At 40.8% G+C, this 72,089-nt stretch overlaps 1 long non-coding RNA gene across 1 annotated transcript; it reads right to left on the bottom strand.

The window, feature by feature from the left end:
• Positions 1-17,191: 17,191 nt before the first annotated feature.
• Positions 17,192-61,637, bottom strand: LOC137445026 (uncharacterized). Its single transcript, XR_010988313.1, has 3 exons — positions 61,607-61,637; positions 17,790-17,902; positions 17,192-17,253 (listed from the first exon to the last, which is right to left on the bottom strand). It is a non-coding gene; the product is annotated as an uncharacterized lncRNA (long non-coding RNA).
• Between the last annotated feature and the right edge of the window lie 10,452 nt (positions 61,638-72,089).

Raw genomic sequence — 72,089 nt, 5'->3', positions numbered from 1 at the left:
ATTACATCATATGAGCCAAACAAATGAAAAACTCCAAAACTCAAACAAGAGAAGAGTCACAAACTGCAGAAACTCATAAACCCTTTACACAGTTGCAATCACTTAGGGGTTCCCTCATGCAAAGGACAACACTATGTGATGATGATGTGGACTGACTGCCTACCCACTAACAATGCCCTTTGGGTGTACTTAGAGGTCTACAATAAACAGAAAATTAACAATTTCAGACCATCCTTCACATCACCTCATTGTCTCCTTTGAATCTAGTCTAATATAGGGCAGCAGACTCTCCACCACACCTTTCAGTCCTTTTGAATATTTTGAGCATTGCTGTTTTCTCAGCAAATTGTATATGCACATAAATTAGCTACTGTATAGCTCTACCATACATTAACTCTATTTTTAGATTTCTTATACCCCTCAGTGTAAAAATAAAAGCTGAGATTTCTCCAATGTCCAATTAGAGATGCTGAAAGAACAGATCAGTCCAATTTCAGTTTTCTTTTGATCCTCCTTGTTGATTCATGTTCCTGGATTTTCTACATAAATTGGTAATATATTTATACACTGTGTAGCAGTGAAGAGTGAGCAAACTGGGAAACAACAAATTCACTTTCTATTTATAAAGAATAAACAATCCCTTTTTTTTTTTTTTTGCAGCAGGTTATTTTTATTTTTGCATAAACAATGACAGAAGATCATTTGGAAAGCCTTTGAGATTCAGAAATGCTGAGACTAGGCTAAATTCAGAAACAACTGGTACACAAACAGAAACCCAAAACAGAAGTTATCTCAAAACTGTCCTCCTGGACAGTACTTATTTATATACAAATGGGATGTAAAAAAATAATTAAGTGATAGTCTTTTATATATCTAATTAAAGCAACAAGGTAGGCTGAACATGAGCCTGCAGTGTGCCCAGGTGACCAGGAGGGCCAACGGCATCCTGACCTGCATCAGGAACAGTGTGGCCAGCAGGAGCAGGGAGGTCATTCTGCCCCTGTACTCTGCACTGGTTAGGCCACACCTTGAGTACTGCGTCCAGTTCCGGGCCCCACAGTTTAGGAAAGATGTTGACTTGCTGGAACATGTCCAGAGAAATGCAAAAAAATTGGTGAGGGGTTTGGAACACAAGCCCTATGAGGAGAGACTGAGGGAGCTGAGGTTGCTTAGCCTGGAGAAGAGAAGACTCGGAGGTGACCTTATTGCTCTCTACAACTACCTGAAGGGAGGTTGTAGACAGGCAGAGGTTGGTCTCTTCTCCCAGGCAGCCAGTACCAGAACAAGAGGACACAGTCTCAAGCTGCACCAGGGGAGGTTCAGGCTGGATGTTAAGAAGAAGTTCTACACAGAGTGATTGCCCTTTGCAAGGGGCTGCCTGGGGAGGTGGTGAAGTCACCATCATTGGAGGTGTTCAGGAGGAGACTTGATAGGGTGGCTTGGTTGCATGGTTTAGTTGATTAAGTGGGTTGGATGATAGGTTGGATGCGATGATCTTGAAGGTCTCTTCCAACCTGGTTTATTCTATTCTATAAATCCTCTACATGTTATGTGCCACAGAGCCTATCCTCACTAGCTCAGTGAAGGAAATGAAACCCACAGTGATTCCTATTCTGCACCTAAGTTATTGCTACGTAACACATGGTCAGGCCTCTACATTGACTTTCCAGGTTCAGCTGATCAAAATATGCTTTATGGACCAGTATTACAGTATGAAAAGCATTCTTACTTACTTGATGCTGATGCCAACTGACTAGAAGGTGCAGGAGAGGATAGAGAAATTCAGGAAGCCTAGCCTCAGATCCCTTTGCAGAGGGTTTTGAATTAAGTCTCTCTGAGCCCTTCAAAGAACTCAAAGTTGTCAGCACTGTGTTATTGCTAAGATACATTTTTATATTTAAAAAGTGAGTGGCTGATTTACAATAGTTTCTCTTTATTTACAGAAGCATAATACTGGCCAGGTGATTTCTCTATTGGCAGTGACAAACTCCACAAGATTTTAGTTCTGTCAGTATTTCTATGAGCTTGATGGAAAAGAGAATTTGATCTCAGCAGTGTGCAGCCCACAGCCATATGCTGTGTAATGTTCTCTCTATTGCTATATTCTGTTGCCTCTTATAAACACACATCAAACATACGTTGATCTCCACTAAAACAAATAATTGTGGCTGAAATAGCTAGTTTACTGAGAATGTTTGCTAGTTTACTGTCTATACTATAGATTTAAATTGATCTATCTACTGCTGTGGCTGCACAACTGCAGTTCCACTTACATGGACTCCTTATGGCAATCAACCATGATTTGCAGGATAATATTTGCAGCTGCTTTCCAACAGGGATAATTTCCACTGTTGGAAATGGAAGTTTTGACTTTCATAAATGAAGATTTCTCATTTCACCAGTGTGTGAAAATGGGGAAATCCAAGGTGTAGGCAGAACTGTGGCATGTACAGTTCCCTTTAGAGTCTAATTTAGTTGCTCATCAATGAGTTGCCATGAGAATAACATGAAGATATACTGGACACATCAAGAAAGAAGACCATTAGAAAATCCCCAACTTTGCACAAAAATTTAACTTGAATACAAGAGCGGAGGACTGAGACTGCCTGTTAAACATAACAGGACTTATGAAACCCATGGCTCAGAAATGTCCTCAGCTGTTGACTAACAGAAGTTGAAGGGTACACACAGCAGGATAGTTCTCTATATAATTTTTATTGGTCTCCTGTTTGCTGAGTTATCAGTGCCTACTGAATGCAGCCATAGGACAAATTGCCAGACGAACCTTTGGTTTGACCAGTGTGACTATTTTTATGCACAATAGTAAAATCAGACCTAACAGATTTAGGTTAAGCACTGAAGATGTCTGGAAGTCCCTTTTTTTGTCATATAAAACAGTCCTAAAGCCCTGGTCTTGTCCTCACCAAAGCATGATCCTCTGGCAACAATTTGAAATAAATGATCAAAGCTTGTGGTCTCTTTCATGAAGTCTGGGATTAGAAAGGTAGGGAAGTGTTTCATATTATTTGCACAGCTTCAGAGTGATGATTCACTGCAAATGAGTTTTGGATTTGACCCACTCTGCCTTCAGAGAACCAGCTTTTAATGACAGTTGTCACACTCTGTTGTAATGTTTAAGACCTTCACAGTGAAACCTAGTGCCTTGTAACACAGCAAATGCAAACCAGGTCTCTGATGGAGCTACTCAGGTAGGCTCATAGGCAGCTATTCAATTAGGTATGGATTAGATATTTAAAGCCTAGAACAGGAAAGACATGGGACTTCCCAGGCAGAGAATCAGCATGTAACCTCTCTCAGGCTTAGGTGGTTCATGAGCCTTCTGCAAACAGATGGGCACCAAGTAAGCATTCAATTTCATCTTAAGTGTCTAACCTGTGGCATATAGAGCTGATATTCCTGTCTATTGATTAAAGGATGAGCTTAGATGTGCTATCTAGAACAGATACTTTATATGGCTAAAATCAGTTGAGTGCCCCACTCCAATACTCTATTTAGAACGATGATAAAATCACTGGCCAAAATATGTGAGGAAAATACTCAAAGGAAGAAGAAAAAAAAATACATATACTCATCTCAGTAACAGAGAAAGAGACACCAGAAAATAAACCTCAAACAAGTACATGCTGATTATAAAAAATATTGCCATAAGAGAATATTTATGAGAATTAGGATAGCCAGGTTATTTACAGCAATTGAAGGAAAACAACTCAACATGAAACTGTCTCAGTTTCCTCTCTTCAGAAAGGTTACTCATGAGAACTCCCACCTCTTTTTTCCCTTTTAGCTACAAATCTCTTTTATAGGTTTTACTCAAATTGCCCTTTACAACCTCTTGATTCAATTTGCACTGGATTCTTTCACCCATCACTTTCAGATAAGCATTCTGTTGTGTCCAAAGAAGTGTTTGCATGGAAAACAAATGTGTGTGTGTATATATAGATATATATATACACACACAGATATACACATATACATTCATGTAAAGATCCCCTCTTCATATACCTTATACTCTGTTTTATTCCAGCTGGTATGAACAGACTCACACATTTAGATCATTATTCAGAGCCGATTAAAGTCAACAAAAAGCTCACACTGACTTCAACAGACATTAGATCATGTTCACAGAGAGGGTAATAGACCTTTCAGCAGAGGAAATGAAAGTGTAATAATATGCTGGCTTAGTGCATAATCATGTCTTCATCTAATAATGAGCCCCAGTGTCTGTAATAATCTACTGGTTTCTTACAGATAAAAGGTTTACTTTTTTGGCTTAGATCTAACTCTTCTCATATCGAGGGTCAGGGATTCAATTCCCACCAACAGCCACAAAATCTGAAGGGAGGTAGCTCTATCTGTGATTGGAGGCAGCTGGGAATGATGTGAATTGTGGCTCTTAGATATTATCCCTTTTAGAAGAATGCCTCTAATAGAATGGTTTAGATCTTGAATTCCTGAATCATGTATTCTTCCTCTAATTCTCTGCCTCAGAGACTGTAAAACCTAGGGTTTTTTGGTGAGCATATCTAAGTGGAACATAGCTGTGATATCAAACTATATGTAGCTCTGGTAATTGTAAAATGATGTAAAATGCCAGCTCACGTTCCCAGACTTTGGAATGTTGCCCATCCTGGCACACTGTCAGCGTGCTTCCAAGGAAAGATTTAACCAAGGTTTCCCAGAGCATCACAAGATTCCTGGGCAGAGCTGATCATTCCCAGAAGATTACTTTGGAGGATAAGAGAAGCTGGCAACATGGACAGGGGCCGTTTGGTGCTACTTGAACACTGTACCACTCCCAGGTAATTGAAATTTCTCAGAACTGTTGGAGGAAAAGGGTCTATGTCTGTCCCCCAACATCTTCATCTAATAACAGTCTCACATAAAAAATCCTGTTGTAAAAGTCAGGTGCAAGTGGAATTACTGCATTTAAGGAGTGGACAGCTACACTGGAGTGAAAAAATATTCTAATTGCTGGTCTATATTTCTCGTGTTTAAAAAAAGTTTGGCTGCAATGATAATACAGGGGGAAAAAAACCACCACATAATCTAGACTTTTATAAGAGCATCTCTACCAAATGGACATGTTTCCAGCTGACATCTATCTTTGATCTGTAGGGTAGGTAGGATGTGAAAAGAAAATCCAGTATGCTACTGATTCAGTTGTTGATAATGTCTTATCAGTGTTGTACAATGACTCAGAGCCACTGTGTACAACTTCTCCAGATCACAAATGGGTGACACATTATTGACTGCAAAAACGAACCTTCCAGAGTGAAGAAAGCAAAGGACATTTTCACATTTGTGAAAAACCCTTCTCTAGCAATGTCTGTCACTGGAAGAAACAGAAATAACAATACCAAAAGACATAGAATTGATTTCAGGACTCTGCTAAAAACTAGAGAGAAGGCTAATCAACTGTGGCAGTCTTTCATCTGCTATAACACACCACACTTATTCTCTTGCAGGTACCTTACAGGAAAGACAAATGAGAGTTTAGACAGGAAATACTCTCTAATGATGGATTCTGACATGTACAGGTCACCAGGATCACAAGGAATATATTCCAAATCCATCTTCTCCTTCACCTTGCCTTCATGGAATCTTCACTTCTAAGAGTTACCAAGGCTATAAGATGCTATTCTTTTTTTACAGATTCCTGTATTCTGCTTTTATTTCTATGTAAGAATGCAGCTGTTACCCAGATTTAGCAATAACTTCATTTCCAGGATGTCCTCTACAAAGATTGCCAAGAAACATGATTGTGATCCCCATCTTTGGGTATTGTCTCCACTTCAGTCTGTTGTCTTACAGCAAGACAGGTAATCATGAGCACTCCAGGCCTATAATGGCAGAAGAAACTTCCCTTCAAAGTACTATATCCATTTACTCTAGTGTGTAACTAGATGTAAAAAGGAGATGATGTTCAGCCATGGCTATTACCAAGCCAGAGCTTCTCCATTTCAGTTCTCAAACAAGGTATCACATTGGCACTACATAAAAAGTATATGAAATACCTGAGATTCCCCAGGCAGAACTTGGAGCACAAATTTATACAGGCCTATTATGAATTATGAATACTGTGTTTAAACCTGATCCATGAAGAAAGCACATGGACTTTTAAGTCAGTAATGAGACTTCAGTTCAGTCTGTTGGTGACAGCTTCTCCTCCTTTTTCTGACCTAGAAAACATATCACAGCATAAGCTTGCATAATCATAATATCACTCTCTTAACTAGGGTATAATGCTATAGCTAATCACAGTATTGTCACTATAAATAAGCAAAAAGACTTGTAGTGTAATCATTATGTTGATTTAGCTGTTCCACAAACTTTAAACAGTAGCATGCCTGGCTCCTATGATGAATGCAGCTTTACACCATGTAAGTTCTCCCAATGCCACATTACACAAAGTCATTCTGCTTTTGTCTTGTAAAATCCTTGTGGGTGGGATTGCATCTCACTTTAAGCATCCACAGAAAAGATGTTAGCTGCCAAACTCAGCGTCTCTTTATGGTCAGCATGGAGAATCAGATACTTCAAGGATGTGATTCATTTGACCTATTTTAAGATTAGAAGAGTAACACCCTACAGGTCCTGTATTTCAACTCCATCTTAAAGACAGGCAAGGATTGACAAGTTCATAAGTAGACATCTATGCAAGTGAGCCCTGTGCACAGGATCTTGCTGTTTGAACTGTTCCAAAAGAATACTGACCTCATTCAGGATGTCAGACAAAATTTGAAACATGATTCAAAAGACTGAAAGTGTCCAGAGGGCTCAACCGTTCACTCCTTGTAACTTCTTAACAGCCATTTCCCTAGTGCTTAAACTTCTAAATACCCCATGTGGTGCAGCCAGTAGAACTAATGGTACGTGTTAGCCTCCCTTCAGAAAACAATTTATTGGATGGCAGATCCTAGTGGATTCATTTTTTGAAGAGTAGTATCAAAAAAGCTCATTAAAAAAAGAGTACTTGAATTTTGTAAGGTTTGTGATAACTGTGAAAATCACATTCCTTGCAGTGTTTTGGAGGAATTGCTATTTAGGGACAGAAATAACTAACCAAGATAAATCTGGAAACACAAAGAAAGGGAGTGACAAAAAAATACCTGAATCAAATTATTTCATCTCATTAGTGTAAGTACTGCAGCTTAGAGAAAAATCAGCACTTCCAGTCTCTGCTGTACCAGTTCCAGCAAGGAACCATTAGACTTTTCTGTCAGTGCTTCCAGAACTTGTGCCCATTCCTGAGACACACTGAATGCCCTTGACTCCAACCAAAGCCAAAGCTCTCATGACGCTGTGAGCATCCATACTAGCTTGTTGCTTAGCTAAGATACTCCAGAAATTTGTACCTCACAGCATCATCTTTTCTTTTCATCTGGGGATTTGTTGCTAACCATAAGCTTCAATGCTTATCCTTTTAAAGGAAGTGTAAAAGCATTCTTTATTCTGCCAAATTCTGATTAACTTATTCATTAGATATTCTTGATTTATTATGGTTAACCACTATAACCAACCATAAAGCACTCCAAAAATCTGGCTATTCCTGTTCTTAGCACAATGAGGTAAGAAAAGGAAGAAAAACAGAAAGAACATTTTAAAATGACATTGACAGGAATCTGTTTTCAGCTACTTAGCCTGACTGTCACGGGATCCTTCTGGAATGCACTTGGAAACCTCCTTTAGTGACCATAACTTATGAGAGAGTACTGTAATAAAAGGAAAACTAATAAACAGAAGAAATAGAACCCAGTGATTATGAAACAAGAATTTTTAATTAATACTGGCTGAATTATTTACAACAAAAGATTCAGTCACATAATTGCAAAGCCTTTCATGAGGCCACAGGCAGCAAATTCATTTAGCTATACTAAATTCTAAAAGTACTTCCACTGCATACCCTTCTTATATAGCAAATAGAAGATCAAGCACAGGAAAATCAACAATAGCATAACAAAAACAAGCTGAAGAATGAGAGGTCTGCTTTCAAAACAAAAAGGATAAACTTCTATTTAATTATTCAGTAAAATGATTTAAAACTACAAAGGCAATAGAACCGCTGTTAACATTTCCATTAGCAAGCAGCATGTCCTTCTTCCTATTAGGTTTATTACTGCTAGCAAGGGGCTGTCACTGTCTGCAAGCTACTCCATGCTTCATGTGGCTCTAACAAAAACAAGACCAGATCAGCCTCAGACAAATCTGAAGGAGAACTCAGTCTTTCTTTAAATCAACCAAGTGGAACAGGACTTGAAAGAAAACAGGGGAGATGGTCAACCAGGTGGTGTCAGGGAGCCAGGATATCTGCAGTGCTGCCTGCTCCAACAGGTTTCCAGGTACATCAGTCTTCTGTGTTGATCAGAGACTGGTTTTGTCTAATCTGGTCATGGACTAGTGCCCAGGCAAAATGCCCAGAGCAGTACTGGCTGTTGGCCCCTGCAACAGCTCCAGGATGCTGAATCCTCGTGGGTGGGCTAAAACAGCCTCTTTTGAACATTCAGCATCTGAGCATCCTCGTGACAGTATACACAGCACAGCATGCAAGAGCCTTCTGGTCTCATCCCCGGGATGGCCAGGGACAAAGGACATTGGCCAGACACGTGCCAACAGCGACTCTCTATGTGAAGGCTGTGGGGTTTTATTGCACCTGAAAACCAACACAGGGGTTTAAAGCAAGAATATCTTCTAATCTTATTAAATTTCCCTTAAATGTGTTTAAGGTGAAGGACGTGGTTTAGCTTGTGTAGTCTGAGAAAGGCTGAAAGGAATTAGAGATGCTCAGGATGTTTCCTCTCTGCTTCACGTTTGTTGAGGTGATGAATGGTTCAGACACTACCATTCCAAAAGGAAAACAATAGCAGTTCAGAAGGAATTTTTTGAGCCTGGTTGTAAGTCATACAGAACAGATTTTCTGTAGGTCAGGGAAAATGTACTGGTGAGCCACCAGAAAGACAATGAGTCTACCAGACAGTGGATAAACTGCTCAGAGCAGAACTGGGATCCCCCACTCAGTGTCTCTGATCATTGGTTCTGAATTGCAGCAAATAGGTGCTGCCAATCGTTTATCACTTCTGTCTATTCTGCTAGAAGCATCAGACATGCAACAGCATTTAAACAAGCAGCTGTGGGCTCAAGAACAAACACACAATTGTATACTCTCCAGTCACAAGGAAACCCTTGTCCTTCTTCACCACAAATTCAAAGCATCAGATAAAAATTACATTGTGCTTGAACTGGTGCAAACTGAACACAGATAAAATGCCAAACACAGTCAAGGTTTTTGGAATAATGCCCAAGACAAGAAGCCTACCCAAAAACCAGTCACGATCGAGTTAGTTACACCAAGCACTATCTGAACCCAAAGCTGCTGCAGTGGGGATGGGGGGCATTTGATTTACTTTGTTATTTGCTAGGAAGCAATGATTGGTTTTCAGGAAAGCATCTAAAACACGATAATAACTCGATCTTTAATGCTTTCTCTTTTTTTCTTCTCTTCTTTTCTTCCCAACTTGTCACTCGCAATCTCCTTATTTCGCAGCCATTAGCCTGTAATCTTTGCAGCTCATCTGCCACCTTGTGGCCTCATTGCAGACTTCTCCTGCAGCTGAGAAGGAGGAATGGGTTCTTTAGTAAAACCTCTGCATCTGCTCTGCTCTTGCCAACTTGGCAGACACAGTGGTCTTTACTATCACCAGCCTGATTAGCTTTTCATTCCACAGTGTCAAAAATTAGAAATCCAAATATGGAACTGCTCATCCAGCAGGCCACATCTGTAAGCTATTAATGGAAGTTGGTCTGTGAGCCTTGTATACATGTGTATGTATGTGAAATAGAAGCAGTTACATCTGTTAAATCATGGGCATGAAGTTCAGAATATATGCATCATATAGCATGATATATATACATGTATTTAAGGATAGAAAAAGAGGCTGAAGACCACCTTGTGATCTCATCCAGTCAATCTTCTGCAAAGCTGGACCCAATCTAACAGATTATTCCTGGCAGGTATCTGAGCTTTTCATAAACCCCTCAAATAACAGAGATTGCCCAGCTTCCCAAAAAACTATTCAAGCACTAATTGCCTTACTACTAGAAGCTTCTTTTCATATTTAAGGTAAGACCTTGGGTTTAATCCCATCAGTTTCTGTCCAACAGAAACATGATGAAGTTTATTACTTCCTTTCACAGACACATAAAACATTAAAGAATGGGTGTTAGTTTAAACTGGTTCTCTGATACTAACTGATTCTGGCACTGCTAAATGGTGGAGATTTTACATTAGTATTATCTGGGCCTGAATTATTCACAAGTATCTAGAGATTTTTGCATGTCCAGTTTATCTCATTGAAGAGGCTTGATTTCTGAAGTGTCTCTCTGCTAAAATAGGTCTCTCTATAGAAGAAAAAAAAAATAAAGTTAGAAAACTGGAAACTAGGGCACCAGAAATAACTGGCTGTTTTCTAAATTCCAGACTGATATTGTGAAGAGTGAATCAACATCTTTATCTTAGAGTGATAAAAGTTTTAGCTAAAGAGGGTCCAGGTGCTTCATCTTGTTATCTTGAGAACTTTGAAAATGACTGCCAGTGGCACATTCCTCCTCCCCCACCCAGCCACCAAAAAGGGGGGAAAAAAAAGCCTTTTCTTCCCTGTATTTCAAAGACAACTGCTACTCCATCTGCTGCAGCAGAATGCACTTACAGAATTGAACTGCATGATCTACATGCTGATACCATTGTGTGAGCTGCACAGTTACTGCTCAAAGACAGATTCTATCTACACATCAAAAGGATCCAATAGAATATTCCAATGTGAGGTGTACAGAAAGAGCAGTCACTTGTACAGCTAGTGCCATGCCTACTAAAGGCACTTATGTGCATCACTGATATTAATCAGGGGTGACCTTATTACTCTCTACAACTACCTGAAGGGAGATTGTAGACAGGCGGAGATTGGTCTCTTCTCCCAGGCAGCCAGTACCAGAACAAGAGAACACAGTCTCAGGCTGCACCAGGGGAGGTTTAGGTCGGATGTTAGGAAGAAGTTCTCTACGGAGAGAGTGATTGCCCATTGGAATGGACTGCCCAGGAAGGTGGTGCAGTCACCGTCATTGGAGGTGTTCAGGAGGAGACTTGACAGGGTGCTTGGTGCCATGGGTTAGTTGTTTAGGTGGTGTTGGATTGGACGTGAAGGTCTCTTCCAACCTGGTTTATTCTATGTAATTCTAATGACATCCCTTAACCTTATCTGGTTGTTTACTGAGATCTGTTTTTTACATAAAATGTCACCTGGCACACAGTTTCTGTGGCTGAAAGGGTGAAAGAAAAATGTACAGCAGAACAGACCAAGGAGATACAATAATTTAACACTCTTTTCAGTCTTTGCTTTGAATGGTCCCTCCCATCACCACTTTTCTCAAGGGCAGAAATCAAATATGCTTTCTGCCTTCTGTGGTGCTACCTACCAATCTTCTTCTCTAATACTTTAGTCCACATCATCTGTTACACACCTGAAGAAAGGCTATCAGAAGATTCTCAGATACAAATAAGGCAATATTGACTTCGAAGACAGAGATTCTTTCTAGCCTGTAACATTTGCAGGCTGCACTGTAGGCACATTAGAAAATGTTAACCCCTCATTCACACCAGCCCAGTTAAACCTCATCTTGTGTCAGTACATGGCAATAAGTGTGAATCATGACCAGAGCAAGCTCCACACCTTTTCTCATTAGAGAATTTTAGGTTTCAAAACTGATTGTGATAGGAAGTGCATTCGTTTAGCCAGAACATCCTGAAAGATCAGAAAGCTTTGGCTGCCATTTATTGACAGGAGATGAAACATTAAAACTCAGCTCACTACAGAGGGCCATGTCTAATACTTCCCTTAGAAGGTCACTTGAATTTTTGCCCAGGAGGCTATGACGGCACTTGCTGAAGGTGCTCCTCCTGCTCTTTTGCTCATATATCAATCAATATGTTTGCCAAGAGCCAAGAAATGTTGTAGAGTTTCAGACAATTTTGCCTGTCTACAGTTGCTGGACATGAAGAGGGTTAAAAAATACACTTGCCAGGCTGTGTCAGATGAATTTTGTCTCTCCCAGAGCAAGTCCAAGTGCAAACCCACAGCTTTTTCTGTTGCTGAAGTACCACAAATCCCTCAGCTTGTCTCCATGGAGGTGCCTAATGCTCAGGGTTGAGCCTGCTCCCAGCTCTCCCCAGATTTGCTGGAGGAACTTCCCCCACAAGCCCCAGACTTTTCTACAGGAAGCCACAAGTACACAGAAGCCATGGCAGCTCACTAGCACTGGCCCTGATGCTTGAAAAGATAAATCTCAGATCCTTTCTCAATACTATGTATGTGCTGGGAATGGAAAGGGAGAAGTGCTTGATGATAAATGTTAGGTAAGGGGGCTCAGCTGTTGCTGGCTCAAGGACAGCCGCACAGAGGAAGCAGCAGACTGTGGTAACCATCATGCTTCAGTCTCTGCCAGCCCTGAAGCCCAATGCTGCCATTTCCACTGGCAGAAACCAATGCCAGGAAGCCTCTCAGGCAGTATATTGCCCTCAAGCAGGAGGACAGCACTACAGACACACTCTGTTTTCTGATGATACATCATCTACCACAATGCAGGCCTCATCAACAACTAATGCACGTTTTCCATGAGCTAAGGATTTACTATAAGTGGGCACCAAGTACAAACTGCATTTTGTTGCTTTCCACTTGAAGTGTTTGTGCTGCAAAACCAAATGCTGGTGATCCCTGCTTTAAAAATAACAGAGCACAACAATCCAGCTGCCTCTAGGGTAAAAATATATGTCAATGCTGTTGAATTTCCACCCATGAGGTGTATTACAGCCATCAGAATGGTCCCCACACCTCCATAGGTTTCCACTGCTGTCTGAAAATGGAGAATATCCACCTACTACACCCATTTGATAGGCACAACTGTTCACTGGGAACACACACAAGACAGTCAAGTTTGTTTAAACTTTTGATAAGACTGCAAGGAAAGGCTTGCAGGAAGAGCTTATGTGTAAGAAGCAATATCCACTGTATTACAATGGAGATCTGTACACTGGCTCCCTCAAGATCAAGCAATAAGATGAGTGTGTTGCAGAGATCTCAGAGCACTCTGTCCTAAGTACTTCCCAAGCAGTCCAGAAAGCACTCTAATAAGGTATGGAGATGGTCAGAGTAAGGAACAGAGAAGATAAATTCCTTGTGGCCACTGAAGACAGAGTGTGGATAAAAAACACAAGGATATGTAAGAAGGAAGAGGCAAGGGAAGATTCAATATGGTTGGTGGAGAAGAGGATAAAAGGTGGAAAATGTGTAGCAGGGCCTTTGGAATTGGAAAAGAAAGACGACAACATTTATAAGCTAGGCAGAAACCCTGTGGAGCATCTGATAAGATCACAGCTGGGTCTCATGTGCTACTCTTTCTTCAAATTTCTCACTTACATATGCATATAAGACCATCTGCATACATTATTTTCTATTTCAGAACGAGTCCAAAGAGCTCCCTTGAATAATACATTTGTTAGCTATACCAATATTTTAAAAATAAAGCAGTTCTGCATTATTTGTTCCAATATGTCTGCAGTTTAAATTATGCTGCAGCAGAATGTTTCAGCATGAGTTGCATTTGAAATATAAAATTGTTTATGCTGCCTTTTTTCCCCCCCCCCCTTTCCAATTGAAAACAACCCAGTGTACCAGATGTAATGGATTTTTAAACACATTTATCAAAGAATCTTTCCAAGCAAGAAAAAGCCAGTAAGTGGAACACAAATGGACCTTCCTTACATTTCCCTGTGGTATGGCTGTGTATTGTACAAAATAACCATGCCAGAAGCTTACACCCTCTAATTACATTTTCTTTATATTTGAGATGAATCAAATTTTCAGCTTAAAAAAAAAAGAACTAATTCTTTAAGTACCATAATTAAGCAGAGCATGCTTTTCTCCATGCCTTTCTCTACGCAGTCTTCCTCCCTGCCATTCATTATGTAGGAAAACCCAAACAAAACTCTTGAGACTGTGGAGCACTCCTGCCAAAGGACTTGTCTTTTGTCATTAGAGAGCTCAAAGACAGTTATTTCTCAAATGAACAGACCCAGAAATAGGTCATTAGTTGCCTACCTGCCTACCATGGGCACAGCCTTCTTCTGTTCTTACTGTGAGGGGCACTAAAAGACTCTCTTACACCCATATTTACAACTTCTCTGGATGCAAGTGTTGAAGAAAGGCCATACTGTCATTGTGCTGATATCTTTCCTCCGGGGAAAGGGACTTTGTTTTATGACTTAATTTGTCCAGGCAGAACAAATGGTGAATGGTTTTGTGGTTGTCCAGAGTGACAGTTTGATTTGCTTTTTCTGAACATCTCTGTGCACTATGAATGCTTTATATAAACTTTAATAAGAGCTCAGATTAAGAAAATATCTGGATTCCGCGCCACTGATATTTCTTTTAGGAGGAATTGATTTTTCAAGGCTCCAAGATTTACCATTGTTTAGGGATAATAAAAAGCAAGTTGTTGACTTTCCCACTGGCTGCCTCAAAAGAAAAGTTTCTTGAATCTGTGCTGTCACTAAATACCCAATCCATCAGCAAAAGAGCGCTATGTGAGTTTTCAGCCTTAAATTACTCAGCCAAGGACACTCATGAAAATATTATGAAATAGAAGATAAAAGTTCATTTCAACTTAATCATTATCAAAGTGTAAATTGCACACCATATCCTCACAAAAATTATCAAGAGTTATGAAGACTATAGGTAAACAGCAACAGCAGAGCTACCAGTTATAAGGAGGGGTTTGAGCAGGGTTTTAGCCATGCCTAGGCTGCAGCTGTAAATGCAGGGAATTGCAAAACTGAACCTGTTGTTTGACCCAGAGATGTAAGAATGGTTGGGCTTTTTTTTCACACTGTTGCATCCCTTGTAGATTAATGTTGTATCAGTTTTATGGTCCAAAGGAGAGGAGTAATTTATCCAGCAAGTCCAGGCAGTAACCTCAACTTACAATCCTTACCAATGTGACCTGAAAACAATTCATGTGGTGAAGTTCTGCACATCTTACCCCACACGCATCACTTTCAGACTTTGTTCTGTGCAGAACACAGCAAAGGCCTAATTTTACCCTTAAACAGGTTCATGCAGACCTCAAAGATTTCAGACAGCCATGTCTGGCCACATCTGAAAACATACTTCAGTTGAAATCTCCATCAGCTCCCACTGCCTCAATGTATATTGTAGTCAGACATATATCCACCCATGAGTCCTGCTATGATGCTGACTGTCAACTCTGCTTCTGATGAGGAGAATCTCAGGATGAAGGACTGACAAGGCTTAAGGCTAGTGGATAGATAGGATGGGGAATACCCCCAAAAAAACCTACCAAAAGCTATTTTTTTAATAAGAACTACATGACTGGTATTTTGAATATTCACTGCAACAGATATGCCAAGAAGGAGGAATGTGTTTGACAGGTGTGAAGATGTTATCACTCCAGTCTACTCCACCAGGGATCAAAGAGAAATTCTGAATTCTTGCATATTTCCAACAGGCTTTGGGGTCTTTATGGATCCGGTATTTGTACTCAGACATTGCAGCAATGTGTTACAGAAGGAGCTCAGTGACATTCACATAGAAGGCACTGTAGTGAATGATCAATAGGTTTGTCCTTACCCAGATCTTTGTCTGAACAGAGACTCTCTTTCTTGAGCCAGGTTGTTGTTGCTCATCCCTGCAAGCTTTCTTAACACCCAGAATTTCTTAGCTTACACACAGTGTGACAGAGGAGAGTATCTCTCTGGTACATCATTCCGCATTTCTTCTCACTCCTTGAACACTACTCAATTTCTTTTATGAAGAAATGTTTTACCATGAAATCATGGGGAAAAAAGCCTGGGAGGGACTTTCAGGCACAGAATCTGAGGGTCTTTGCCATTCTTGACACAAGCTTGTCTGCTTTGTCACTTGTTCTTTTAAAAAACAGCACTGAAAATTCCTTAATCTCCCCCAAAAGACAGCCAGTCTTGGTCTGAAGGAAGGTTCAACACAGAGAAAACAAGTCATTAAAAGATACCTGAAACTTGGGTAAGTAACCTTGCTTAAAAATAATGATGATCTTTGGACACATGTGTTTTGATTTTAAAAAAGAATCATTAATTGAAATAAAACAAACCCCACAAAATGTCTCTGCAGTTGTAACAAAACAAAGAAATGGAAATGAATGTGTTTACAACAAGGATGCAATCAGAAGAGGCAAGTTTCCTAAACCCTCTTTTGCTATAATCACAGCTGCATGGAAGATGCAGGCAAGAGCCCAGTGTTTTTCTCAGAAAACAATTTCTGTCTTGCTAGGACAGTAAATTATGCTCACTGCTACTTTTTAAAAGGGCTTTGAAGGAAAAGGGAAGACATCACATTCTAGAGACCACAGCCTGTCAGTTTTAACTGCACCAAGTGTTGTGCTCGTTGGTGTCTCTGCATCTTTAGTGTGCCATTAATACACATTGACTTAATATGGCAGGCAAAGCTTAACTTCTCCCTGAATTTGCTCTAAAATATCTTTGAGAGTAATGGTGCAAAGTAATTCTCTCTCTCCTCCCATGGATGTACAGAGGTCTGTGCACGCTTGCCAGGATGTGCGTACACATACGGGTCACCTATGCACTCATCTGGTTTTACATTCTATTATATTATTGTCTTCCTTTAATATATTTAAGCTTCTAAATATATTCACTGAAGCTTGAAATATAAACTATAAATCAAGACTATTACTAAGGAACAGGTGGTCAAATATGGCTCACTCATCTGGACTGAGATTGGACTCATTACTTCACTTATCTGAATGTCCACTCCTGGGCTCCTTGAATGGTTTATGGGTAGCAGGAAATCTTGACAGAGCTCTTCAGCCCATCTTAAGGTAGATGCATAGAATTTCCTTTGTGAAGTAAACCGAGTTTTCTACAGGGAGTATTTTCCAATGTGAGTCACATTGTGATTATATAGAAAGCATGACAGGAATTCATTTCAGCTAATATTTAGCTTGACTAGTTGTCTAACCTTACACTGTAATCACAGGAAAAAGGAGGCACCCCTTGCTAGTAATACATGCCCCTTGCTCAGACACTGCTGTTAAGACAGGATGAATTAATTACCTTCTGGAGATGCTGCTCATTCCTTGCCAGCTTCAGTAGGACCATGATTTTGGCCAGAGCCTCTGGAGACAAATATAGCACAAAAAAAGTATTCTTGTGCTTTAATGTGGGTTACAAGCATAGCTGCCTTTCCCACTACCGGTGGGTTTGGATCCTCTAGTGTTTTGCTGAGAATACGTAGTCCTACGTCAGAGCACCAGTGAACCACTCAAATGTTTAACTGGACCCTGAATGCAGTTATTGACATACTTGCAAATCAAGTGGCTGAGCTGTTTCCTAGGTGTTGGAGAAGCAACTTAAAAGATCTCCCCTTAAATCTAAATATACTTGAACAAGTACACAGATCCATACAGTTTTCAAGTACTCATTTCTCACATGCTGACAAATATTACTGTGTATTATTTTCTACCTTTAAGAGAAAAGACTGAGCAACCATCTGATTGACAGACTTCCCAGCCAGAATACCAGAATAATATAGAACTATGATCAGATAATGTTTAGGAGTGTATTTTAAAGTCATGCCTAAAAATGTAGGCATAGAAGTGCACTTGAAAGACAGCGAGGTGAGTCAGACATCCAGCAATTACATTGTACTTACAATGAGTGTGAAGGTTGCTGCTGGGAGGTCATGAGAGATCACTTTGTGAAGCAGTGTTAAACAAAGGAGTTGCCTTGTGTCTTTCTTCAGAGCTGGTCTGTGAAACACAGCACCTAGTAATTTAAAGGTGACAGGAAGAATAAGGCAGAGAGTTTTCAGAAGAAAAGCCTGGTCATGTCCATTTACTTCCATTTGCAACAGCATGGGCAAGAAAAGATGAAAGATGACTTTGTATGTAAGTCAGTGCACCTCGGCATGCTCCAGCTCTCTGCTGTAGGGTGAAGAGGAACTCTGATGGTCTTGTTCAGGATCTTTTCCCACCAGTGAAGCTTGATTTCATGCGCTGAGGTTTAATTCTAACCTCCACTGACAGGCAGAGTAGCTCATATTATAGATATGACTGTACATGGAGCGAGCTGCTCAGGAGATACAAGGACTGCCCTGGTGTTTCCAGCTTCAAAAATATTTTTTTTGCAATGTTTTCATCTGAGCTCAATATTTTCCCTGTCTTTCTTTAGTTTGACCATGCCCAGCATGCAAAATGAAAGCAACTCATAGGCTCTTTCCTTTGTACAGTGAATGAGATGAGCATTTGAAAAAGTGCTTGATCATAGCAATCTCCTACAACCTTGATATCAAGTACCAGCTGCTGGTCCTGTGGTGTGCTCCCTGTGTTCACCATCTATGGGTTTTCTGACCTTGTGCCCAATATTCTGGGCCCAAGAGTCATCATCTGCATGCACTGCAGTTAAATTTAATCTTAAGATCATAGAATCATTTTGGTGGAAAGGACCATAGAGTTAAGACCATAGAGTTCAACTGTTTAACCAGCACTGCCAAGTCCACCACTAGATCATCTCTCTAAGCATCACATCTACACATCTTTTGAATACCTCCAGGGGTGGTGACTCAACCACTTCCCTGAGCAGCCTTCATCAAACAGCAGCACACAAGGGCTTGGCACTACTTTCATTGGAAGAGCACATACACATAAAGTAGTTATGACCATTGTCCCAAGAGGCAGTCTGACTCTGAATGCTACTGACTGCTGTGAGAAAAACACATCCACTGTGAAAATTACACTCTGACACAGTTTAGCATACTTAAACATCAACAACTTTATGCTGAATACTCAGAGATTAAAGAGCCCCACAAATGCTGAGCTGACCCTTCAGTTTCTCCTTTGTGACTACAGTGGAAGTTCACGACAGCATTTGCCCTTTAATAGGATTTCAAAAGCCTTTAGAATGCTTTGATAATAATAAGACAAAATAAAGAAACAAATACAATCAACAGAAAATAAAGCTGCACTTTCAATTAACCAGGACAATTACTTCTAATTGTAAGGCTCATACATTTTTCAAAAGAAGCTATATCATTCTGCCTTAATTGCTAGGTGTGTTGAATAGGCAATTAAAAAAGCATTAAATTTGGACCCACAGATAACAAGGAGCAAATTTCTGTCCTGAGCAGATTATAGTTGCGAATGTATCTCTGTTTTCATTTTAAAACCAATGAAGGGGCTTCCTGGGCATATTTCATGGTTCCTGTTATTATCAGTGCAGATAAGGTACCAGCATTTCCATTACAAACAGCTGATGTTCAGAGGGAGTCTACAAGCTATTCCTGCAGACAGATGTCAGCCCAGGAGATCTGAATCTGTGTTGCTGTAAAAATACTTGGCTTCTTGGGCTTTCCTTGGGCCTGCAGTGGCTGCCCTCTGTGCTCTGGGGGATGAGCCCCAGCAACTAATCAGTGATGGGGACTCCAAGACCAAAAGATCCATCTGTCCATCACTCCAGCTTGTCATGCTGTAGGAGTAGGAGAGGGATAGAAAAGTGCAATGCAGACCACGTTCATAACAAATGTTCAAACCAGCATTCAGAACAGATGCTTGAGGATCTGCACTGCTGCCCCTGAACTTTCCTCAGCATTAAATCTAATGTACATTAGAAAATTCTTTAGCTATTTTTATGTTCATACAGCCCAGTGAATTTTTGTCATACTTAATGGAACATTACTATAAAAAAAGACTTTCAAAGTAAAAACAATGCAGTAATTGACGTTTTTTTTTCCTGTTAGCTCCATGGTCAGGAAAGCATAAAGCATGTATTTAATTTATCATGATTAATAATGCACGTAAACTTATTCCATCAAGCTATCTTTACGTGAACTGTTTGCACTCCTGGAGCTAAGACAGCAGAGAGCTGACTAAAACTAAAGGTAAGCTTGTTGGGGATTAACTGCAGCTGCAGTCAAGCACCACACACTCCCTTGCTTATTCCTCCCCGAGTGGGATGAAGGAGAGAAACATGAGGCTGGGCTCCAGCTTCCCAGCCACCGGTCCTAGGACTAGCGAGCACTGCCAAGCTGTGCAAAGGGAGGAAGGAAAGCAATAAATATGACTAACAACTGATATGAATGAGCTGTGTAAATGAAGGGAGGTGATTTTACTGTAAGGGCTCCCTGGGGCTTCACCATGTTTGGGTTCTGCACCCATGATGGTTCTCATCATTTTGTGTGTAAATAGACAGATACAGCACAGATGGAGAAAGAGAACTGCAAAGCTTCAGACAGAGCATGTTAGTAGAACTGCTTGGGAATTTTCTGTCTAAAGGCTTTTGTGATCTCAAGTTCATCAGAACAGAAACCATTTGAGGGTGCCAGCTCACTGGACCTGAAACCGGACTTGAAATAGAATATTTCTCTGCTATCAGAGAAAGGTCAAATGGTGAACTTTCTTTTGCATTTTATGTGCATGTTCAAAAGCATTAATACAAATGAGGATTTTAAAACACTGACTTCATGTGTACATCAAAAAAATCCTCCAGTATTATGGTGAAGAAAAAAATATTTGCCTGAAAAAAACTGTTGATTTGTACAATATTAGAATACTCCATGTACATCAAGCTGAGCAGACCAAGTGAATATTTCATAGTCAGGATGTGAGATGCATACATATGATGCATTGCATCAGGGAGTGCCGAGATGTATTTATAATTTGAAGGACTTTGGAGACTGAGGCAGCTTCAGTGTGGAGGATAAGATACCAATAAAAAGGGAAGTAATCTTGAGGAGAGCTGTGCTGTATTCCTAGGAAAGCAAAGCAGCAAAAGATAAACTGTGACCACAGGTGCATACTTAGGTGTCTGCCTTTATAAATATACATCAACTAAAACCAAGTGCATCTAGTAAATCTGTCTCAATACACATGTAAAAAACTAATCAATATGGAGGGTAATAGAGTATGGATACATTAATAGAAGTCTGGGATGGTAATGAGTGTATGAATGTTTCTATAAATACACACACATGGACTGTTTGCACTAAACTTTGCATTTACAGGCGATGCTGAAGCAGCAGTTTGCCACTTTTCTTCCTGACTGGGTCACAGCTAATCAATAGCCTTATAAATCAGTGTTTGTAGGCCACTCCCAGCCTGATTCCTTGTGTAAAGTCTTGTCAGGTCCAATTAATGGCTAGCTAGGTCTGCTCCTCTCCCTTTCCCTTGTCTTGCTATTGCACTGAGCACAGGCTGCATTTAATGTAGCAGCTGTAGTTTTTCCTCTTCTAGTGGTGATGAAGAAAGGAAGAAAAAAGGCCAAAAGCAAGCATCACAGCCTCCTTTATCAGTGAGATTTCAAGGCTTTCTGAACTGCTCTTAACTCCACTAGCCTTGCTTCTCAGTTCACTTCCACATAGTCATCAGGGAAATTCTCCCTTTACAGAAAAGCAACCCAAACAAAAAACAGGAGGAGTATGTGGATGTTGATGGGAATCAAGGTATGACCACAGTTACCAGTGTAAGCAGAGTGACCACAGGCATGGACAGACCAACCAATTGCTCTGTCTTCTTACAATAACACAAATTGGAAAAACAACAAACAGAAAGAAGAATGGAGAACTTTGAGTGAAATAAAGTTGCCCAGAAAGTCCCTCATGGATCCGTCCCAGAGTTTGTTCATCTCAGCATATTCATAAATGGTGTGGGAAAGGGAATAAATAACACAAAATTATTCAGAATAGTCAAATCTGTGCTCATTTCAAAGCCTCACAAAAGAATCACACAATGCTGAGTGCCAGAGTGATAAGATTGCACTTGAATTTCAACACTGATGAATACAAAGTGATGCATTTGAAAGGGGAGAAAACATAACCACAAATACAAAATTATAGGTTGCAGGAATTATAGAGAGGAAAGAGAAGGATAGGAGAGGTCTGCATAGCTAGGAACTGTGCATACAAGAAAATCTGCAAATTATTATTCACAGTGCCCAAGAAATAGGTGGTCTGGAATAAAATTATAAGAAGGAATGGCTTGGGGGTTTTCTGTATGTGTGTTTTGTGTGTTGTTGTTTTAATTATTTCTCATGCACTTCATAATTAAATTGTGGCACTCATTGCCACAGCAAAGCATAGAGGGGGGAAAAAAAAAAGCTAAATCTGGTTCTTAAAAGAGCTTAAAGTTACCAGGGGAGAATATGTCATTGCATATTTATGCTGGCTCAGAAATTCTTTGAACTGCTGTTTGCCAGGAGCTGGTAGGATCTACTAGATAAAGATAGCTTCATACAGACCTGTTAATCCTCACCCATGTGAATCACTGATGACCAACAGAGACATGATTGGAGACCCATGCTTTTTGTCTAGTCCAGGAAGCTGGTTCTTATATTTTTAATAATATTATTCTTAACTGCTTTAAGCAGGGGGTTGGGGGATGAAGCTTCTAAATTAAACTGCTAGATATTTGTATGAAAACTAGAGAAGAAGTGGGGAGGAAAAATGGAATATGCTGCTTTAAAAATTGCCAGCCTATAGGAGAAAGAATTATTTCCCTTGCTCTCCTACTTAATCACAATACTATCCATATCTTAATCAATATCACTGCTCCTCCATCACTTTGACTTTGCCACAGACTTGATTCTTCAAAACTTATCTTGCAGGGCAGTATAGTGACCATCAACCATGAATAAGAAGTATCCTGCTTATCAGTAGACTCACAGCATGGCTTTAATCAGAAACTCAATCCACACCTAAAGTAAACAAGTGGTTTCATGAATGGTCAAGTTAAGAGATTATTTTCTTGCAGATTTATACCCTACATCCTATAAATCAGGTTCATTCCTTCCTTTCCCATCCACCTCAACCAGTACATCCAGCTCTCTGCAGTAGACCAGTGTGGGTCATATGTGGCATGGCAGATGGAGACTAGCTAGGTGGCTCCTACCCCTCAGAATATATGAGACTACAAATGCCTCCTGCAATGGGTCTCATTGAGTTCCTTCTTCGGAGTTCTTGACCTTTATTTACCTAAGTTTAAAAGGCATCACTAAGATCTTTAATTGTCCATCAATTTTGAGCAAAAATGGACAACTGCATCAAAAGCTGTAAGAGGGGAATTAACAGAACAAGAGCTCCAGTACACAATTTTTACTCCAAAATAAAAGAGTCCTATAAAAAGCATCACATACCACTCTGGGTATTTGTCTGCAGAGGCTCTGAACCTTCTACCTCTGGGGATGAAGTCCTCAAGAGAGAATCCCAATGTATAAAGAAGGAAGTCCACCCATTTCCCTGATATCAGTAGCAAACACACACACACACACACAACTAACAGGAGATAGTTTAGTTTATACAAATGTATTAGGGACTGACAGAGTTTTGCAAGAGGTACTTAAACTTCTAAACATTTTCAGTGTTTTCTGTTTCACTATGAGGAAAGCAAACTGTTTTCCCTCAGCAGTATCTGATGAAACAAGAGGAGACAAACACAACCACAGGTTGGACATGAATTGCAGGACTCTTCCAGTTACACAGTTCAGATTCTTAAATCCTATAAACTGCAAGGCAGACAATTCAGAATAAGAAGGGAAAGAAGCCAACTCTTTGAAAAACATCATTTTGTCTGAAAACAAAACATTATAAGCCAGCCATGAGCCTCAAGTTCAAACACCGTTGCTAAAAGCCTCTATTCATTTGCAGTGTATTGCATAGCATGGAGCTGCCCACTCTGGTTATATTCTTCTTTAAATGTTTGGAACAGTGAAATATAAGATAACTAATCCTATGTTATATATATTCATTAGGTAAGTATTGAGATGCCAAATCAAACAGAATGCTTTGCATAAACATTTCTCATAAAGTGAGTGGGCATCATATTTAATATATCACACGTGAGTGGAGAATGATTGCTCTGCACACAAAAGCAATATAAAATAAACACCTTCATAAGCAACAGTTTCACCACTTACCTCCAAAAGCTATTCATATATACAATCCATTTATAACAGTAAAGTGGATCGGGGTTTTGCAATTTTACAATTATTATTCCCTCAAGAGGGAGAGAATATGCAACTTTATGACAACTTTTCTTTTACCTAATACTGCACATAGACTGCTGTCAGGTCACAAGGAGCAGAATAAACCAAGTCCCCCTTTTTTTTGTTTCCACTCCTTTTTACTTCTTTCTTTATTTTCATTCCTTCTTCTCTTGAGAAGGACAATGCCTGTCCCAAAATCCCTCACTATAAAACTACAGTTTAACATAGTTCATGTATTGACTCCTAAATTACATCTCCTTCTACGTAAGTATCCTTGTCTCCAAGTGTAAAACACAGCACAGAGGTCAGCATACAATGCCACCTGGAGCTGTCTAGCCGCTGGAATCTGTGGATATCGTTACATGAAACGTATTTGTACACATACAATTCAAAGCAATAAGACAAATCAATGAAGAAAGGGATGATAAACAAAGATCTATCACCTCTGGTTAGGGAATTTGCTGAGCCACATAACATGAGAGGCTAGAAAAATATGGTGGAAAACAGCACTTGAAATTGCTTGGTCTTACACTGCATCTACTACTACCCACTCCCAGAGAACCCTCTCTGACCCCCAGCAATGTTAAGTTTCTTAACTTGGCAGATGCAAGTCACGAGCAGCCAGTGTAACCAGCAGGATGGCGTGGGACACGGCGTCAAGGGCTTTAAGTAATGCCAAATGTGATGTAGTTAAATACAAGGCGATGCCATTTGCTGAAAACAAGCAGATATCATCCTGAACATGTCAGTGCTTTTCACCATTTTTACCAGTTAAGTCTGCTTAAAGAGAAGAGAGAGATTTTTCCTTCCCTGATGCAAGCAGTCCCATGACACTGTTCTGAGGATAGATAGTAAAGGCTTGTTCTTGTCAGAGACTGCCATTAACCACTTTGAGAAGTCATAATGAAGCAGGAAAGTGTTCCTGTCATTGTTCTGCCCTGCTTGTCCTGGTCTCAGTGGAAATCAGCCTCTCTGCAGTATGCATTTAGCTTTAAAAAAACAATCTGCATTATGCATTTTAACTTAACATAGCATGTTTTTAATGTTAGCAGGTGTAGGATGATATATCTTACACAACTTCACTAAGGCATTCAAGAGGCATGGGAAAAGTTAATGATTAAGAGCCCAAAACTAGTCTACAATGTGTTTTTGCCTTAACTTATGAAGAAGACTCTTTAATGTAAAAGCCTCAAGTGTTTAGCTCTGCATTTCCATTTGTGTTACTAGAGAATGGTCTGGGGTACCTAACACTTGGGGGTGGCAGCTCTGGCTAGAGCTATAAATCCAAGTTAATATTGAGTCAAGAGGATAATCAGTGCAAACTTTCATGTGCATCTCCATTAATTCAGACAGTTTCACTGTTCACAGCCTCATCACAGAGCAGATTCACAGCTAACAAGTCTCCAGAGGTACTATGATGATTACACTAGCTAGTCTGTAGTTTGAGTTTTGGACTTTTGCTTTCCAGGTGAGTGAGACTCTCTTTAAGTATAGAAGAAAAAAACTTGGAGGGGAAAAAAAGAACCTGTATTGGAACCCTTCTGTCAGAAAAGAAAACCCTCAACCTCTCAGCATCTGTGAAGATGCATAGGCTGAACACCAAACTGCAGATTTCGGTCAAGCTCTAAGATTGATATTTTGCCCATACTGTGAGGATGTCTGTATTTTATTACTCCCTCAACAACCTCTTTCTTTTACACCCTGTGCCATATTATCATATTCTCCTTTCCTAAATCTAGACACAAACATAGTTTTATGAAATGGCATCATCTATCTTACCAAAAGGATGAAGTTCTACCATTTGACTTAAAATGAGGAAAAATTGCATGGATTCTATCTTATCAGGCACCATTACTGCTCTAATCCATCATGCTGGCTACAGTGGTAAAATACAGCCCAGAACTGCTGGGAGATTGCTCGATTAGTTTTTAATTACCCATCACACTGATGCTGTGATAAGAGATGCAGTATGCTCTGGATTTCTACATGGCTCTCGTTAAGTCAGCTGCTTGGCCCTGACTAATGTATATAAGAGACTCATAAGAGTGTTATTGGAAGAGATTATGATGATATCCTCCCCAATAGAAGCAAGAGCAAGGCACACTGTTTAGATTAAAACACAGTTTTACTTCCTCCCTCTTAAAACTTCAGAGTCACAGTGCTGGAGTATTGCCTTATATGCTTTTACGTCTATTTGCATTTCTAGTGGCACTTCATATGCAATTTTCAGGGGAGAAGTGGCTGCATCACAACAAAGATGCTCAAGAGTCAACTCTAAAATGTGCATAACTCATTTGAGTAGTCTCTGACAGTATTTTTCTTCTTCTGCCTTAGGAACCACATCCTGCAGCGTAATCTGTAAAATATGAGTGCCAGGAATGGACAGCCATCCAGAAGTACACAGAAAGAAAGCAATGAAAGAAAACATAAACCTTGTCCTAACCAAACCAAGTGCCAGTTATTAACTTGACCAATTACACCACAATGGTGGGAAATCTGTTGAGGAAAGCAGGAGCTGGCTCAGGAAAAGGAAATACTGCATTCCTCAGTCATACATATATGAACAAAAGCAAGCTGATAGAGTATTTTATTTCTTCCCCAGGTACCACATTTTTGACCACTCTGAGATTAACAACCTCCCTCACAAAACGTTAGACCAGCCTTTGCACTCAAAATAACACTTTATGACTTCATTCCTTGGTAAGTCTTGGTAAGGTTTGTGCAGAATTTTTGATGCAGAGCATTATTGGGCCATTGTGATTTTGAGTGATCCATTGCAAGATGGGCAGGAGGTGCTCATATAGGCTTGAAATCCCCTGCTTCGATTTGCAAATAGTTCCCCCAGGTAAGATGTACGTTAGTGAGGTAGGAAGAAGTGAAGTAGAGTTCACAGGGATTTTAGAGATGTAATTCCAGCTTCTAAACAGTTTGTGCATTTTAAAGCACGTGTGTAAAATAAAAATACATAACATTTTTATTCATTGTCCATAAATACCATATTACTAGGGGTTTTCTCAGTGGTTTTGGGAGAAAGCTAATCTTCCTACTTTTCCTAGCAGCTGTCAGGTTTCTCAGGCTACGTACCACAACATATTTTAGGATCATTTTTAATTGGTGTCTGAGGGAGCACTGTAGTAATTCTAGCCAGCAGACAACATGGAGCACCCTATGAGCTCAGAGAATAGTCGTATCTGCTGAAGCTACTAGCTTAGGGGAGATGCAGTATATGGTGGTGCAAAACTACAGCCAATGACAGCTGTGACACTGGCTTATAGAGCACCAACACTTGGCAAAGTCATTGAGCAGTCCTGCATTTCAATTAAATTGTTTAGAGTATTTCAATCACAGAACTGGTTTTGTTCAGATTGCTTTTTATCACTATTGTTGTTATTATTATTATTGCAAATTGGTCTATACCCCGTTTTCTTATTCTCACAGATTTTGTGCTGTGGTAATAGCAAATATGAAAGGGCAAGGGGTATTCATTACAAAAAACAAGCAAGACCTAAACTATTTCCCTATATTCCCTGAATCATAGAATGGTTTGGATTGGAAAGGACCTTTGAAGGTCATCTAGTCCAACCCTGCTGCTGTGAGCAGGGACATCTTCAGCTAGATCAGATTGCCCAGAGCCCCATCCACCTGACCTTGAACATTTTGAGGGCATCTACCTCCTCTCTGGGCAACATGCTCCAATGTTTCAGCATCCTCAGCGTATATTATTTCTGCCTTAGATTTAGTCTAAAGCTCCTCTCCTTTGGTTTAAGGCCATTATCTTGACGCAACAGGCCCTGCTAAAAAGTCTGTCCCCATCTCTTAGATGCCCCCTTGAAGTATTGAAAGGCCACAATAAGGAGAGATGCTCCAGCCCTCGGATGACTTTTGCAACCCTTTTCTATACCCGGTCCAACAGGTTCATGTCTTTTTTTATGCTGAGGACTTCAGAGCTAGAAACAGTACTGCAGGTGAGGTCTCACAAGTGGATGGGGTCTTGCCAGAGCTCATATAAAGACAGCAGGAAATTCCTAACTATCCTGGATAACTTGGCATATGAAAAGAAACCTGTAAACCAGCTGTGATCAAGAGCTTGTGGGAAACACAAGAGTCCTCCATCTTAGACAGAAAATACTAGAACATTAAATTCTGAATGTTTCTACAGATTCAAAAAAAAAAAACCCTAAACTCCACTGGAAAACCCATTCCAATGAACTACATTTTCTTGCCCTTTTAGATATGACTTTTACTGTTTCAAAATGGTTCCCTGACAATATTTCATGCTCTGTGTGTATATATATATGCATACACACACTATATATGCATGGGATAAAAGATGCTCAAAGTACAGAAAAATACTATGCTTCCTTACAAATATCTTGCAGATATAGGCACACTATTCCTGGACACTAAACCAACCAGAAGTGCAGAATATTCATAAACTAAGACTACTACATTCTGCTTTTTAGTGTGAAGAAGTGATAAAACTATCCCCTTGGAGAAGTGGCCTATAAGGAATACAATTCAGAGCACAAGTAGAAACTCCACAAAATAAGCTGCATAAAAACTAGGAGGTAGCTGGTTATGTAGCTCTTCCACAGAAAGGATTTGGATCACAAAGTAAACAGAAGTAAATGTCAGGCTACTGTAAAAACAGAAAAGGAAAAAAAATAAAAGCAAACAACAACTGAAAAAATCCAACATAAAACACCTCTTGAAACACAAACACAATCTCCTCTTTGCAACTCAAAGCTGACCAAATCCCTAAGAAAGCTTTATGTTTTGCTTTGAGCATCATGGTTCAAGGAATGCATGGATCAGAGAGGGTAGAGAAGGACAAAAAAACCCAAGAGCTCCAGAAAATGTGACCTATAGGAAAGACTTAAAGCATGGTGTCAGTTCTGTTTGGAAACAGGAGACAGTAAACATCAACTACAACAAAGCATCTGTACAAACAAGACAGAAATGAACTGTTTGTGCTTGTAGTAGGTAGGAGAACTTAAGGGGCTTAAACTACACAAATGGATGTTTACAGCCTGGGGAAACTGTCTTACTGTACAGATATTCAAGAGCTGGAACAGACAGCAGGGAGAGGTTTAGACCCCATTAAAGGTTTATAAGAATATTGTAGCTAAGCTTCAATCCTGCACCAGAAGAAAAACATCATTCCTGATGTCAGCATTCATAAACATGTATCCGTTTGTCTAGCAGAGAGCCATCATCCTTCAGATCCAGTGCAAACAGGACAAACCACTCTGACTTTGTCATGTTAGATCAGGGTAGTCTGAAAGCGCTAATTAACCTACATTTGTGTAATGCTTCAAGATGCTCTAAAAGGTAAAAGTGGGTTGAGAGGATGGAGGAAAACAGGACCAAACCAAACACAAATGAGAACAAAAGGCAATACCATGATAGCATATGCCCAGAAGAACCAAACCCAGACTTTGTATGATTCTGCTGTACTGGCACTTCCTAACCTTTTAAGATTTGCAAGTTGAACAGCTTTAAAGGTACCTTCATTCTGTGAATTCTGCACAATTTATGATAACAGAAAAATAAGTATATCCAGTAAGTATTTTAAAATGCCTGGGTAGGAGTTTTACAATTCTGTGTACTTTGAAGTATTTTGCTTCACCATTTGGCAATGCTTCTACATCTCGGGATCAGGGTACGCTCTCTTCACAGCTTCCTTCTAAGCCAAGATGCTCCTTACTTCCTCTGTTCCCACAGATAAGACCAACAGAAATGCTGAACCCTGCTCTGAATATAAGAAAGGAAGCTACTACTTGAATATGCTCTCTGAGAATCCTGCAAGCTTGTAATCCTCATTTTCTTTGCTTCTAAAGGAACTCAGATCTGTTGTTCTTGAGGGCACATGAAAATCCCATTGGGGATGGTCTTTATGAGGCTTCAGAAGTCCAGGGGCGTGTTTGCACATAAGGGTTGAGATGATCTGAAGAAAATGAAGGAAGGAAAAATCTGTTTTTTCAGATAGCTATTTTATGTGTCTGAAAAGGCTTATATGGGTTTGCTAGTGGTTTTTATTGTCCTAATTTGGTTGAATTTTTAAAGCATGTGGTAGGGTATCTAGATCCAGGAAAAGGTGCTCTGTAAATGTGCATGCAGAAATTAGGAATACATACGTGAATAAATTGCCACTTGAGGTGTACTATTATCACATCAAACTGCAATGCCTGACTTGTCTCACTGCTAAAATGCCTGTTACAACTGCAAGTTTCCTTATTTCACACAAAATCAACCTTGCAAACAATTTAAAATTAGGAAAACAAAAAAAAAGAGGGGGGAAAAAAAAAACCCTCTTGTTTACTCCTAATTCTCTTGGATGGTGTTACAAGAACCCTCCATCCTCAAAAGGAGGCCACCTCTGCAGCACATTGCAGAATCAAAATCCCACTTCCACATGACAAAAAATAATGCAGTGGTAGCACAATTAATCTCACACTTCAGTATTTCCACTCTTGGCATTCATCCTTTGCTATTTTTGTCACATTATTGGAGGCAGTACTGGTTGCTAATAGTCATGGATCCAATTAAGAGAGAGCAAAGAAAGCATTCACAAACAAGCACACGATCTTTGTGTTTGGAAAGGTTATGGAAGCTGAATCATTCTGGTTAAGTCATGAAAGGAAAGTGTAGACTGATAAGCATGAAGGGTCTGGTAGTAAAGCTTGTAGCATAGATACAAAAGGGGAAATTTCTTTCACACTTTGTGCTGTTTCTCTTTTTTTAGCATTTATACATGCTCTGCAAGGTGAGGAATCTGTCTCCATTTGAATCTGTGTAGCAATGCTGTTGACACAGAGAGCATAATTCTGCAGACCACTGAAGCCACTGGTATGTACTGATAAAAATAATTCAGCCCAAGAGACCTTGAACATTTAAGCCAAAATTTTACTAAAATAATTCAATTTCCTGGTAACCTACTTTTAATCTATAAACAGCAACTGTGTTCCCTCTTTTGGAGAGTTTTCATTTGTGTGTACTTCTGGCAGAACATTCTAAGAGCCTCGCTGGGAATTACCACATAATGAATAAATGCCAAAGCTGAGCTGAGAAGCTGGGATGCTTAGTTTATCTCCAAAGCTGTCTCATATGCTTTCCAGGGACATTGACACCATTCTGATTTTATCTGTGACTCTAGAGGATGCCTTGAATAGAATTAATTTAAAGACAAGTGATTCTGCCTTGCGTGCTACCCAGGGACCTCAGGATTTTTATTGAGGTCACTAGGCAGTCATGAATACACATTGAATATGAACAGCTGTCTAAATGGCCTATGTGAACAGGAATAGCTGCTGTACTGGCACTTACATCTGTTTTTTTCCTGGTGAAGATATTTTTTTGCCTTTTTTTTATGTGGAACCCCGGATAGAAAGAAGTTCAGAGAAGAGCAGAAAAGGGTATAAGACGGAGTTCTGCTTTGTTTCTCAGTGCAAACAGTCCATGCATGTCTTCTCTGGATACAGCTGGCTACAGGAATGAGTTCACATGGCAACTCAAACCTACAATGTAGGTTAAATCATAGAGATGTTCATTACACCTCAGTTCAGAAGGTAAGGTAGGACCATGGGACGATTGTTCCTACCATAGATGTCAATAATTCAACTGTCTAGAGGCTTTTTTCTCCCCTTTTAGAGCACTGGGTGCTCACAAAGAGGAGCTGCTCTTTTCAGCAGCAGTAAATACCCATTTTCCAATCCAGTTTTTAAAGTACAGTACTAACAAAGTCAAAGCTACCTGAGGGTGCCCTTCATAGCCACCTTTTTTGAGGAGATGAATAAACTGATAGTGAAATCTAAACATCATTGACACATTTCAGAGCTGATATAGGCACTTAATTCTAACTACACAAGCAGTCCCATGGAGTTCAAAATGCATTAGCACAGTAAGACTCTGTCTTGACTTAATCATATTGAAATACTGTTCCACATCACAGTTTGAGCAATTGTTGCTAACTGCTGGATAACTGCAGGCAATTTCAACAGTACACGCAAACTGACTCAACTCTTGCAAGCAAACATCAAGACAGAATAGCAAGAAACATTTACTTACCAAACTTCTCAGTATCTCTTTCTAAAATGTTCAGATCTAAGCACCAGTGACTTTCATAAAAAACCAAAAGCTTGATTTTCAACATATCTGTCTCAACAGGGGCTCTCTGGTGACTACCAAGGGACCTTATGTTCCTGCCCTAAATTTGGGTGTTTCCAACTGAGTGATCCTATAAGATCTGAGTAAGTATTTTCAACCCCATCAGAAACAAGGGAATATTAAGGATCCAGACATTTTCCCTGCAGCACTGTCTGAGAAAAGTCTTCTGGGGCACCAGAACTAACAACTTCACAAGGAGTTAATTACCACTGGATTTGGTTTTGCTATCAACAAGAAGCTAAGAGATTTGTAGTAGAACACGGTTTGCTTCCAGAGCAGCTAGGAATAACCATGAATAAATCATGGAGCTGCTTAGGAGCGTTCATATATTTGAATTACAGCATGTTCCCAAGCTAATTAAGAAATATTCATCCAAATGACTTGGACTCTGGCACATATTCCATACTGTCAGCATTATACATACTTTCCCCCTGAACCTACACAGTATTGACAGACTAGTTTGCAGGCATATGTATTACACATTGTCTGCCTGGCAGGCCTTAAACATAAAAGAAGTAATTCTCTAGAGAGGTTCTCTCTACGGATTTGCACTTCTCCCCAGATTATTACATCTTCATGTCCAGTTCATAATACCTAATTACCCACTAGCCTGTGCTCAATTATTTAAAGCCTAGCTATTTCTTATTGAATTTTATAGTTTAATATTAACAGATCAGAGGTTAACATCCTCAGTATCACAAAAGGAGTCACTGGCTCTGTAATACAAAAGGAGTCAGGATTATGTCAAGCTACCCAATATTAATAATTGGGCTTCAGAGAGAGAACAGAACAACAAATGCCAGCCACAGCAGGGTACAAAGAAGAAAGCAAATATTTATAGACATGAGTGTCTCCTATCTGAATTATCACAGAATCAACAAGGTTGGAAAAGACCTCAAAGATCAAGTCCAACCTGTCACCCAACACCTCATGACTACTAAACCATGGCACCAAGTGCCACACGCAATCCCCTCTTGAACACCTCTAGGGACAGTGACTCCACCACCTCCCCGGGCAGGTTGTTCCAATGGCTAACAACTCTCTCCGTGAAGACCTTTCTCTTCACCTCAAGCCTAAACTTCCCCTGGTGCAGCTTGAAACTGTGTCCTCTCATTCTGAGTAGATTCTACCATCTGTTGAATGGTTTCCCCCTGGAGCTTGATAAAGTCAAGAGAGAAAGATTCAAGATTTCAGTGGATTAGATCAGGGCAGAGGAAGAGATATACAATTAAACCTGAATAGCACTCAGTGCTAAAATTCATTAGGTGACTGTCATAGCTGAGGGAGAAGGTATTATACAGGGTTATCCTCAATCAGACAGGAATGAGAGAGTTAACTCTCCTTTTCACACATTTGCCCTTGTGTTTTCTACATGTTAAGATATGGCAGAGATTTTAAGGATGCAAGCAAAGAAATGCACATTGAGCAAGATGACTTCATTTTTGTTAGACTAGCTGATACCGTTTGAAAAAGAATAAAATCTTTTGATCTTATCCATACCTATGGGGTAAATGGGCTGCTCACCACGGTATAAGAGGGGAAAACAAACTAGACAGCCAGCAGCTTTGATCTCACAGATCCTTTACTTTTTTTGAGGTTCAGATATAGTCAGGTTGCCAAGAAATGGTTTCCATGGGCCAGCTGAACCTTGCTAACCATCCACAGGCACCGCTGCCCACAGCAAGTACAGCGTAATATGTTACTTTCATCTCAGTGAAAGAAGCTCAGTCCTTATTATGGTACATTTACTAGGGCCTAGAGAGCTCCCAATACAGTTATTTCTGCTATTCTGACCTTTTCAGATGCACAGAGTAACACTTCACGCCTCAGTTAGGAGCTCAAGTTTAGACTGGTTTCCAGCTGCATTTTCCTCAGTTTTAGGAGGGCATTTTTACAGTTTGGATTAATTTTACACAAGAAATCACTTTTTACATTAACTGTAAATTGCATCACCCTTCTCCTAGCATAAGTCACTGAAGCAATTTCTCCCAATTAAGCAAATAGAAGCTTTACAGTTACTGAAATCAGGATTTGAGTTCATGTTTCTCTTTTTCTTTACAAACACGAGCTTAGCATGACTGGCCTCTTAATAGAAATTGTTGTAGTGACTCAAATGGTGGGCTTTTCATAAAACTTAGAGTTTTGACTTCTCAAATCCTAGTGTTTGACTCAAGTTATTAGGCAGATTATTCTAAAAGCCAAAACATACCTGACCCTGTTGTTCTCAGGACTTATTGTCTAGGGTAGGAGCTCACAACTGTATAGTAAATGACATTCCCTGCCGAGGGTGATCTCTTTGCAAAACTCCTTAGCTTTTAGGCTTTTAAAAATCACCATCCTCCTTCTAAGCCAAACAATTCCAATTGCCTTAGTTGAGATACTGTAATTTCTTGCTGGATTTTTTCAACATCCACACTGAACTCACCAGTTTGGGCACTAACAATAGCCTCTTACCTGCAGTTTTCTTCTGAAGGCATTCAAACTTTCATGGGAAAGGTGAAGCACACAAAAGAGTAGTTTTGAATTCATGGAAGAGCACTGAATCAAACTGAATCATTTTAAGAATCTAAGTTCAGTGACACTCAGACTCAATTATTTGCCAGGAGATGAACCTAAGCCTCCCCAGGTACAGAGCATTCCCACTTCCAAAACAATAAGACATTATCAGTCTATATAAAAGCTGACAGCAACCAAAAACAGTTGTTGTGAAGCAGACACTAGGACTCAAAGCACTTTGTCTAGCTCTTAAGGCTGAGAACTAACAGGGTCACATGAAGATCAGTGGTTGTAACAGCCAAGAGCAGAGGTGCAACGAGAAGGATTTCACTTGCAAGCAGGCAGTATATCCCACGTAAATATTCCTGACCCCATGGAAGCCCCATGACTTCGTTGTGAACCTTGCCTTTGTGTGCAAGGCTTTGTGCTGGTTCTCTCCGGCTTGCTTTCCTTCCAGCAGAGGAACAACAAAACAAAACACCTTCACAAAGCTGTCATTGTCAGCTCCTTAGAAGAGATATACAGGAATTCTTTGCTTTGAAAATGCCACCATAGATAAGTGGCCCTTGGTCTATGTAGGACCCTGCCCTAGGGCACCCCATGGCCCTGGTTTGGCCTCAAAATCTTGCAGGTGGTGACAGCTGGTACTGGAGACAGGTCATGACTTACACCTACAACTTCCTCTGCCCCTAGCTGTACCCTTGGTGGTAATTGCAACCTGCTATTCCCTTGTGATCTTGCAGGTGGAAACGTCATGAAGTGAGATGCACCTTTCATAATAGAGAACTGCAGTGGTCTGGGACCTGTCCAAACTGGTCCAGACATTAAGAAATATAAGGAATTACCCAAAACCATAAGCCTACATGTGATTTTTTAGATGTATTTTTTCTTTTCAACCAAAACAGAGTTCTGTCCCAAGTATAGTTCCATACATATGGACACAGTCCGTTGTATTTCCCTTTGTACAAAGGGAACGTGTTTCTTCTCAGATGTATGTCGTCAGTAATGCCAAGTGATATCCTAGTTAGGAAAATATTGCCTTACTCCTCAAGACATAGGTTTTCCTTTAACAGACCAGCACAGTTTTATGTAACCACTGACTAATGTCAACAAGATTTCTACAGTAATTATCCACTTTCCAGCTTCAATTTCTAAGTAGTCCACCAGCAGCTATTTCTTATCAGTTAATATATAATCACTGCTGGACTGATGGAATTTCCTTCACATCAGCAACATAACTAATTAGTGATCTCATTATGTAAAACACTCCAGTGACCAGAACTTAACAAGATTTTGGGGAGCCAAAAAATAAAGGACCATCATATCTCTATTCGACTTTACTGAACCCAATTTACTTTTATGAGATATTCACTCTTTCAAAGGTACCATTTTTACACATGCATTTTCTCATTAATTTTTTGAGTTAGGAAATAATTCACACTTAGAAACTGCTGCCTTTTTGCTGACATAAGTGAGGAGAATATTGCTGGAGATGTGCTCCTGGTAGTCTCCTGTAATGAGACGATTCTGTCATCAGCGAGTTTGGACAGACTTGGAGATGCTGCTTCTCGGACTGACAAATTTGATGTGTTTTAATTCAGAAGAGGCAGCCAAGGTATCATCAGACACTTCCTACTCCTTGCACAGCACCAATGCCAGTACACAAGTGCTCCATGGTGCTTTGGGGGCAGCTGTGTTTCCATACTCTCTAAATCAAGCTGCTCCATCCATGCTGCATCAGCTCATTACAGCTACTGTAACTCCAGTACAGAAATAGAATGAAGGAAGCTTAGAGACAAGTGCCCTAATGCTGTTATTCATAGACATGTTCACCAGTAAGTAATAATTAAGAGTTGTCAAATGGATAAACACATTTATTTGCATTCCAACATCAAGACAAGTAGTGCAAAAAGGCATAGAAACACAAACAAGGTTTTACATTGGTGGGATGAATATGATTTCTGATGCCTGCCTGAGCATTTTAGAGTCTGTGAGCAGATGCCTCTTACAGCCATTTAGCCCTTGCCTAAGCTTAGAAACAATGTTAACAAAAGATTAAGAGCAGGAGCCTTTGGATAGGTAGGGGCAGAGTCCATGAGATGGAGTTCTATTTCATTCATATTGATAATAGCACAGAAAGGGAAGGTGCCTCCTTGAGTTACCTTCTACAGTGCTGTTAATTGCAAGAAATAGTCTCTCATTTAAAATCACCATTTTCCAGCTCATGTTGAGCTCCTTATTTGGAGTTGCCCTGTGCTCATGATCAACATCAGCATTTTCAAGGAAGAAAGTGTGTGAAGGTTGGATGGGATGTGGCTCTACTCTTCCCTCACCAGCAGGCTCTTCACATCAAGCCCTGAAGAGGTTAAATGAGTGATGCCTTTTGAAAGATGGGAGCTCAGGTTTTGAAGTTTGGGGTAATATAGCAGAAAAGTTGTTAGGCCCAAATTCATATCTACCTAACTCTGGAGTACTAGTAATGAGAGCAGAAGATTTAGGCAGAGGGACATTGTTTAAATCTCCTCAACACACCTAGATAAGAGACAAAAAATACCAGGGCACCTCCATGATAGAGAAAGACAGCAGCACATAAAAGCCAAAAGGGAATACAGATTGACTTTGCCCCAGGGAAGGCAAAGTATCATAGACAAGACAGCTTTGCCAAGTTACTACATATTTCATAGTGTGCTGTATGAAGTCTGTTGTAGTGGCTCAGTGGAAAGCGTAATTGGAAGTATCAGCCTGCTCTTAGTGCTGGTCTGTGGAGCATTCAGCATTACACTGGTACTTCTTTCTAACTCCCTCTCCATTGCTCTGCCGTTTCAGTCATTCCCTCCCAAAAGAGAGCACACAATAGAAGGTTTTGCTATCCTGCTCTACTGAAGGTCTTTCTCACACATACCCACGCAGATATATACACACCCTGTCTTCTCCAAAGAGTTAGAGAAATTCAGCCTAGTCATCACAAGGAGCTTCACAATCTTATATTAGTAAAAACCTCATGTAGTCTGAATCATTCACTGTTCTTCCATGGGGACTCCCTCTGTGGACCTGTACAAGAATCGAGCACACATGTACGTCAGTGGGATAAGAAAAGGAGGAATATCTGGAAATAACAGCAAAATATGTAAGGAGAATGCCTTCTCTATTAGGGGAATATCACACAGAATGCAGACCAGGAAACATCCTCTATTCTAGAAGCTGTTCATTAATTCATTAATTTTCCTTTCCACATATTACTATTTTTAGTACAGATCCCACAGAGCCTATAGCAGCACATAAGGAGATGAGAACGCAGGTAACCAGTGCAAAGAAGAGGCACCAGATCAACTGGGTTAAACACCACAAAACCAGCAAATATTTCAAAATAAGAACCAGAGAAAGGAGGCAAGTTCCCACATGAAGAGTAGTGTAAACAGCTAAGTCCTCATCAAGGGAGGAAGCAGTCTGTGAAAGAAGGAAGAAAACATCACTGTTTCCAAAAGTAGGTAGAAATTCTATTCCACCAATGACTTAGAAATATGCTGAAGCAAAGATATGAAGGCACAAAATGCAGCACAGCACTGCATTCACCAGCAGGGAAATTAATAGCTGTATCACGTGTCATAAAATAGAGGAAGATAGCTTAGTCCCTGAACAGGCTCCCAGACAGCAGAATACCATTTAAAAGGATGGGTTTCAATAACAAGCTGCACAGAAATATCCTCTGGACTTGAAACAAACAAAAACTTGTCTTTTTCCATCTGGATGAAGCTGAACTATCTTCTCTCATTCTCCAGATTAAAATGGATGGAACAGAACAAAAGTCTTAATGTATAGCTTGAGAGGATAGAAATCCCTTTTCTAGAGAAAAAACATGTTAAGTGCATGGGGAAGTTGTTGTGCAAACTGGAGATAAGAGTCTCTCAGAGGGGCATGTTCATAAAAATGCAAAAAAGACTAGAGCACAGACATTCTGCAATGCTAATTTTAATCAGGTGGTCACAACAAATATACAAAAACACTGCCTAAAGAAAGAACAGCAGAAAGCCTAACACAAAAGCTAAAAACATGCAATGCTTGCATATTAGCCGCAGAAGCACAAAGAACACAAAACTGATATCACAGGGAAAGAGGTGGGAGTCATCCTTAAAGCAAAACAAGATCAGTCAGGACAGGTCTGAAGCATTATGTCTTATTAAGATTTACTTGAGCATGAGTGACTGGCAAGAGCAGGTGAAGTGAGATTGAATTGTTACAGGAACCTCCACAGAATCATTACTCAGCTGCACAAGACTGACAAGAAGTTGTCAGAGTCCATTCAAAACACGGAGCCAAAAGGTAATTGTGATCTAAAACCTGGCCAACAAAACAAGAAGTTATATCCTGACATTTTGAAATAAATCAATCCAGCAAGTCAAATCTCACCATTCTCTTTGGAGAAGGAAAAAAAGAGGGTTAAAATTTTCAACTTGACATGCCATTAAAATAACCAGGTCGATTATTAACACTAAGAAATAGGAAGATAAAAGACAACAGCAGTCCATAAACATTTTGGAACACCAGATAACCTATGCATAGGGAACACAACCAGAGTGCACACGCTTACACGCTTCTTAGATCCAGAAAAGCCCCTCTTGAATCTGGAGAAAGCTGACCTCATGGAGATAGAAAAGTGTTAGTGAGTGCTGCTTTGAAAAAATCAGGGTTTGTGCTGGTGCCTTCATCATTTCTAACAAGGAGAACCTTTCCTGTTATTTAGGAAAGCTTGCTAAGAGATTCTTCAGCGTCTTTCACTTAGTACTTGGAAGACAAAATAAATGGCTTCAGCCAGCCTGAAGGAGGAAGGAGAAATCTCTCCATGCCTTTTACTTTTATTAAAGCTGTTAAGTTTAAAACATGGAATGGGCTGTTTCCTTTTAAGCAGCTCAGCAGAGAGATGAAGGTTTCTGCTTCTCCACAAATGCCATAGACCACATTTGTCCCTTAGTAACTACATAATGCAATAACAGCTTGAAGAAAGAGTAATAAATATAGCTAACAGTGTAAACATCAAAGGTGGATTGCTTCTAGGCACATATTTAACTTTGCCTGTAGTTTAGTCAATGATTTGAAAAGTCCTTCCCAAACCCAGGAAAAATACTTATGACATTTGGGAACTAAACCAATTTCCTTTGCAGTTCCTGTTGTTTCAAGGAAAAGCAATTGATTTCTCAGGGGAGGTGTAAAGCAGCAGAATTAAAACAGTACAGACCAGTTCATACAGAGATATGAAGACAGATCTATGCAGTGCCAGCTGCACCACTCAGAAACCCCAGAGCAAACTCACTTCACTCCCAGCACATCAGAATGTCTCTAAATGCTCATGGGTTTAGCAAGAACAGAAAAGAACCCAATGCCAAGTACCATAGCTGCCTCTAGCTTGAAAAAACACAACACAACCAAGCCATAAACAACAAAACCCAAGATACACCAACAGGATTTAGAACCCACATGGACTTAAGACCTGATCTGCAGGTTGATGCAGAATAGATACTTGGCAGAGATACCAATGCTTACACAAAAAGTTAGCAAGTGGCCATTGAAGTTTCAGTGGCCAAACTGAAGAATGAGGAAAATAGGAGATCTTAATGACTCAATGAGAAGTCATCTCCCAGGCTCATGAGAGATGCAGAATAGCATTTTACACAAAACACAGAAGGAATTCCAGCTGCTGAGAGGACTTAAGACAAGCTTCCTGTGCAAAGTACTGTTCCAAAGACATAATTGTTCAAAGCTTAAATGCTACAACTCCTCTGACCTCTTAGCTTTCATGCATGAGCCGCACAGTAATTCCCACCCTTTGCCTGCTCCTGCTGAACTTTTGCAGTCTTTTTCTCCAAGTCTCAATCAAATGCTTGCCCTCCAGAGCCTCTCAGAAATCAAAAGCAAGCTGTGGAGCAAAGCCATCATGTTTTGCTAAGGTTGTACAAATGACAGCTTGCAGTCTTCCCAAGAACAGAGGTGCAAAACTTTAAAGTACCTTACAAGTGCAATCTAGCTGCTTCATGTTTCTATGAAGCTTTGATCTCGCTGCTCCATGCTTCCAGGTGAGTGAGTGGCATGTACAGCAGGAAAAGGTGAAATACTGCTTCTAAACACGCCGAGAATGACAGTACATCACCCAGTGCTAAATCTTGGGGTGCTTTGTACCCCTCAGACCAGGTCTTGACTCTCCATCACTTCTTAAGTGACCCCTGGTGTCATTTTGCAGTCTGAGAAAGGTTTTAGTAAAAACAGTAGGTGGGAGTCTTCACCAAGTCTATCTTGGTTAGGAAGGAAAAAGGTCAGGGGTAAAGCAGACAAGCAGGGGTCCTTGAAAACATCCTTCTTGGCTCCTGCACTGGGTTGATAAAGAGGAGGAAACAATCTCTTCTGTTCACTGTTTAACCAACATGAGACTGGAATAAAACTATTAATGTATTATAGGAATTATAGAGGGGCCAGTAGATAAAATTATATGGGATGTACCTTTTTGATTATTTCCTGGCTTAAATCCCAACTCAGTGTGCTAGTTGAGCTGTCAGGTTCCTCTGATCCATTTGTACTCTCTTGGTACATACAGGGCAGAGAAATGAGATGGTTGTCAGTAGGAAAGGAAAGGCAGGATCCTCAACAGGTGACTTATCTGCTGGGCACAGGCAGATCAAGCACATCCTTCAGTTAAAATGCACTTTTGTTAATTACCAAACAATGGCTTTGGGTTGAATGTAGCTAACAGAAGGGAACAAATGGGTAAGTGCAAGAGAAAGTGAAGTATAAGTAGGACAGGTCAATACAGTCTAATAGACCTACAGGAATTTTATGTAGCAGCTAACCGCCTAAGCATGAATTTTATGAAATCCATTTAACTTGCAGATGTCCTGCATGCCTGGGCAACAAAAAGAGATGACAATGACACAGTTACAAGCAGGAGGCGCATGTCTGAGCGCTTCCCTAAGACAAAGTATATCAGATGCTTCACTGTGATTCAGTATGGCTGACTGATGAGGTAGGATCTTCAAAGTAACAGTGGGGAAACTTCTAGGAAGAGTATAAATGTCTTAAAACCAGTTAAAATGTACATCTCTGTCAGAGCAACTTGACCAGACAGCTACTTTCACCACTTCTAGGAGAAAGATGTAATCAGCACAAAGGGTACAGCCAAGGTTTCCTCCTTCGTGACTTAGACCGATGTCTTCCCCAGAGAAAGAACAGCCCTGTTCAAAGTGGCTCTTGTCCACAGGACAAATAAGCTGTATGCTTGCAGTCATTAGCCTTTAAAAATCAGAGGAAGGAGTACTTGTAAGGACACACTCAAGTACTTCTCCTGTAGATCAACTTTGTTTTCCTTTTCTCTTCTCTTCATAGTTTGCAACAGCCTCTTAGGAGCTTGAAAGTACACATTGCTTCATCTCCCTACCAAACGTGTCTTTTTCCATTTGTCAAACACTAATTCCCTGCACCCCTTGTGCCACTAATTAAGCTTAAAATTAACATGCAAGTAAACAGCTAGAGTCTCGTTTGTGCATCTCCATCATCAGAGATGACAGGAAAAGAAATGTCATGTCAAGTCCCTATCCTCACAGCACATCACTTAAGAACACAATAATAGAAAAGCCAGTGAAGTTTCAAGCCCTGCTATTCCACATGGGTAAGTATAAACAACTCAGGATCTTCAAGGCAACCATCACTGATTCTCAGAAGAAAGGAAGAAGGATAGATGCTGGCTGAAAAAGGTCCATAAAAAGCTACCAAAAAATTTGATCTGGCATTTTGCTTCTCCTGAAAATTCTCTCCCTTCAGATTGATGTATAAGGAGAAAAACATTTGCTACAGGCCAACGGGCACAGCAGTTGACAGGCAACCAGCCAGGGAAGGTGCAACTTGAAGTACTATAGAAAAAGGAGGAGGGTTTAATGGTGTCAGAAAAAACAGTCCATCGACTCCTTTTGAGCAGCACAGCCTGTATGTCTACACAATTTGAGGGATTTAACTTTCCTCTGCTCCACTTGTCAGTTTTCTACATGTTGAAAGATAAGAGCATTTTAAAATAACACAAGTTTGCTCTCACTTTCTGCAGGTCTGAAAAAAAATGGGCAAAACCCCAAACAGGAAAATCAAGCCCAGTATCATACTGGTTTCCTTACTTGTAAATTTCTTCTTAAATGCATAAATATAAATCCCTGCAAATTCAGTGATTGACTAGGTTTGAAGGGGGCAGGTGAGGAAACCAGTCTTTCCAGGGAGGAGACAGAGGGAGGTAAACTAGAGTCAGTGGTGAAATCAGCAACCCAGCTGAAGTGCTTGTACACAAATGCACACAGTGTGGGTAACAAACAGGAGGAACTGGAAGCCTTGGAACACCAGGAAAACTATGATGTAGTTGCCATTACATAAAAGTGGTGGGATGATTCACACAACTGGATGGGTATAAGCTCTTTAGGCAAGACAGGTGAGGGAGAAGGAGGGGTAGCCCTGTATATTAGAGAATCTCTTAATGCCACAGAACTCAAGCTTAAGGATGAAAGGCTTGGGTGTCTATGGGTTAAAATCAGAAAGAAGGCTAACATAACTGACATGCTGGTTGGAGTCTGTTATAGATCACCCAACCAGGATAAAAAGATAGATGAAGTATTCTACAGGCAGCTGGAGATTGTCTCAAGATTGCCAGTCCTTGTTCTTGTGGGTGAATTTAACATGCCAGATATCTGCTGGGAACTTAACACAGCAGAGGGGGGGCATTGCAGAAGGTTCCTAGAGTGTATGGAGGACAGTTTCTTGACACAGCTGTTATGTGAACCTACCAAGGGTGAGGCCCTGCTAGACCTGCTGCTCTCAAATAGAGAAGGGCTGGCAGGAGATGTGGCTTACATCAGAAATGGTGCATCCAGCAAGATCAGGCAAGGTTGAGGGATAAGGGATTGCTTAGCCTGGAGAAGGAGGTACAGGGGAGACCTTATTGCTCTCTACAACTACATTAGAGAAGGTTGTATACAGGTGGGGGGTGGCCTCTTCCCCCAGGCAACCAGCACTTGAACAAGAGGACATAGCCTCAAGCTGCACCAAGGAAAGTTCAGGCTTGAGGTGAGTAGAAAGTTCTTCACAGAAAGAGTAAGTGGCCATTGGAATGGGCTGCCCAGGGAGGTGGTGGAGTCACCGTTCAAAAAAGGATTGGATGTGGCACTTGAAGCCATGGTTTAGTTGTGAAGAGGTATTAGGTATTGATTAATAGGTTGGACTTGATCTGAGGTCTTTTCCAACCTGGTTGAGTCTGTATTGGGCATAGAGAAGTCCTATTTGTTAAAAACAAACTTGCCAATCATTTGAAACCTCCCTCTTTTTTGGAAAGTAAATTCCTTTTAATCAGTAAAGGAATGGTTCATTCCATCCCAAAAGAGCTATGAGGGAGTGACAAGGTCAAGGCAGATGTTTAGATTTCCTCCGCTTATGTAGAAGCCATGTGGACATGTTGCTCTCCATCAACAAGACACCTTTGTTGTCAAGTGAGGCTTGTGTCACTCCTAGAGTCTGACCCACTAAACACTCAAACCTGACCTTGAGGTCTCCTTTCTCCCTTTGATAATTATTTCCTCTCGCTAAGGCTAAGAGCAGCAGCAAGGGCTGTGATCACATGCGTGAAGGAAGCATACTAACGCAATTCAAATGCTAATGGCTCTAGACAACTTGCAAGCAGGTATTTTCTGACAGTGAGCACTGAAAAAAAAACACAGAGGAACTTTTCTGTCTCAGCCTACTCAAAGGAGAGTACATGAGCTGCTTCAGCTCTTAGATGCCACTGTCCACTCTGCATTAAAGGTAGAAAGGAAGAGGTCACACACCGCACCCTTCTAACAACAGTTTGAAAGCCATTAGGCTTCAGGAACACCAAACAAACCCACCTTTTGTATTGCAGCATGCTATTTTTCATTGGATAACTGCATCTCACTTTATCTTTTGTTCCTTGTTACTTTTAACAGTGTTGCTCCTCCCTTCTTTTCTAAAGTCTCTCCTAGTTCTATGGTTTTATACAGAGCCAGTAAAAATTAATCAGAGTACTGAGGAGCCATCCTCACCTGAGCTGTTACACATCCAGGCTCCTTCCTCCATGCAGAGAGGCAGAAGATGCTGATAAGCACTCCCACAACTCTTCTGCCTGCCTTCATTTTAACCTTGTACTTAATCCTCTGTTCTCCCCCACTCCCTTCCAGGATTGTCATTTCATTCTTTCTTCCTATTAAAAAAAAATGCCACCTGAAAAAAAATTACCCAAGGAAAGGAAAAGCCAGACAACATCCTGCTGCTCACACTTTGCTGTGTTAATTCCCTGGGCTACAATTGCTGCTATAATCAGATTATAGTGTTCAATAATGGATCATACCAAGACCAGGAATGATGAATGGTGGATCAAGCTTTCATTATCATAACAACAGATAAATAGAAATGAAAATGGAAAATAAATTGAATTGAATATAAGCACTGAAAACTCTTCCACAGGATTAGCTGAACACTATTAACTATGATGCTAGGGAAAGTATTTGATTGTGGATGCTGAGTAATAGCTCTGTAATTATGCTCTTCCTACTACTTTTTAATTATTATTTACTTACACTAAAAATAACCCTGAAGGTTGTAGTCAGGGCTGAGACTCTGTTGTGCTTTGTGTTGCTTATTCATAGAGATAGAAGAGATTGCTCCAACAGTACATTCCATGAAAACAAGCCTCAGGAAAGCAGATCTACAGACTACAACCAAACTATCTCTCTCTGGGAAATAAACTTAAATCAGCAGCATATTTCAGAGCTGGGTCCTGGCATTGAACTTTTGGGATGTACAAAATAGAGAGAAGAGGAAAGAACTACAATATCACTGTTGGGTGTTATTGAGGGTACAGGTTGGAATATAAATAAGTGAAAATGAAGTAAAAATTCAAACCTGAGGCTGAGAATTTAAGTGAAAGGATGACAAAAGGAATGATGTTTTAAAAGCCATTTACATTAAGATTTCTGGCAGATTTTGAAATGCAGCTTTCCTCCTGCTCTAATCACAGAATACTGCAGAATAAATCTATGTAACAAAAAAAATCTTTTGGCTGGTACAACTCAGCAAGATGATAATAATTCCACCAAAAAACCACCCCAGCACTAATTTTTGTACTGATTCAAAGCTATGTTTAAAACAATGCATAATTACGTTGATATCTGTCCCTTTCAATCACATATTATACAAGAGATGAACACTAGGAAGCATGCTCTAGAGTCTTACCCTGGATAGGGAGGGTGACAGCACCCAGGGCAGCAGCTTTCTGCCACCTCCCATTTAAATCTCTCTTTTGCAGATCATTTGGCAAAGCTGAGCAGCAAGTTCATCTCAGCTTGTGTTCATGTGCTTTGAACTACTTAACATCTTCAATAAACCCTATGGCTGGGAGCTCATCATTTTATGTACTGAGAGCTCCATTAGCAAAGGCTGTAAGTGACTCTTCACATTACTCAGTTGCTTGCAGGTGTAGTTTTTGCCAGAGGTTTTTCTTGTTTGGAGAAGAGTTGTGCTAAGAGGCATTAATTACATTTCTCACTTGTTTTTATATACACTGATTTACTTCCATTAGCTTTATACACTCAGAGACAAATCTTGTCTTTTTGCACATGTAAATTCATTTACTATATTTATGCATACCAGGGCAGGAAATTACTAAAATTATTTGCCCAATTTTGATGCCTGCTCCCACATTAAGCAGATTTCACAAGTAGATTATTCTGCCTGGGTAGCAAACACGACTCATTGGGTTGACTGTAAATTCCTCCAAGAGCTGGATTTTAGTTGCTTCTTCAAAGCTGTCTTAGTTGCATGCAATTGGGATGTAACAAGACAAGGCATCCCAAGGTGTCTTCAACATAACTTCCTTCTGCTTCTGAAGGTCACTCACTCTCTCCCAGCTCACTTTCAAGGGGACTATATTTGGTGTACATGACAGAAAGACTTTTTTGCTTGAGTGAAGACAGACTTCTCAAACCACTGTGGTTTTATAGTATTTGTTCTGAAACAAAGCCTGCAAATAGTATCCTGCTTAGAAAAGCACGGCATGCATGTTATTTAATCTCTCCAACTCTTGCCATATTTCTCATGGTATTAATATACTATTCTTTTATCCAGATTCTAGAACTGCAAGTTCATTTTAAAGAAGACTTTGACCTTCCTTAATATTTTATTTGAAATTATAAATTACTGATTTTTTGCATGTTTTTATTATTCATCATTACAACATTTGACTCAGTAATTAGAAAACAAGGGACTCTAGAAGACCTATATAGGCTATATCCCAGCTGAAGGTTTGCCATGCCTTAGTCATCCAAGCAGTGCTGAGGTGACTGCTTGCCAGAGACCTCCAGTGATGGGTATTGTACACAGCTCTAAAGGTCTTCCAAGATGACTTTTTCCCTAACCTCAATCTTCCCTTCTGTATGTTAATCTCACTACTCCATGTCCAGCTTCTACAGTACTGCAAAAATCATACTCCCTATTTTCAGCAAATCAGACATAGAATAAACCAGGTTGGAAGAGACCTTCAAGATCATCGTGTCCAACCTATCATCCAACACCACCTAATCACCTAAACCATGCAACCAAGCACCCTATCAAGTCACCTCCTGAACACCTCCAGTGATGGTGACTCCACCACCTCCTTGGGCAGCCCATTCCAATGGGCAATCACTCTGTGTAAAACTTTCTCCTCACCTCCAGCCTAAACCTCCCCTGGCACAGCCTGAGACTGTGTCTTCTTGTTCTGGTACTGGCTGCCTGGGAGAAGAGACCAACCTCTGCCTGTCTACAAGGCCTCTCTCCCTCTGGAGTTCAATTTTCCAGAATCTTAGGGACAATTCAGCATTTCCCTTCAGTGTCTTACCAATATGTGTATACAACACTGCAGCAGAGATCTAGCCAGATGTCACCAAAATGGACAAGACCAAAAAATCTGACTTTGGTACTTGTCCTGAAATGCTAATGCCTAGAGAAACTCTCCCTCTCTAATTAGTTTCCTCTAAACATTATGATCTAGAAAAAAAGCAATTGCAATATATATTTATTCTTTTCCTGTTAGGAATTTGTGCAGAGTTTCTTTGCTAGCTTGGTTTGTAAACATTGAAGAAAGCATCTTCTTGTAGAAAGGTGTCTAGAGGCCACATCCTTCAGCACAATCTGCATCCCCCACATTGTTCCACACAGGATGAGCACTTCTGCTGCAATCACAAAGCAAACACACTGCTTTCTTTTCCCACTCCATCTAACTCTGCCAGTATTGTTAAACAGGCCAAGTTCTCTGCTGGGATCAGGGTTGTCTTCTGCATTTAGGGCTACACTGGAAACCGTTAATGCACAGTGTTTTTCTACCATAACTGGGTTCGTCAAGATCATAACATGAAGCCACATTTGTAAGTGGCCAAATTCAGCCTGGCAATGAAATCAGCCCTGTAACTATTTTAACACAGTGCTGAGACCCCTCCCTGGGAGATCTGGCAATTCTTTACTACCATTGTATTCCTACATCTTGCTAGTGAGCAATTTCTAGTTTCCAAGTAAGTCTCCAGTCCTGTTAGTTGCAAAACACACACCAAGAGCTCTTGATTTAGCCCCTTCAGTGGCTGTTTAACTGTTTATTGCCAATCTCCTGTTTTTCTAGTAAGTTATGATGCATAGGAAATGCAATTAGGTGCAATTTGTGGTGCAGTTTTACCAAGCCACCTTAGTGATGAGAGAAGCACAAGAATGCAATTTGGGAAGAAAATGAAATATGCAATAAACTGAAAGCAATCAACAGGGTAGGTCAGACCACAAAGGAAGTAAGTGGCAATATAATGCATTTGACAAGCAGAAATACCAAAGCTAATAAAGTGCAGCTGTATGAGACAAGAAGCTAGGGTGGTTTTTGAATCATTTATAAGCTGCCATTCAATTGCTTGCCACCACATTAGCATATTTAAATAGTTTTAATCTGGTTTCATTACTGTGATTAAAATTGCTGACAAGGATAGAAAATAATGATGAACAGAACTGATCATAGCAAGCAGTGGGACTGTAAATGGGCTTATGGAGTGTCTGGTTTGAGCTAGAACAGAACTAATTCTGTTCAGTGATTTTACTTTTCAGCACAGCCCCTTCTAAGCAACTTCACTTCCTGAACTTAATGGTACATTTCTGCTTCTGCATCTGCTTCTAGTAGTGATAAACTTGTTAACTTCTACCAAGAACTGGTGTGCAGAAAGGCTCTTGCTTATTCTTGCTCCTATGGCAACCAAAGTCACTGCTAAATCCTGTGTACTATGTTGGGGTGCAGAAAGATGTCACGGCTGTGAGAAGGAGCAGGCAGGACAAGTGACCCTAAACTGACCAACAAGGTATTTCACACCATGTGTGTTATATTCAGTACAAAGCTGAGTGATCACAAGGGTCAATCTCTTCATCAATGGCCAGTGTCCTAGAAAGGGCTCTGTTCATTCTGCTCCTGAATCCAGCTCCTCCCTCCTAGTGAGACCAGTCTGGGACTTCTCCAGTGCCTGCCCACAGCATCAGTGGTGACAGTGACATAACTGCCATGAGGCATTTAGAGTTGTTATTGGGTTTGTCACATCCTGGGATTCTGATTTGTGTACATTTTACTGTATCATTTTCATTAAAGTTGGTTTGGTTTTCTTCGACAAACCATGAGTCCCCCTCCTTTATTCCCTTTTGAGTAGGGAGAAGGATTAATAGCATCTGTCATTTACCCAGCAGCCAGCCCAGCTCTGGTCCTTGACACAGGCATTAGGAACAGCAGCACACCTAACAGCAGCAAAACACAGGAGGCTAATCTACAGGAGGTATATTTCAAAGCCTCCTTTCCTCTTTTGGTTTTAGTTCACCCTTTGTACTAGATTATAGCTGAAGTGGGTGTCAGAGTGAGTAGAAGATACCTGCACCCTTCAAGAGACAACTGAAGAGGTATTAGTCCTCAAGCTATCTGCTCAGAGGCAGCAATTCTGACATCCTATACTGAGATCTGTTGATGGGCAGAGTTAGCTGGCATATCACTGGTTCTGACAAAATAACTGATGAGACTGACAAGTCCTTAGAAGCACCAGGAGCTTGAAAATTCATTACACCTTTATGAACGTGTCTTTTGCTGTTACGTTTTCTAATCTTGGAAACTAGGGGAGCTTTTAAGTAAGTGAGAAAAATTGCAAGCAAAGTTTTACGAAAAAGCACTGATGGTTCTTGAAGAAATTGAAAGACCTAGAAAGTATCTCCTTCCTGCATGCCCCAAAGTAACTCAAGAGAAGACCAATTTCAGTCCTTAGAGTGATAGTGGCAAACTCATTTCCACAATAAGAAAAACTCATGTGAGGCTGAAGAGCATTCACAGCATAGAGGAAGCTTCTCTGTATTCCTTAATGTCTGCAAAGTCTATTTTGAGCTGCTGGGTTTCTGCAATCCCCCTCCATCCCTTTGTTTCCAGAATGCAGGAATCAGACACTGGCTTTCCTGCTTTCCTGAGACTCCCTTGCCTCCAGGAACCACTTACCTTGGGGCCTGCACATTCAGAGAGAACGGATGCCTGTCCCAGAGTCTCCTCCACATACCCATCTCAAATTTCCATAATTTAAGCACCCCAGAACACTGCAGCATCTCCATACTGAAAGTGCACTAGATGATCTTCACATCTGGACCTCCAAAAGAACATTTAAAGCCTGCCCTCTTCTAACACTATAGCAATACACAGACAGTGCATTGTGGCATATATGGGAATTACACTAAATTTCAGGCTAGCATCCATGAGACCATCCTTCCTCTCCTCTGTAGGGTCTACAAGTCTTCAGAGGCTTGACAGAAGTAGCATCTTTGTTTGTTCCAAGAGGAGTTACAGGGCAATATCCCCAAGCTTGGATGATGTCCCAGAGTCAACTTGCTTACCCGTGGGGGCAACAAATAGAATCTGGGAACATGTGGACCATGTGCATCTGCCTCTGTAGATTTTTGCTTTGTCTGTCTTAAGAGAAGCAGCTGAAGTGCAGGAAAGCATGCTAGAACTCTGTGCAGGAGTAAAACAAGCAGAGAGAAAATAACTGATGTGTAATCAGACACATAAGAAATACATACAAATGAGATCTGCCATACTCTTGCAGTTCTATCTTGTTTCCTATCTTTTTCACCTAAGCTTTTTCCATGGAAAATGACAGAAGGCAATATTTCACTGAGAGCAGAGATGACAATTGTAAACTGTGGGTGTTTTCACTCGAAATTGCCAACACAAATTTTGATGTCTTTCTCCCATAGAGGCCTTCAGGAAAAATCAAAGAAAACAAAACACCCCCAAAGATGATGCCTTAGAGGTTTTTTAAAAGCTAGAATATTGCAGTAAAATACAATGCTGTACAAAGCTACATAAAATTTGTGGGGCATCTTTTACAAGAACATCCCAAGGGGCTTCATATAATAGCTATAAACCAGTAAAACAACATCAGGGCACAGATTTAATTTTTGTAAGTGGCAGAACATACATTGATGACTTTCCATCATTACTCATCATTGGAGGTCTAACAATACTAGTAAAATGGTTTTATCTAATGGTAGTTTAGGTGAAAAGCATTTAATGCCTCAATACAGTCCATGCTTTATCATTTAAATCAACCAATTAAACATAGTATCAAACCAAAACCAATTATGACCTGTTTCAGCCAGGGAGGTTTTCTGAATGGTTAGCCACTGTTCACCATTCCTTCACTTACCCTGCTCCATCCCTCTCAAACTTGTCAAGGGACGAACAACAGAAGAGTAGCTGAACAAAACATTTTGCTCAAGCATGCACCTTTGTACCATTTAACCTATTAAAATACCTCTGCCAAGGACAGTGTGCAAAGAAGGAGGGTTTTGGCAAGGAGCAGCAAGTAAGAAAAGCAAAGGAATATACATCACAATGGAAGTGTCTTAGCTCCTTTTTGCACCTCTCCTCTGGCATTACTATAACTTACTTCACCTACGCCCCAGTCTCCCCCTTAACAATCCTACATGTTAGAAGTTGACTCTAGTTGTGCATTCCAGAGCTTTCCCTTTATTCCTAGGGGGGTACAGACACTTTTCTGCTGAATCTAAGTCCACCTAAACAAGAACTAGCACCAGAGCTCTGGCAACCAGATGAACTTGCAAAGCTGGAAATTCATTCTTTGAAGAAAGATAAGCCAAGCACAATGCGACAGACAATAGGCTGGAGAAGTTATGAACTGACCTCAGGGAATAAAAAGTAAAATAGTGCCTGATTTTCAGCTCTTTGATATAGAAAAGAGGCCAGAGATGGGGGGTGGGGAGGAAATCCAAGACTAAAGTGGGAATATCAAATTAGATGTGACAGTAACAATTAAATGCATTAGCAATTGTGAAAGCTCAGTAACTGTATTTATCTGCTTCTGAACACTTTAGTGTTAAAGTGACCACCAGCCAATATACTTAAAAGAACATCTGAGGAATATGTAAGCATGTAGGGTCTTGAAATATCAATAAGCAGCCTGAACAGTCTGATGGCCTGCTTCTGTTGGCAATCTCTCTGTAAGAGAGTAGCTTGAAGAAAAGGAGTTTAGCACAAAACAAACCCTCTAAGGTTTTTCATTCTACACTGGAAATAAGCTGAAGGATCATTGCAAGAAAGTATCCAGGGAACAAACTCTAAATTCTAGGCAGCTGTCCAGGGACAAGAAGAGTTATTTGCCACAGACAAAGACCAGACTTACATGAGATGCACTCAGTGGTGTTGGATATCACACAAAAATTCATCCTTGTAGGATGTTTTTTCCTCCTCAGGAGAACAACTCACTGATCTTCTGACCTTATTCACACACAACTGACTGCTATTCACACACTTCTGCCCTCAGAAAGGGGAGAAACAGATGTGCTCTCAGTCCCCAGCTTCTGCATAACAGAAATACTTTTCTCTTGCCTGGAAACCACTGTAACAGTGAAGTGAGCATAGTGTTTCCTTCAAAACACCCCATAGAAGATAGGGGCAAATTAAGCCTGCTCTTGTGCCAAGGCAGATCAGAAATAGTTTAAGGTAGACAAAAAACCCACACAACATCAGGGCAGCCTCTGAACCATCTCAATACCTCCTCATCTCTGGGTTAAGCTCAAGAATGACAAGCCCTCCCTATTAGTTAAACCATAAAAAGTTTGTAATCTCAGAATTTTCTGTGTATTTGCTGAAAGGGAGATCAGTTCAGTCCTCACTGTCACCAGTGTCTGTGCAGACACCACATGGGCCGAGTGCTCTGTATTTACAGAGAGCACACAACACTCAAGCCAACAGAAGCAAACCTAGTCTGTAATAGGACTTGTCAGCCACAGTATCACCTATCAGACTTAATAGCTCTGACTGATCTAAAAAGCTGTAAACTAATGAAATCTGTATGTTTTACAATTATGGGTAAGTAATCAGAGCCCCACACTACTGAAATGATAAGCTCAAAGATACAACATAGGGGAAAGCTCCTTAGGGCTTAATCCTCAGCTCTCAAGCAAGCCAAGCGTAAAATCCTTTAATCAGATCTAATAACCTGGGATAATCTTCAAAATAATGACTGCAAGGAATAACACATTCCTGCATTCATTAAATCCCGAGATTAAAAAAAATAAAGGGGGATTTTCTTTAGCAGCAGTGTTAAAGGTATCCTCACACTTTGCATTATTCTTACATTAATTTCTTATTGTTCATATTCTGTATTCAAGTTTTTCAGATCACACCTCCATTCCACCAAGATCATTCTGAATTATGGCCTGCATCATAGTGTACATATAGGGATTCTTATCTCATTATCTTCTCTATGGTAGAATCATAGACAAAAACACTGGGCAGAGCCAAACTCAGAGGAGACCTTCAGAGAGCTTCACTGGCAACACACTCAACATCGACATGAAGAGTTTGTTTTGAAGGCATTAATCAGGCTACAGTCATTTCCTGTACACTGTAATTCCCTGGTGTCTATCCACATTCTACACCCACTTGGACTCTTACTTATCTCTAAGCACTCCCAGAAGGAAAAAATAAATATGCAAAGCACAGCTAAAATTGCTTTGACAAAGACCACTGTGTTCCTCTCCTGCCCTTGGCTGGCATTGCTCTCCTTTAGGCACTGGTATTAATAGCACTATCCACCTGATGGCAGGTGAAGATCAATAGAGAATGAAGCATTCATCACTTCAGGCTTCTCCAAATCTTCTGTCTATTAAGTGTCAACTTTTGGACTCCCCATAACTAATGCTCCTTGCTATTTCATCTCATTTTCTGCCTTGCCCTTTTTGATTAGGTCACAGAGATCTTGCTATGCCTTTGTTCTCCTCCTTAGTAGTCTGGCCTAGTTTCTACTTTCTGTTTCCTTTCACCTGTGTTTGAAGTCAGTGAAAGGCTCATAATTTAGCCACACTGATCTCTCACTGACTTTTTCATCTCTCCTCTACAAGAAGAGAGCCTTATTAATATTCTTCTTTAAGGAACCACTATCTTTCTTAAATTCTTTGTTCCATCAGGCTTGCTTCCCAGGCAACACCTACCAATTTTGTGACTGTTGAAATTGTCTTGAAAGCCACTGTTACTCTTTTGCTACTTATTTTTCTTCAAGTCCTCTGAATCATAAGTGTATCACCTCATCATCATTCTCACCTAACCTGGCCCCTCTCTAGTCAAACAGCAGGTTTCCTCCTATTGGTCAGTATCTAACCAAAGTTCACCCTATTCTAGTTATCTTAATTATCTTTACCAAAGTCCATCAGAAACATGTTCTAAGATCTCCTTAAACAGACTCTCTCTTGAAACACACTTTTGCAACAGTTATCAGGGTAACTAATGACCTGCATTGAGACTTACCTCCTCCATCTTGCATGACAGCAATTGCTATTCACTCCTATGACTTTCTGAAGAGCAAGAGTGGTTTTTATATCCATCTAACTCCTCATTGTTTATGCTTCTTCTGGAACTGCTTAATTTCAAGTCAAAGATCTTCACTGGTCTTCATTTTTACTCATAATCATGTAATACATTCTTGGGTAAGGGGTAAAAGAGGCTTCCTAGTATGCAACCATGCATTTACATGCAAGATGCATGTTGGCACTCATTATGCCCTGACCCCTGCCCCGGTATACTGACTGAATGGGATGACCACCTGCACCCTTGTTCCTCTCATCCTTGCCACTCCCCAGCAGCCTTATGAACACTTTGACCTGCAATACTGAAGTGTTCACCAGAGAGTAAAAGCTCCACAAAACAGGAAACCTGAGCAGGTCAAGGAAATTGAAAGCTGTGTCTGTACACAACAGGGCGCAGCATATGAATTTACTTCAGTGGAAGTGTTTAGCCACTGAAAAAGAGACAGGATGAACCAGCAGCTACGTCATGAAAGGACAGAACATAAAACAATGGAAGAGGGGAAGAGACATTCACAAGAGGAAGGGGTAGTGCTCTAAAAGTCTCTGGTTTAGGAGATTTTCAGACTGAACAGAGCCCTTGCCAAAGCCAATGTCTGTGGCTCTAATCCTGCTTTTTTGACCTTGTTCTCTTCTTTCACAATCTTGACTTTTACCATCACACAGTCAGCATCCTCAAGGTTTCTGCCAAACTTCACATCTTGTTTGTAAGCATGTGGTTCAGCCAAGTGCCTGCCCAGTTATCAGTTTCTCAGTCATCTGCCAGGAAGCTGTCACCAGTGCTCTCCAGAAACCTGCTGGACTGCTTTTGCCCCGCTGCATGGCCTGGACTAAATACATTCTGAGGTCTAGGTCTTGCAAACGTGAGGCTTCTGAGAGTGGTTTGAAGGAAGTCTCATTTACTTCTTCTCATCCTGTGAATGTCATGTATTGCATAAAAATTAATAGAAAGCCTCAGCAAGGATGGAAATGCATTTACAGATCCATAGCAAGTGTAGAACACATTGAAAAACTGCAAAATCTAAGAGACAAAATGAAGAGTCAAATTTAAGGACCCTTTCCTCTGAAGATGAAGTCATAGAAAACTTTAAACAACACAACAGGCTATAACCATTAAACAAATAAGTCCATGAGCTCTACTGGGATGGATTTGACAGTCCTAAAAATCAAGATATGCATTCATATGCATGTATCAAGCAGCAAAATAGACAGATACACAGAGAAAGTCTAAGAACATACATCAGTAAACATCTGCACATTCAGCAAAGATGTATTTGATGTCTTTTGCAAAGGCTGGAAAGTAGGAAGCAGTGCCATTAACACAGCAACCAGCAGGACCACAGGACATGCCCCTGTTCAGACAGCTGCACAACAATGGGAAAAAAGGCTGTGTTGTTGTGCAACACATGATCCAGTGTACCAAAAAGTGAGACCCCTTTTTGTGTCTGATTTTTACACATTGTTGTAAAGAGATCTCATTAAATAAACAGTATTCCAATAATACACCTAACACATACAAGATAGACACAGGGAGACAAGCAGGCACTGCTTGGGAACTACTAAGTTTTACCAAAAGGGTGTAGTACACAGAGCCCAGAATACTAATTTGATCAAACACAGTACATGAGTAAAATCACTGCAGTTTAGGAAAGATATGGATCTTGTGGCATCTGCTATACAGAAGCAGGAGGCATCATTCAGAGACAAAATCAACAGATCTGTTTTCTCCCTTGGTTACCAGTGGAGCAAGGAAGAAGGAAATGTTATATCAAAAATAAAACACCTTTTTCATACCACCTAAAGAAACTGCTGAATCTTTCTTGCTGAATCTTTCTTGCAGAAGAGTTTAACAGGCTAGTCAAGTGTCATAGGTAGGTAGTCTGAGTGTCCCTACAGAAGGAACATGGAGTGTTCCTGCACTCCATAAGAGAGAGTGCACATTTCCCTTGCACAGTAACTTCTACTGCAGCAGCCACTATTGTCTTCACCTCAGAAGACTTCAAGGCAATTATCTTGCACCGCACAATTTTCATTTCTGTCATACAACTAGTCAAAATGATGCAGAAAAATCAAGATCAATAACAGAAGGAGCTGAGCATTCACCCTCCCTCGTCACAAGGCCATGAGATGCAGCTAAGAATCCAAAATTACACTTTTTCAGCTTCTGTGCCATGAGAGAGAGGAAACCTGGGAGAGCAGAATGTTTTGTGGGCACATGTGTGTCCACCTCACCACTGTAAGTTATGTGAGCATTCTTTATGAGTATGTGCAATAGGATGTTGATGTCACATGGATCCAAGCTGCACTAAGCTAAAGCAAAGGGTCTTAAACAGAAGACCAAACCTTACTTTCAAGCCAGAGCCATATTATTCTGAGGTGCAAAAAAATTGTCCCATGAAGCTATGACAGGACTGGAAGATAAAATGGTTCAAAAATAAGGATAAATGTAAGCTCTCTGCAAGGCTCATAGAACCTGTGCTAGATTAGTGAACAGGCATTGATGTTACAGCATGAGAAGAGCCCAATAGAAAGAAAAAAAACAGGAACCTTTTTGCATTAGAGGCAAACAACAACTTTTGACCTGCTGAAAGACCTCCAACTCTTCACTGAAGCAGCAGGGAGGGCTGGGAGAAGTACTGCTGCAGAATCATACATCAGGTTGTTTATTTGCCTTTTACACCTCCCCAGGTTTGAGAGCTACTTGAAGATGTGTACACAAACTGAAATAGATGGTACATTTGCTATATTGACCTAAGCAAGGATCTATGAATAACATTTCCAAGTTTCCTCTGAAGCTGCAGTTTCAAAGCAGAAATTAATCAATAAGCACTGCCTGCAAGACTCAAAAGAAAACCTCTAAAAGGTATCACCAAAGAGGATTTTGCAAACATGGAAGTACTCCATCATGACTGAGGTTCAGCTTGGGTGCCATTAGTAATGGCATGAACATTTTCAAGAGGAGCCAGTGATCTGAAACCAGCAGTAAACCTGCATGCAAACATCATAAAAAGCTTTGCATTGAATCCACAAGTCTGCAGGATGAAGCAGAAGCAAATCACTGAAGAAGAAACATTTCAAATAGAAGAGAATCTGTCTGTGCATATTTCTACTATTGAAATGCTAACACTCTTGTCTGGGATAGTTTGTTCAGCCCCAAAAACCAACTCCTACAGTGATGGAAAGCAAAATATCAGAAGGGATTTTCTGACTCTGGTCAGGTGGGTGAGTCACCATCCCTGGAGGCGTTCAAGAGGAGATTGGACATGGCACTTGGTGCCATGGTCTAGTCGTGGGGTCTGTATTGATAGGTTGGACTCGATCCTCGAGGTCCTTTCCAACCTAAGTGATGTTGTGATCCAAACAAATCAAGATAGTTCTCATTTGGCCACAAAGAAACACTAATGAACAAAAAAAGAGATGCTGAAAACCAAGAATTTCAAAAAAGGAAGTGTTTGCCCAGTTTAAAATGGCCAGTGCTAAGCCAAGCTGTCATGCTCCAGAAACAATCATTTCAAGCACGGTCACTAATGAGAGATGAAGACAAGACCTTAAGGGAATGAGGCTTTTCATAGACTCAGTAAGGTTGGAAAAGGCCTCAGAGATCGAGTCCAACCTATCACCCAACACCTCATGACTAACTAAACCATGGCTTCAGGTGCCACATCCAATCCTCTTTTGAGCATCTCCAGGGACAGTGACACCACCACCTCCCTGGGCAGCCCATTCCAACGCCAAATAACTCTGAAGAACTTTCTCCTCACTGCAAGCCTAAACTTCTCTTGGCACAGCTTGAGACTGTGTCCTCTTTTGAGAGTTCACAGAATTTGACAGTAGCAAGTGAAAAGGGTAGGCACCTAATAATCTCTCTGTAGATAGCTCAGCAACATGCTGCCCCAGAAGACTGATAAAGCAGTGGCTTGGCAAGACTGTGCTCCCTTCCAAGACATAGACACATATTAAAGCTGTGTGAAGGCAAACTAAAAGGCTGTCACTTATTGGATTCATTAAAGTTCACTAGTTTAATAACATTTTACTTTGAAAATACAGAAAGGGTTCAAAAGTCAGAGCAGAAAAGAGTTCTCACAGAACAAAAGCCTCTTTTCCCCCCCAATTTCTATAACCTATATTGTGTTTTCTGCAAGATTATATATTCATGTAAAGCAAACCATCACCGATGCTAGCCAGAACATGGGGCCTGTGAACAGGGGTTTTGTGGCTTTTGAGTGTGGATCAGAGTAGGTATCAGGAAGAAATTTTTTACTATGACTTTTTTTTACAGTAACATTTAGTGAAACTCCAGCACAGGCTGCCCAGAGAGGCTGTAGATGCCACATCCCTGAAAACAATCAAGGTCAGGTGGGATGGGGCTCTAAGCCACCTGATCTAATGGAAGGTGACCTTTAACAGTCCCTCCCAAGTAATCCTATTCTATGATCCTTACAGAAAGCCCTTCCTTAAATTGAAATAGTTGCCTTCAATGCTCAACAGGTACAGCCAAGGAGCACTTATTTTCTGTCAGTCCAAGTGTCAAATAAAAGCCAAGCTTGCTAAACAGAATTCAAACATTATGAAGAAGGGTGATTAAAGACCTCTTTCATAGCAATCCTCTACACTTAGTGCATGCTGTTCCTGTAGTCCTAGTCACTCTTTTTCATACTCTTTAACAAGAAAGAGTTCAGTTTACATCATTCCTTATTACTGCTACAATCATAGTCTCAAGACAAGATTCATACTGGCCATTTTCTGGCTCTTCTTGCACCATTTCTCAAGAAAATGAGGAACAGGAATTTCAGTGCCTAATATGCTCTGTGAGTTACAGGTCTGCACCAGGATTATACTTCAGCTTTTCTGATAGCAGGTAATTCTCTGTCCTGCCTTTCTCTGCATACATCTGCTTGAGAACTGACTTACAACCAGCCCTTACTTCAGTTTTGTAAGGCACCCCTTCACTTCTGGATCTGACCAAGCTGTGATACCTCATAAGCAACCAAAAGAAAGGATAGTAAATTTATTACTGAAATGTAGCTTAGCCATACATCCATTACCAATTTCACCCATCTGGGGGAGCTTGCTTATAGCTCTCTGGTGAGAGAGACTTAGTATGCATATAGTCTGTTGGCTGGGTTACAGGGAGTAGTAGTAAGAAATTAAAAGTACAGCTGAGGACCTATTGCTCATGGTGTTACTCAGGGGTTGATACTAGGTCCAACAGTGTTTAACATTTGTGTTAACAATTTGGGCATAAGCATGGACTCCAACTAGCAATTTTGCAGATGATACCAAATGGGAGAGAAGAGGTCAAAGCATGGGACTTAGCAGCTTAACAGATAAGAGAAATGAGCTGGTAGCAATTTCCCAGAGTTCAGCAAATGTAAAGCTCTATATGTGGGAAAGAATAACCCACATAACAGCACAGGCTAGGGGCCAACTTGCTGGAAAGCATCTCCACAGGTAAGGACCCACAGGTCCTGGTGGACAAACTGAGCACAAGCAAGTAGTATGTTTCTGCAGCAAACAAAAGCAACCAAATACAGAGCAAGAGCACAGACAGTAAGTTGAAGGAAGTTATGTTTTCCCCTTACTATTTGGCAATTTTAAGAAAGCATATGGAGTACTGCATCTCACTTGGGGCTCCCACATACAAGAGGGACACAGACATACTGGAGCGAGCAGAGCAGATGGCTACCACAACGCTCCAGCGCCTGGAGCGCATAAAGTACCATGAGAGGATGAAAAACCTGGGGGTTTGCAGCCTGGAAAAGAGAGAGAATTTAAAAGAGGATCTTATTATTCCTTACCTACCTAGTGGAGAGGTTGTGGAAACCAAAACTCCCCCCCAGAGGCTGGGGAATTCCCATCCTTGGAGATACTCACAGTCCAATCATAAAAGGCCCTGGGCAACATGACCCAACACTGATATTAGACTTCCCTCAAGCAAGGACTTAGACCAGACCTCTTCCAACACAACTTGCTCAATTACTTTGTGATATAAGGGAAAGCAAGTAACACCATCCTTTCTCTCCTCTTTTTCTTCACCTTTACAAGGTTATTTGTGTTGCTGTCTCAAACACTCTTAAACATACCCTCCCCAGGGAACTTTCTTCCCTATCTTTAAACCTTTTGAAGTATTCTAATTCTGCCAGTAATTGCATTCTACCTTTGTGTTGTGTATGGAAAGTGGCACATTGTTGAATATGAAAAATAAAGTCACTCACAATGTACATTCTAACAACAGGGAAGCTTAAAGTGGAATTAATGACTGATGAAACTACAATGAATTGAGAAAAGCATAATGAGCTCCCTGTAGCCTCCACTGTACTGCCCACATTCCATTATCTGCTAAACTACCTTTCTTCAAAAAAATCTGGATTAAAATAATGTGAACTGAAACTAATGAAAACATCATCTTAATTAACACAACACTGCAAAGCAGTTTGAAAGGACCTTTGCATGCCAACTAACAGCAAGCCAGAGACACAAGCAGATGTATGGATAACCCCAGCTCTCTCAGCTTGTCCTCACAGGAGAGAGCTTCCTGATCATTTCTGTGGCCTCCTCTGGACCCTCTCCCACAGGTCCACATCTCTCCTGTGCTGAGGACTGCAGCTAAACACAGAAATACAAGCGAGATCTCACCAGAGCAGAGGGACAGAATCCCCTCCTCAACCTGCTGGTCACATTGCTTCAGATGCAGCCCAAGGTGCAGTTGGCTTCCAGGCTTCGAGTGCACATACCACACAGAGGAGCTCAGTCCCAGTAAGGAGGCCCCACCAGGACCCGTGGAAAATATCGGAGTAGTCATGAACGCTTTTCCTACCTAACAACCGGGGGGCCACCAGGCCCCCCGGCCTTTGTTGTCACCACCACCAACACCCAGTGTGCACCATAGGTACTCACCAGTGATGAGAGGAGGATCCTCCAGCCCAGACGGGCTCAGCTTGGGGCTTCTGCCTTTCCTTGCGGGGATTAAAAAGGAGAGTGGGTGGGGAGGGCCAAGTGGCCACACCTGGGATGGGAGGAGACTCCAACAGAGCCCAGGTGCTCTGGGATTTGAGGCGAAAATGGGGTGGGTGGGGTGGAAAAGGGGCAGGCTGTGGAACCAGTGTTGTTGAGAAAGAATGGGTATTAAAATAATATTCAAATAGGAATTATTGACTTTTAGTGATTGCTACTTTCAGGATGTCCCACTACTCTTGGATATTAGATAATTTATTGACAAACACAAACATGATTTTGATAGGCCAGTATTAAGTTCAATAAACTAACAAAATCCCCCACACCTTCTGCTAAGGTATAGCATTACCATCTCAGCAAACTCTTTATCTCAGCCCAAAGGGGTTTTTTGGGGGGTTGTGTTCCCACCCATCTGTGTGTGTGGGAGGAGGCTTGCTTCTGAGAGCAGGCTGTGTGAAGCCAGGACACTGCTGGGCTGAAGAAGAGCCAATGGGTTTAGTTGGGAGAGTTGAACTCCCCTATACCTAAATGGGTACAGTCCATGCTATAATGAACCCTGTGGTCTCTCCTGTGTGAGTATGGAGACAATATGAATATGAGATGGAAACCCTTAGTTATACAGGCACAAGTGCATTAGTTACAAAGAACAGTTGAGAGAAGAGAGAGTTCTTCCAGGAGAGCTGCACTAGTCTACCATGTATGGTTCTCTGGTCCTAGTATATGGGCAGCAGATCCAAATTTGAGTAGGGGAAGATCTGGACGAGGCATTTAGTGCCATGATTTAGTTGATTAGACAGTGTTGGGTGATAGGTTGGACTTGATGATCTCGAAGGTCTTTTCCAACCTTGGAACCAACCTTGGTTCTGTGATTCTATTGCAGAGAATTCTTTTCTCTAAGTAATTTCTTGCATGGGGATTGATTCAAAGGAAGTATTGTACCTCTTCTTTAGTCCAGATATAACTTAATATTTCAAATTATATGTTCCAAAACATTCACATCAGAAAGATAATAAGCAGAGAAAGTTTTTGGTTTCATTACTAACTTGCAGCCCAGATTCCAACGGAAACTGTAGAAAGCTTTTGAATATATTTGTGCAATTTATGGCTTTCAGTCAAAATCTCAAGTTCCTGCAGGCCTTCCAACAGCTGCCTCCCACACAGACGATATCACAGTGGAGAATGAAAAATGGGAAAGCCTCTATCCTGCTCCGAGACACTTCTTGCATAATAAATTAACTCCTAAATGACATCACAGGGAATTTTTATAATAAGAAATATTGCCATCCTGTTTCACAGTCACCAGTTTAGAAGATGTCTCTGGAGCTCTGCTGGACTTGGGTTTAAACCATTGTCTGTGTTCTCAAGGGACATACATTTGCAGAAGAGAAGGTTGAATGTTACCAGGCTCTTGCAGTCTTTGATCAGAACAAAAAAAAGTGGGTGGCTCTTTTTTTCACTGCATATTTTGCTGTTATATAGTTTCATAGTTTCATAGTTTCATTCAGGGTTGGAAGGGACCACAAGGATCATCTAGTTCCAACCCCCCTGCCATGGGCAGGGACACCCCACACTAGATCAGGCTGCCCAGAGCCTCATCCAGCCTGCTCTTAAACACCCCCAGGGACGGGGCCTCAACCACCTCCCTGGACAACCCATTCCAGGGCTTCACCACTCTCATGGTGAAGAACCTCCTCCTCACATCTAGCCTGAATCTCCCCACCTCCAGCTTCATTCCATTCCCCCTAGTCCTGTCACTACCTGAGATCCTGAGAAGTCCTTCCCCAGCCCTCCTGTAGGCCCCCTTCAGATACTGGAAGGCCACAATGAGGTCACCTGGGAGCCTTCTCTTCTGCAGACTGAACAGCCCCAACTCCTTCAGTCTGTCCTCATAGGAGAGGTGCTCCAGCCCTCTGATCATCCTTGTGGCCCTTCTCTGGACACGCTCCAGCACCTCCATATCCCTCTTGTAATAGGGGCTCCAGAACTGGACACAGTACTCCAGGTGGGGTCTCACCAGGGCTGAGTAGAGGGGGAGGATCACCTCCCTCGACCTGCTGGCCACACTTCTCCTGATGCAGCCCAGGATCTGATTGGCTTTGCGGGCTGCAAGAGCACATTTAGAGCTCATGTTGAGCTTTTTGTCCACCAGCACCCCCAAGTCTCTCTCCTCAGGGCTACTTTCCAGTCAGTCACTGCCCAGCCTGTATTTGTGCCTGGGATTGCCTCTTGGCCTGATTTATATTATCGCCCAGTTCCTGAGGCAGACTAAGTTGTGCACTAATATAATTTCTCTCTGGACACAGATATAAGGAATTTTTGTGAGAAATACTTTTTCCTCCAAGTAACTAACTCCAGAAAAGCAATCTGTAGTGGGTGGAAGCTAACAGGAGAAGAGATAGGCTGTGTTAGCTGCGTTGCGCTTCTGACTTCAGGACATGAAGTGGCTCAGGGTACAGGCAGGGTCAGCTACAATTTGCTGGCACCTATTCCTACAAAGGCAATGTCAGATTGCTCCTTCAACAGTGGAACCCCTGCCCCAGCACACAGCCCTGGCAGGGACATGCAGATTTCCATGAGATAGCTGCTTCTCCCTCATGCCTTTCCTGAGCTGTGCTGGGAAAGACAGAGAAGATATCTAGGCTAAATTGTGCAGAAATCACTGTCTAGCAGAGCATTTGATACCTTTACCATTCACTTTAAAGCCTGCTGCCATAACTTCTGTCCAGGACCTGCTCCTGAGGGTACACTCAGGTTTAAGGACACTGATACTGCCTATCGCCACAACACTGCAAGGCGCACACCACTACGGTCCTTGCTGCAATGCAGGGTCAAGCTTGGTATTCCTTCCCTTGTTTGAGAACTCAAAGCTACACCTGAGCTCATTCACCAGGCAACTGCTGTCAGCTGGATTATGAGGTGCAGCAAAATAAAAGAGCACAAATGACAAGGAAATGAGAAAAGATGGCTGGGAGGATTCCTTCAAATTCCCTTCACATTTACAACAAATGTCAGGTTTCTTTAGCTTTTGGTATGCTGCAGTAACCACAAGAGGACAAAAATTGCTATTCTGACCCAACTTCATTTTTGCTGACTGGCTGGTACAGGCTCTATGGCAACAGCAGACAGGGGCAGCCTACTACAGCTGGAATTTCATAGCAGCAAAACAAGGGAAAGGAAAACATGTGAAATAATAAGTGTACTTCCCTGATATCTAGCTGCGCACTGTCTCATCAGTAGGTTAGTCCCGGGGTCTACGCACTCTGCTTCAAACTTCTTTCTTCCCTTGTTTGGATACCTGCTTCAAAGCACCAAGATGTGCTAGATGTTGCCCATGAAACACAAAAGTGGTCTACAAGGTAAAAATAGCCAGAGGAAACTGCCGGAGGCTTTTCTGATATCCCACACTACCCAGATGGGCATTTACACAGCTCAGTGGGACGCTGGGCAGTGCAGGCTGAGCTGCTCACCTAGTCTGACCATATGTAAAGTGTGCTGAATCCTTGCACAGGGTGGGATTTGAGATAGCTATAATGCAGCCTCAGGGGCATTGTGTTAGCAGATATGCTAGCTGTTCTCTTGCTCCAAACTCAAATCCAAGAAACTGTGAGTACCTGATGTATATCCCAGGTGTATAGCCTGCTCAAACACAGGACACATTCACATTAATATGGGTACATTGCTTTCAGATGCAGATCAAGAGCAAAACAAGCTCATGACCATCCACAAGAGACTTAACATATCTGTATTCTGCTTCCTTTCACAAAGGTTAGGTGTTTGCCTCATATTTCATCCAGCTCCCTGGAACAGACACTTTTAGGGTCTAACTCACCTGACCTATTGACTAAAAGGAGCATAGGCTGGCTGGGTTCATCTGTGAATTACTGGATTACAGACATCTAGAGCTGAACAAGATGAGGTCACCCTTAATGACTGCACAGTAAACTGACCCTAGGAAGAATGATATCAACCCTGAATTAAGTTGTTCTGACACTGAACAGATGGAGCAGACCCTCCACAGGGGATATCTAAAGCAATTCTGCTGACTTCTGAGGAGCTGTAGCACAGAGCATCATTACTTGAATGAATTAAAGACCTGTCTCTGTGACATGGTTTCATTGTAAACAGTATTTCTGGAGTCCATTTTAAGCTGGAGTCAAACAAGTGCAACAAAGAACTCAGAATGAAAGATTATCATCCATTTTTTGCTGTTCTTTCTTTCCCCCTGACAAAACACTTGCAGATTTATGGTGAACAAGATAACAAAGTGCAATATGAGTTCTGGGTGGTAGGTCTTTGTACTGATGGGGTGTAGACTTCCTCGAAAAAATTATGTCTGTCACATACTGCTGCTGCTGTTGCACACATCAGCACATGAAATATGACCCAAATTCCATCTTCAAAGCTGTCACAAGAAATACTGTTCTTCATAAAGTGCTCTAGCAAGTTATTACATTTTTAGTCCATTTTTTCTTTCCTTAAGATATATCTTCAATTTTTACCCAAGAACCTGGGCCCAGAAAATCACATTTGGGCTAAAAATAAAAACCATAATCTCTTTCACTCCCTTGTGATTTGATGTTTGTCTTAGGACCCAGCTTAGAGGTACTTTCTCCAGAAATGCATAGTCACTACACAGGCACAGTCTCTTAAAGCAAAGAACCAATACTTTATTAATCATTACAGTAAAACAGAGTTTAGAATAGACTGTATTATTCCTATTTCTCACCTGTACTGTGGCAATCAAACCGTCTTCAGGAAACACCATCAAATCCCATATCACCCTGGGTACTTGCTGGCCTTTTCTTCCTGGTTATAGGTTAATATGCCAACAACAAAGCTCCATGAGAAAATATATCTTCTTGTTGCCCAGACAGAGGAAGAAACTTCATAGCTTCCTGAATTCTGTTCCACTGCTATTGATTAAATTGTTTCTTGGAGTGAGTTGTAAAAAAAGGGAAGACTAATTGGACTAAATCCAGAAGTAAACCCCAGGTTGCTTCTCTCTGGAGAATCTTTTTTCACCATGGACAATGTATCCCCAGCATAACCTGAAGCAGAAGAGACACTGCTACAGACCAAGCATCATAAAGGCTTGTTGATAATCAAATACCACCAAGAAACAAATATCTTGCAGTCATTACAAGGTCCTCTTTCTCATTTGATTGAATGTTAAATCCTTCCTTTCTTGTAGCCCTGAAGCTCACAACACCATTTGGCAGGGATGCCTCTCTCTCATTAGTGATGATGCAACCTGACAGCGGCAGGAATCATGAGCTGTAGAAACTTATTTTAAGGGTATTGATGCCTACTGAGCTGGTTTGACAACTCTGCAGAAGTCTTCTTCACCAGAAGACATGATGAGTACCCCTAGCAAGAATATGACTAGCAATTTTCTGAATTGAAGGTTTTAGCTGGATCATTGTGTTTAACAGTCGAAAGTGGAGCAATTCTGTGCAAAACCGCCCCATCCCACCTGGCTTTCACATTTTTCTCTTGCAACAAGTTCCATAGCTTAATCATATCTTTGGTGAGTGGAAAAATGTTTTAACCTTGCTGAGAATACCAGAATAAGCAACACACAATGAAGTCATGAGGAATATGGATGAGTTGCCTGCTACCTTTCTCTGAATCAACTGCTGTTGCTGCTTCACTGACTCTTAGAACCTGGAAAGGATGTAATGGAGAGTGAAAATGAGGCCTTTGGGGAGACTTTTCTATCCCTAAGCATGTGTGTCTTACTTTAAAAAGTTCATTTCTGTGAATCTTTCAAATAAATGGGCAAGAGGAAAGAGTGACAAGAAAAATGCTATAGTTTACCTTAAAGTACCAGCGAAGCTTAAGAGGTAAAGCATCAAATTATTAAGCCAAGAGGAATAAATATACTTCTCCTCTCTATAACTCAAGTGAGGTCTGTCTTGGATAGTTGTAGAACTGTAAAATCTAAAATCAGAACAGGAAAAAGCCATGGAAACATCCTGACTGGAGATAGCCCCATTACATTTTTGTCACCATTACTCTCAGAGTGCAGAGGTCAGGGAAGAGTTCACAAAGGTTAAGTAGTTCAAGGTCTGCAAAATCAGCTTTGCACCAAGGGATTTTAAAATGTTCCATTTGACTTAAGTCTGTAGAGACCTACTCACAGGGGTTTCTCTGAACTAACAGAATCTTAAGAAGAGCAGACAAAGGCATAACGTGGTCCAGTGTCTGAAGAGAAACAAATTCCAACAAGAAATAAAATCATATTTTAGGAGAAAATAATCAATCGATTGAGAATGCTGACAAGTGACTAGAGGGCACTGGCCATGCCTTGTAATTGAAAATAAACAAATAAATAAATCTAAAAATGCATGTTTGGGGAAAATAAAATGTATTCAAGAAGACTTAACACATTTGACTAAATCCCAATATCCTAATGCAGGCATTCTTTTTCTCAGTGTTTTTGCAGAGGAAAATAACTCTGTGCTCAGAAATCACTACAGAAATTGGTTTCCAAGTGGTTTTTCACATCAGGAACCATGTCTTCTTTGTCTTTTTTTTTTCACTTGACATTTCCACAAGGCAGATAGGCAGTATCTGTCAGCTGGGATTTCAACACAGGAAGATGGTGCCTGCTTCAAAAATGTTCAAGTCCAACACACAGCAAGGCAGCACAGAGAATGGGGGCATAATGAACTCTGTGCCATCCCCTAGGCTCATCAGAGTATACAGACTGGGTGATGAAGGAGCCAGTCCTTTCTGTTTATACGGACAGCATTCTTAGATAGGCATCAGCATTTTATTTGCTGCCTGCACACAGTAAGAACCCACTTCTTCCCACCCTTTACCAGTACTCAAGCTCTCCCAAACCTCTTTTGTGATTTATCCATTCAGAACAAGTACCTAAATCAAAGTAAGCATGCCCCTCTCTGCTGCCCAGTAACTGTAAAAGCCAGATGTGTGTGCTACCCACATAAGCAGAAGCTCCTTCAAAAGGCAAGCACACAAGTGTCCTCTGGCTGCTCAAATGTATGGATTTCTCTCTAATAATTTCCAAAAAGCAAATTGCGTCCTTGCTTTTCACACCATTGTACACAAAATTGCCCATGCTTTCTGATTCCATGGGGAATACAGTTCAAAATGAAAAGAAGCCTCTATGAAATGGTAGATGTTTTAATACTGCTATGAAGTTCCATTTCCCATTGTCTGCTTAGAATGAAACTGTCTTAAATTTGTATGTAAAACAAAAAATAAACCTCATTCTCTGCGTCTTTTGACATGCCAAGCTGGTTTTTATTGCATGCCCATGGATGGTGGATACTCACAGTGTTTGTGATTCAGAGAGTATCTGTTGAGTGTTATTGCCACTTGACATTGAATGACAAGCAGTGTGTGTTGTAGACAATTCTCCAACCATTCCCAAAACTAGGAAATTGCCATCAGTTATTGAAAGATTTGGATCACGAGTCCCGATCCAACCATTTTTCTATGGTTGGTTTGAGACAAAAAAGGGGTTGGGCAATCACATTGCCTTTGTGTGTTCTCTTACCATCTGAACCACTCCACTGGTGTCAGTGAAACTTTGGAGAGGAACTGAAGTATTAAATGCATTTAGTCTGTAAAAGTTTTGTGAAAAGAGATTTCAGTGCAGAGGACTGAAATTTAAATTAGTTCAGCATGAGTTTAATTATGGAGTTCGACCTCAGAGAATTCCCCTGTGTGCAGGCTGTTACAAATGCTGTTATAAATTCAGGAAAAGTTTCACTCAGACTCCACACTTAATTTGATGGAGGATAATCCAACCACACAATATAAAGCCCCAGGAAACCCAGATTTCAGTTCGCTTGGTCACAGAGCAAAGCGTTGTACTTGTAAACCTGCCCACACCTCACTTCTGCAGCTCTTCTCAATGCTCTCAGGTTCAGCACCAGCAAGTTACCTCTTAGTCAGTCATGAGCCAACTTTATTAACATTTAGTTTGCAGGCTAGAACACAAGGCTATTCACCAGCAAGATCTTGCAGTTTAGTGAATTAAGATATTAAATAAAAGCAGCTTAGACTTATCCAGAGGCTGCCGATGCCAATGCAAGAAGCACCTGCTAGTTTCAGAAGTGTTTATTAGAGCCGATGGGATTTTTATTAGAGCCTTGGAAAATAAATGAGATTTAAAGAAGGATAAGGATCACAGTTAGCAGACAAGATAACAATCCAAAAAGTGTGGAGTACTGCATGAAAGGTAAGATGCCAGAAGCAAGACAGATAAAAAGAGAAAGCTGGGAGGTAGGAGGAGATGCTGGCAGGCTCAGAACAATGTGCAGTCTCTGAATAGCAAGCAAATTATGAAGAGCTACTAAAACACATCAAGTTGAGAAAAGGAAGCAAAACAGACTGGCAAAGACAACAACCCAAGCAACACCACATTAAGAAATGGTGCAAATGTATCTGAAAATTGTGCTTGATCTGGCAGACACACAACAGTCACCAGCTCTCTAGAAAAGATGCAGTGAGACAGATGAAGCTGTTTTGCCTAAGCCATAATCATGTTTACATATATTTTGTGAAGCTTTTTCACAACTTAAGTTTAATTTTTCCTCTCCTTCAAGACATCAACTGTCTATTGATTTCTTCATTTCAGAATACATCTCCCTCAACTGGAGTACAAAAGGCATTAAGGTGGCCATTGATTTAGCACAGTGGATTAAAGCCAGTGTTGACACACTCACAGCTACACAGTGAGGAAACAGAACCAAAAATTTGTACACCAAGCTCTTAGTGAAAGCAAATATACTGAGCTGCAGTATGAATTGCCTGCCAGAGGAATGATCAGTCAGTCAAAAATGTAAGCTTCAGTGGAAAATAATAGTTTCCCTGGAATCAAAAGCTTCAGCAGAAACATTTCTGTTTTCTTAAAAAACACTTAATTTCTCCTCCTTCCCTGGATATGAGTAAACTGAAATAAAGTAAGGACAGAACAATAATATTAAACTCATCTTCTATAACTACATGTCTTGGTGTGCACTTAGCTTTTCAGTCAAACACTTCTTTCATTCACTCAAGCAAAGTCCCAGTGACTGTTTACTTCAATCCTTTACACCTCATGCCTTCTTTAGGCAAGAGGCTGCTCTTTACTTGACCCTGGAAATTCTGGAATCATTTCAGTAAAGCCACATATTTCTGATCTGCTTTGCCTAAATGGTCCCAGTAGCTTTTGAGGACAGAAGTCAGGTTAGCCCTAAAGCCAAATAAAGACATTATGATGTTACTCCCTTAGAGCAATGTAGTTTCTGGTCAGCTCCTAGGAGAGAACCCAGCATGACAACCCAGTGCTTACTTTTGACAGAGGAGTGTTGGTAAAGGCATCCACTGATGCTGATTTCTCAGAAGTTCTCTGTTTACCAGCTTTCTCTTTCCAGAAAAATCTACAATAATGTTGCACTTAGCCAAAGTCCCCTGAAAAAGCAGTCAGGAAAAACAGTGTATTCCATGCAACAGTTTCAAAAGAGAATGTTAATTCATTGTCAATAAACCATGTCCAAGTCTCTTACAACTTTTTATACACCAGGCAATGATTAGCACTGCTGAAGACAAGGCAGAGAGCCCAAGGCTGTCTGTTTCTCCACCTCTGACTGCTCTGTGTTTATCCACAGATCCAGGGCATGCAGAAAACCACAGGAGCACAAGTCCTCAGGAGATGAGTGCATGAGTTCTTCCTTTCAGTGCCTTAAGATAGCCAGAATCAAGAGGAGCTCATAAGCACTATACACAATTTGCACACCACATCCCCGTTTTTCTAGACACAACACGGTAAGACTTGACACAATGAGACTATAGATTGCATTTTATAACTTGAAACAAATGTTTCTCTTTAATCCCATTTCATCTCACAGCATCTTTAATTGACATCTCTTTGCAAATGCTTAACACTACATTAATTCTGTTACTTTCTGCATCTTCACAGAGCTCTAATGATCAGAAACATCCCATTTGGCTGTTGTCTTCTTACACATCATCCATTGTTTCAACCACACTTGCTCTGCAGTAGTACAGGCCTTTACCCAGCAAAGAGAATTACATGGGGATATATGTGAGCATGCAGATTCTTCTTCCTTGCTCCCTGTCAGCTTTTGCAATCTCTTCAGGTATCTGTAAAGCAGAAATCCAAAAACATTCCTCTAACAGGCTTCTGCAGATGTTGTGCTGTGATGCTGAGTTTTCACTCTTTATCCAGTATTAACAGATAGATAAAAAAGTTAATCAGAGTTATTCAGTTCAGTCTACAGTAGACACCTCCAACCACCCACATCTCCAGTCTGCTCATGTTGCCCCAAGCTGGAGTAGCAAGCACAAGAATAATTCTTTAAGGTCCCTTCCAACCCAACCCATTCTATGATTCTACAAAATTTCTATAGCTTTTAGAGCAAAACTTTGGAAACATTTTGTTGCCAAGGAC

This window comes from Melanerpes formicivorus, unplaced genomic scaffold, assembly GCF_026170545.1.
Source record: "Melanerpes formicivorus ecotype bairdi unplaced genomic scaffold, bMelFor1.0.p_v2 SCAF_13, whole genome shotgun sequence".
Taxonomy (NCBI): Eukaryota; Metazoa; Chordata; class Aves; order Piciformes; family Picidae; genus Melanerpes; species Melanerpes formicivorus.
The sequence above is the reverse complement of the archived record's forward strand: the minus strand, read 5'-3'. Positions and strand labels throughout refer to the sequence as shown.